We start from the raw sequence: 60,948 nt of genomic DNA on the forward strand, positions 1-60,948 counted from the left end.
GAGAGACTGTTATTGAGAAAATAAGGTAGTTAAAGCGACAGTGTTCAACAGTAATCTGTGTGTGGCCTCACCTGGTGTCCACACCACACTAAGTGGCTGCAGAGTACTTTATGCTGGAAAAACATGCACAGACACACGAGGACAAACAATATAGCGTAGTTATAGAAATAATGAAGTGTCTTACTATTCTCCACGGTTGTCCCTCTTGCCTATTATTTGAAGGTGGAAGGAGCCACAGTTATACACCTGAACCTGCTTACTGCACAACACAATCCATCAATCAGATTGATACATGAGTGTACGTGTGGGTTATAGGGTGTCTAATTGTTCCAAATTGTTTCAATATGGGTGATTTAAAATAGCCTGTTTTGCTTTTGTAGACATCACACCCTTACCTAAATAGCACCCTCACATGAGAAGTAGAAATCAAAGGGAGAGAAACTGAGAATTGAATAACTGCAGTTGACATAGCTCAGTAAATGGAAGAATACTCTTATTGCAATGTGAATAGCTCTTAAAAGAGCCTTTGGTTGTGCATAGTGTAGTCTATGGTGTTGCCAGGGAACAGCACCCTCTTCGAAGAAGTAGGAGGTGAAGATCTCTTGCACACGGATTGCCTCTCTTGCTACGTTGTTGGACCCCATCCTTGAAACATCCTGCAGAGCAGCAGACTTCTACTCTGGCACGCGGCGGCGAGCTGCAGATCCCCTCCTGGTCCTTGTGTCCATCCTCATGAAGTTATGCAGGACACAGGTAGCCTTCACACACACCTGAATTCCTCCAGGAGGCAGTCCCAGATGGCCCTGGTCACCCAACCTTGCAGTGCCCTACACGTAACTGTAGGAAATCGTTTTGAAGGAATCACCAGTTACAAGGTATCTGTAGGAATATGGAAGATAATGTCATTATTTGACTGTTACATCACCAGGTCATTGCGGATTACTAAAGTATAATATCCCTGATAACAAATAATGGTAACATTGGATAGATGCATGTACACACACATGTGCATGTGACAATAGCAAGATCATATCAAGGACAGCATCACAAATGAATCCAGGACTGAGAGCCACTACTCTTCATTGGGACCTCTTCATCTGCTTGACCGGCTTTTACAGCTCTCTGTATCTGAGGACAGAAAACCTCACAAGATACAGACTTCATTATAGTCAAATGAGACTGCACTAAATATTATGTTACTATTATCTCTGTCCTCATTTCTATTATCTCTGTCCTCACTTCCAGGGACAGGAACTAGACAAAAGTACTTGCTCTATCCAGAATAGCCTACTCTCTCACTTTGACAGTTGGGGCTGCTATCCTGTCACTGTCCTCCATAGCTGTTAGCTAGCTACCTACAAATGCATTTAGAGTTGTTTTTACAGTGATAAATACATCAAGATAGCTAGCGAATATGAAGTTAGGTAGGTGGTGATATTTAATTCACTTAGCTAGCTATCTATACAGTATGTAAAGTTGGCTAGATAGCTAGCTAGCCATGTTAGCAGCTCATTTGAGTTCGCCAGCACTGTAGCTAGTTAGCTAATAATACATTTTTTACATTTTTTTTTTTACATTTTCGAAATATATTTACCTTCTTGAATAGGTTCTCCCAGCCATGTGGACGATTGGAAACAGGGCAGTGAAGTTTGTTTGTCACCAGAGCGTTTTAGAGTATATTACTATTTAGCAATTGAATAACTGGTCTTCCCTGTGGCTCAGTTGTTAGAGCATGGTGTTTGCAATGCCAGCATGGTGTGTGCAACGCCAGGGTTGTGGGTTTGATTCCCACAGGGGGCCAGTACAATTTTTTTTAATGAAATGTATGCACTCACTAATGTAAGTCGCTCTGGATAAGAGTGTCTGCTAAATGACTAAAATGTAAATGTAACTAGACCTTACTACAAACTTGCTCTGCTGGATTTTTGACCCACAATCAAACCGTGCTGCCAACAAGCGAGCCTCTCTCTGCGGCCTAACTGGCACATGGTCATGTACCGCTTGTCAGTGAAAACGAGCCATAATAACTGATTACATTTACTTTGCAAGATACCGGTTGAAACTTTGTACAGTTGGCTAAACATATTGTGGTAAGTAAACCTAGTGTCATTTTTTTTTATACAACCAATGTAGGCGTACCTAGCGAAATTAGCTAAAATGATCTCCATTTCAATATTGTTTTTAAGAGTGTTTCATTAGGATTTCTGCTGACAAGACAGGCTACATTAATTGATTGATTGACCACGTAAAATTGGCTAGCTAGCTAATAACAAATCATGTCAATATGTTTTATTTTTTATTTAACCTTGATTTAACTAGGAAAGTCAGTTAAGAACAAATTCTTATTTACAATGACGACCTACCAAAAGGCCTCCTGCGCAGACAGGGCTGGGATTAAAAATAAATTAAATTAAAATATAGGACAAAACTCACATCATGATAAGAGAGACAACACTACTTAAAGAGAGACCTAAGACAACAATATAGCATGGTAGCAGCACATGACAACAATATAGCATGGTAGCAACACATGACAACAACATGGTAGTAACACAACATGGTAGCAGCACATGACAACAACATGGTAGAACACAACATGGTAGCAGCACATGACAACAACATGGTAGAAGAACATGACAACAACATGGTAGAAACACAACATGGTAACAGCACATGACAACAACATGGCAGCAGCACATGGTAGAGGCACAAAACAGGGTACAAACATTATTGGGCACAGACAACAGCACAAAGGTCAAGAAGGTAGAGACAACAATACATCACTCAAAGCAGCTACAACTGTCAGTAAGAGTGTCCATGATTGAGTGTTTGAATGAAGAGATGGAGATAAAACTGTCCAGTTTGAGTGTTTGTTGCAGGTCATTCCAGTCGCCAGCTGCAGTGAACTGAAAAGAGGAGCGACCCAGGGATGTGTGTGCTTTGGGGACCTTTAACAGAATGTAACATTAACAATATGTACCTTTAACAGAATGTGACTGGCAGAACGGGTGTTAACAAGCTAACTTTCTGGGGATAAACTAGATGGCTACATCCAAATATTGTTTGATTTGCTTTCCATCTATAGTGGTGATGACAAGTAGTCCGACAACTTTACCAGGACGAGGACTTGCCGATACTAAGCTTTTTCCAAAAGCCTCATCTCTGATGAAGCAAACTAAATGATGTTGTTTGCTAGCTACATATCAAATGGATAGGTGCCTTCACCTATCTTAAATTACATGATCATTGATGTTTACTGATCACTAAAAGCATGCAGTTACCCGCTGTATGATAGAGCTAAATGTGCGCAATTGTTTTGTATGGTATAATCCGGAAGTGTGCAGTTCTGACTATCCTCAATAGGCGATGATATTAAAACCAAATAGTTAGAACATGTCTTTCACAATCCCTTGAAAATGGCACGTAGTTGTCAATGATTTTACCGGAGCTGGGGGTCCCCTTGCCCCCCAACAGCCAAATCGAACATATTTTTTCCTAGCCACTGTGCTTCTACACCTGCATTGCTTGCTGTTTGGGGTTTTAGGCTGGGTTTCTGTACAGCACTTTGAGATATCAACTGATGTAAGAAGGGCTATATAAATAAATGTGATTTGATTTGATTCGTGACGTTTTATTTTCCCACCGGAGATGTTGTTTCCATCAAACTGACTTTTTGCCTGTTGATATTTGTTGGAAAGGAGCATCAATCTAGTCACCTTGCACTTTCACCACCCTGTGAAGTTCATCATCATTTATTTAATCTGCAGCCTAATAAACTGCATGCTTTCCTGGGTCAAAATGGGAGGACCACACAGCATATTGCGTGACTCCAAGTTTACTTCGATAGAATGGTTATTATATCAATATTTGCGCATAAAAAGGAATTTCCACCGCTATTTCTCATCATAATTAATTTTACCGACACAAAAAGACCCCACCTGTCGAACGAACACAATTTCTGTCGGCATTTATACAATTTTACCGTCATTTTATGTTTGCATCAGCCTGTTCGTGACATTTTTCACGCGTCAGGTAAATCACCCATTGAAGTGGTCCACACACCCACACACACACATTTTCAATGTAACATTTTCTCACGTTTGCGACTTTTGTTATGAAATTTGTAGCTCATAAAAACTGTATTGTTTCATGATAGGACGGGACTGAATGACGTGACCTACCGGTATAGCCTTATTTTAGGCTATACTGTTCTGGATAGAACCATAAAGGCGATATATGCTTGCTTCATATATGGCACCGCTTAAAGTTCTATATAGAACTGAAATTGGTTACAGAACCCTATATGGAATCCCATATAGAACACTATATGGAACCATACAGTATATGAAGCAAGCAATAGAATCCTTTTTGTTTCGTTCCAGAACGTTTTCTAAGAATCTAGAGAAGAAAAAACACTGGGAAGCAGTGGAAGGATATGTAGATATTTTTGGTAAGGTTATTTATCATCCGGTGGGTTGTAATAAAATAGGCCTATGGCACCGCCTAATAACGGCAATATAAATAGTTTGTAATTTAATGAATTAGGCTACAAAAGGCTATCTGGCAATCATTCTATTCAATTTTATTATAAAAATTGTACAAAGGTAAAGCTTGCATGTTGCTCCCGGGATAACATAGAGGTGTAGGGAAAGTAATTGATCCAGGGACAGGAATCCGTAGCCGGAAATTGTCTTTGAAGAAGAACGGCATCCCAACCAGAGTTTGTGCGGATGATGCCTGAGCCATGTTCACCGCCTCTATCTCCGCAGAAAGCAGACGTTTCCACTTGTTCCTCCGATTCTGGAACCACGTTTTCACCTGTATCTCTGTCAACTGGAGACTGGAGGCGAGACTAGCTCGTTCTGTACTGCTGAGGTAACGTTTCATATCAAACGTCGATTCTAGTTGGTAAACCTGACTCCGTGAGAATACGGTCCGAGACTTCTTTCTGGATGAGTTGGAGGTTTTGTCGTCGTCAGTATGACCCTTTTCTTCTGAAATAGCAGGTGATGTTTGGTTGTAGTATCTCTTGTCACCTTCTTTATAATCATGAAAAAGTTGATGTCTATTCACCATCTCTTGCCCCAGAATTAGTCTGTTTTTGTCACCTAAAATAGTGCAAGCACGGTAATCAATCCAAATGTTTATAACAAAAACCTTGGCTATCTTGTTATTGTGTTAAAAACACAGCATCATTTAAAATCAATCAAGTTTTTTTTCTTCTTCCATCAAGCAGTTTAAAATAATATATTTTTTTATCAGTAGCCGAAAAATCTCGAATAGACTTCTTATAAACAAAGAAATAAAACAAATGCTATAGCCTGTCATTCTTTATCATCACATCTTATATCATTCAATAGTAATAATAATAGTTATAGGTTTATAATAATGTGTCATTGTTATCAGAATAACAATCAACTAGGCTACCCCCCCAAAAAAAAACAACACAATTTATAAAGCATTTTCACTTACTTAGACGAGAAAGTGTGAGCTCGTTGAGATCATAGCGTGGTTTCTTTACTCCGGGTGAAAGGTAGAAGTCTGGAGAATCCTCTCCACCGCTGAATCCTTCTGAAGACACTGAGCGCATGCGTTGTCTCTGCAGCAGCCCAGCGCTGGAGCTGGATTGAAAACTGTCCTTGTGCGCGTCCTCGGAACCACTTCCAAGAATTGACTGAATAGTAAAATTGGAAACTGAGGTAAATGATACTTTACTGCCACTGTCTTGAGATTTCTTCATTCTTATAAACATTTAGAACCTTTAATAACTTCAGGCAATAAATGTGAACACGTTGGATATTTTTTTTGTTGAGAAGCGGGTTTGTTCTCCTTCTGCAAAGTTATGTCTGAATTCCCCGAGTACCATCACTCCCCATACAACGTTCAGTGATAGGTAGGATTATCATGGACCAATCACAAGCTGGGAAGAGACCCGGTCATTTTAAACCGTGTTGGAGAGAGACACGCACCAAAAGCGCTCCCCAACCCAACTCAGTCTGCAACAAATTCACGCTCTGAACACCTGACGTTTGACCAAAGATCCACAGTCAATATTTGAATATTACAAATGCAAATGGCCTTCAAGATCAAATGTTGTAGCCATATAAACTCAATTTTTAATTTCCAGTATTTCGTGCTGTATTATAGCCACTAATTGGAGATCAATTACGTTTGTCACAAATTAGTGTTGCTGATTTTGTTGTGCTTATTCCTTACAGAGATGTGAAACCAAGCCTTAATCCTCTCAGACGGATTCGAAAAGGGCAATGTAAGCCTAGTTTCTGTCTGAAAATATTGGCCATTGGCGATTTTACCATTCTGTTCTTGAAAATAGCGGAATAAATTAAATGTAATGTATTTTGTGAAGACATCTCTTAATCTTTAGGCCTATCTATATATAGCCTATGGGCCCAAATTCAAGAAATTATTGAAATATGTGTTTTGATATAAGTAATGTTGACATAATTTATTGTTTTGTCCAGAGTCATATCCCACTGGCTGAATCAACGTTGTTTCCACGCCATTTTCAACGAAATTACGATGAACCAACGTGGACTAGACGTATGTGACCAGTAGTATATCATCTCTGGGATGAGTCATCCACTGACAATAGAGAAATATAATTAGCTAAACATCTATTATATTATATTATTTTATTCATTAAATGCGTGCTATGCTTTTTTGGTGTCTGTAAGTTAGAGCCTTCAAATTGTCTTGATGAATTCCAAATCCCTTAAATGAATAATGACATATAAAATGTTTCCCCAAAGGAGCGCTATGTTTATAACTCTAAAATGAATCTAAATGCAAGGAGGACTGAACATACTGTATTTGATAGGAAACATACATCCAACGTATAAATCCCACGTTTTATTAAAAGGTATAGATGACAACATGTATGTCTCTCCATGTTTTGGCCATTTGGTGAAACTCATCACGGATTTTTTTACATTTTTTAAATTACATTTCTAATTGACAGCAAGTAAAAATCTGCGATAACATTGTGAGACGTATAGCGTATGATTGTCCATACATTATAACATATGATTTGTCCTCACTGTTTGCTCTATATAACGATATAGGTCAAAGTAGTAGTTGTTTTTCCAGCTGTGAGCCATATATCGTGTACGTGAGGCGAACAGTAGAACTATTACACATAAAACGGCTATACATGATGAAATATTAACTTTACTTAGGATTTGTTCTAATCTCATACAAAACATCGATGTAATTCATTGTAAAATGACTTCGGCTACATGGAGACATAGACCTATATGTTTCCACCCTGTTTAAAAGAAAAATCATATAAAACCCATCAGTTAAATCAAAGCGATATCAATACCAAATGGCAAAATGTTCAGATTACATTGGACGCACAACAATTGAATATGAAATCATTTGAATAGAAGGAAATATTTCAGTTTTGGACATGGAAATAATAATAATAATAAATACAACATTTGTCATAATAGACCTGTACAATATACAAAGCCTTTTTACCATTCCAACACCAACTATTTTCATAGATAAAAAAAAAAAATAGGCCTAATATATGTTTGTTATACATAGGTTACAATACAGTGAGAAATATCAACACAATAAATGAGTCTCTCAAACTGGTCTCAGCAGCGGCACGGATGTGACTAGAGGATGTGAATAGTACATTTGATGGGGGAATGTTAATAGAGACTGACTGACTGACACGTTCCCAGCGCTCGCGCTCCCGGTTTCTGAGCCGGTGTTCTCATGGTACAATATGGGTACGCGGACTATCCTCTGGGCTGCGGCGTGGCTCACATTGGACGCTTCGAGTTCCGCTGCCAACTGTCTTTTCCACTTATTTCTCCTGTTCTGGAACCAGATTTTCACCTGGGTCTCTGTGAGGTGTAAAGATGCCGCCAGGCCTGCCCGTTCCGAGCTACTGAGGTACCGTTTCATATCAAACGTTGATTCCAACCGAAATACTTGACTCCTTGAAAAGACTGTGCGCGTTTTCTTTTTCCGACACGTTTTTTTATCCGAGTTTTCGTCTTTAATTTTCCTCCAGTCATCCACCAACTCTTTTTCCTTCCTTGGTTCTTCATCCCCATCACTCTCCTCCAGAACGATATCATTAGTATTTTTGTTTTTGTCGTCCGGGTCGGGTGATTTTCGTAGCAGCTCCGGTGTGTCTCGGTCCCCGCCTGTTGATGGTGTGTCTCTCAAGATGGCCTTCTCAAACCCTACACGAAATAAACGACAAAATGTTTATCATTCATTGAAAACATTAATGCAACCATAAAATAAACATAAAATTACTTTTTTTACCACTATATTTATCATTTCGATTAAACTCATCCAAATAAATGTTTCATAAGGACCCGAATCGCCTGGTGAGTCAAATTGAGGCACTAGGCCTAATTGTTGGGGGACATTTTGTAATATTCGATTGAAGATTTAAGACAATATGAAGGTTATTTTAGACATAGTTCACTTGAACATTTACTCATTAGTCTGAATATTATTCCAACTGAGGAGTATTGCGAATAACAAGTATTATAGCAGCATAATTTATTTGAAAAGATGTTGTAGCCTTATTTAATCCGTTATAACCAAACATTGAGGTATTGTAATGTGTAACATGTATAAAGAGATTGAATGTATGGTATGAATCTACCTCCAGTCCTGTATAGATGCTGTCCCGATGTGCCAAGCGCGTACGGATACCACCACGCCGACGCTCCTTCCAAATAGTGCGCCGATAATCCAAATCTCTGGGCTGGGATGTCAAAACTAGGAAAAGTTAAATCACCTATCCGAGAGAGAGAGAAACCTCCTTCCAATAGCCCTTTGGTGGTGGCAAGAAGCGTCTTCGGTTTGGAAGGTTTACTGTCGAAGTTGAGCAGGTTGTTGATAGAGAAAGGTGAGTCTTTGGCGGACGGACGGGTCTCCTGCGCCGTCTCGGCCATCGCCTGTGAATGTTTATTGTCCATTTGAATGACTCACAGCAAACAAACCGCAAGAGGAATAGTTGGAAGATATTGTTGGTTTATTCCGGTTAGCCAAGCGTGGCGTTTCAGTCAAATATAGGCCTGTGTTTCTGACTGTTAGAATGCTTTCAGAATAAAGAAAAAATGTATGCACTCACTACTGTAAATCACACTGGATAAGAGCGTCTGCTAAATGACTCGAATGTAAAATGTTGCATAAATCTTCATGCAGGTCTGTCCTGGAACGATCGCAGCAATGATCAATGCGTCAGACTTGCACCGCATTCTACTAACGATTACATACAACTGTTAAACTCGCGCAGTCCTGGACGATCGGGCACGTCGGCTACAATGGCAAGTGGGATTTGAGATGAAACTGGGAGCAGTGGAAGGGAGGGGACAGGAGGACAAGAATAGGTAGGGTAGGTCTACGGGGGAGAAGAGAAGTCCAGAGGAAGGGAGGGAGGGGGGGAGGGGACAGGAGCAGGAGAATAGGTAGGGTAAGGCCTGCTATGCGGGATCCTTGGGACGTCCCCTATTGACATTTAAAATGGTTAGGGTAGGGCTTAAGTATAGGGTTTAGGGTAGGAACGTCCCAAGGATCTATCTTTGCACTGACCGACAAGTCCACCCAGACTGTGTGCCCCCCAGCTCCAGGCTAAATGGGATGTGCGTGTTGTTGGTCATGTAGTCCAATTAGAAAGTAGATGGGTTATGTACTCAGACGTGACTAACAATGACTTCCTGTCAAACAGGCATTTAATAAGGAAACACATTTCCAAATTGGTTGTAAATGGACAGGTCTATTCATTAGCAGTGCATGTACACCATCAACAGGGTGAAACTGTAAGTCATTATTGATGGGTGAATGGAGGCTTTTTAATAGATGCTGACAGTTAATTAATCACTAAATGAGGTGCTTTAACCTGCATGATCACCTTTTGGTGCCTGAATGATGACAATGAGGTGCACATTTTTATTTTCCAGCAAAAAAAAAAAGTTTTTATTTATCTTTCAAGTCAAGTGTAAATGATTTATAATCAGAGATGTAAATACATGTATAAACCAGTGATTTGTTGAGTGAGTTTTATCCCTCTTTAATGAAGCCAAACGTCTGGTATGAACAAACAAACAAAAATATTTGTGTACACTATGTCATGATACAACAGAAGTTTCACTCAGAATATTATCTGATTTACAGAGAGGAAGTCCTGTAGACAATCATTAGCCCAAATCAACCTTATTCTAACCATGTGGCAGGGGGAGACAACGCTCTGCCATGTGGCAAGGGGGGGGACACCGCTCTGCCCTGTGGCAGGGGGACGACGACACTCTGCCCTGTGGCGGGGGGCGACACTCTGCCCTGTGGCGGGGGGGGCGACGACACTCTGCCCTGTGGCGGGGGACGACACTCTGCCCTATGGCAGGGGGGCGACGACACTCTGCCCTGTGGCGGGGGGGACGACACTCTGCCCTGTGGCGGGGGGCGACACTCTGCCCTGTGGCAGGGGGACGACGACACTCTGCCCTGTGGCGGGGGGACGACGACACTCTGCCCTGTGGCGGGGGACGACACTCTGCCCTATGGCAGGGGGGCGACACTCTGCCCTATGGCAGGGGGGCGACGACACTCTGCCCTGTGGCGGGGGGGACGGGGGACGACGACACTCTGCCCTGTGGCGGGGGGGGCGACGACGACACTCTGCCCTGTGGCGGGGGGACGACACTCTGCCCTATGGCAGGGGGGGGGCGACGACACTCTGCCCTGTGGCAGTAGGCGGGGACACCGCTCTGCCCTGTGGCGGGGGGCGACACTCTGCCCTGTGGCAGGGGGGACACCGCTCTGCCCTGTGGCGGGGGGGGGACGACGACACTCTGCCCTGTGGCGGGGGGACGACACTCTGCCCTATGGCGGGGGGGCGACGACACTCTGCCCTGTGGCGGGGGGCGACACTCTGCCCTGTGGCAGTAGGCGGGGACACCGCTCTGCCCTGTGGCGGGGGGGGACGACGACACTCTGCCCTGTGGCGGGGGGGGACACTCTGCCCTGTGGCAGGGGGGGGACACCGCTCTGCCCTGTGGCGGGGGGGGACGACGACACTCTGCCCTGTGGCGGGGGGACGACACTCTGCCCTATGGCGGGGGGGCGACGACACTCTGCCCTGTGGCGGGGGGCGACACTCTGCCCTGTGGCAGTAGGCGGGGACACCGCTCTGCCCTGTGGCGGGGGGGACGACACTCTGCCCTATGGCAGGGGGCGACACTCTGCCCTGTGGCAGTATGCGGGGACACCGCTCTGCCCTGTGGCAGGGGGGGGGGACGACACTCTGCCCTGTGGCGGGGGGGACGACACTCTGCCCTATGGCAGGGGGGCGACACTCTGCCCTGTGGCAGGGGGACGACGACACTCTGCCCTGTGGCGGGGGGCGACACTCTGCCCTGTGGCAGTAGGCGGGGACACCGCTCTGCCCTGTGGCAGGGGGGCGACAACACTCTAGCCTGTGGCAGGGGGGGTGGACGACACTCTGCCCTGTGGCGGGGGGACGACACTCTGCCCTATGGCAGGGGGGACGACGACACTCTGCCCTGTGGCGGGGGGGACGACACTCTGCCCTATGGCAGGGGGGCGACAACACTCTAGCCTGTGGCGGGGGGGTGGACGACACTCTGCCCTGTGGCGGGGGACGACACTCTGCCCTATGGCAGGGGGGCGACGACACTCTGCCCTGTGGCGGGGGGGGACGACACTCTGCCCTGTGGCGGGGGACGACGACACTCTGCCCTATGGCACAGGGGGACGACGACACTCTGCCCTGTGGCGGGGGTGGCGACACTCTGCCCTGTGGCAGTAGGCGGGGACACCGCTCTGCCCTGTGGCGGGGGGGGACGACGACACTCTGCCCTGTGGCGGGGGGACGACACTCTGCCCTATGGCAGGGGGGCGACAACACTCTAGCCTGTGGCAGGGGGGGGGACGACGACACTCTGCCCTGTGGCGGGGGGACGACACTCTGCCCTATGGCAGGGGGACGACGACACTCTGCCCTGTGGCGGGGGGGACGACACTCTGCCCTATGGCAGGGGGGCGACGACACTCTGCCCTGTGGCGGGGGGGGCGACGACACTCTGCCCTGTGGCGGGGGGGCGACGACACTCTGCCCTGTGGCGGGGGGGCGACACTCTGCCCTGTGGCAGGGGGACGACGACACTCTGCCCTGTGGCGGGGGGGCGACGACACTCTGCCCTGTGGCGGGGGGACGACACTCTGCCCTATGGCAGGGGGGCGACAACACTCTAGCCTGTGGCAGGGGGGGGGACGACACTCTGCCCTGTGGCGGGGGGACGACACTCTGCCCTATGGCAGGGGGGCGACGACACTCTAGCCTGTGGCAGGGGGGGGACGACGCACACTCTGCCCTGTGGCGGGGGGACGACACTCTGCCCTATGGCAGGGGGGGGCGACACTCTGCCCTGTGGCAGTAGGCGGGGACACCGCTCTGCCCTGTGGCGGGGGGGACGACGACGACGACACTCTGCCCTGTGGCAGGGGGGCGACACTCTGCCCTGTGGCGGGGACGACGACACTCTGCCCTGTGGCGGGGGGGGACGACGACACTCTGCCCTGTGGCGGGGGGGACGACACTCTGCCCTATGGCAGGGGGGGCGACGACACTCTGCCCTGTGGCGGGGGGCGACACTCTGCCCTGTGGCAGTAGGCGGGGACACCGCTCTGCCCTGTGGCGGGGGGGACGACGACGACACTCTGCCCTGTGGCAGGGGGGGCGACACTCTGCCCTGTGGCGGGGGACGACGACACTCTGCCCTGTGGCGGGGGGGACGACACTCTGCCCTGTGGCGGGGGGGACGACACTCTGCCCTATGGCGGGGGGCGACGACACTCTGCCCTGTGGCAGGGGGGGACAACGCTCTGCCCTGTGGCAGGGGGGACGACGACACTCTGCCCTGTGGCGGGGGCGACGACACTCTGCCCTATGGCAGGGGGGCGACGACACTCTGCCCTGTGGCAGGGGGGGCGACACTCTGCCCTGTGGCAGGGGGACGACGACACTCTGCCCTGTGGCGGGGGCGACACTCTGCCCTGTGGCAGTAGGCGGGGACACCGCTCTGCCCTGTGGCAGGGGGGGCGACAACACTCTACCCTGTGGCAGGGGGGGTGGACGACACTCTGCCCTGTGGCGGGGGGGACGACACTCTGCCCTATGGCAGGGGGGACGACGACACTCTGCCCTGTGGCGGGGGGACGACACTCTGCCCTATGGCAGGGGGGCGACGACACTCTGCCCTGTGGCGGGGGGGCGACGACACTCTGCCCTGTGGCGGGGGGGGCGACACTCTGCCCTGTGGCGGGGGGACGACGACACTCTGCCCTGTGGCGGGGGGGACGACGCACGACGACACTCTGCCCTGTGGCGGGGGGTGGCGACACTCTGCCCTGTGGCAGTAGGCGGGGACACCGCTCTGCCCTGTGGCGGGGGGGGACGACGACACTCTGCCCTGTGGCGGGGGACGACACTCTGCCCTATGGCAGGGGGGGCGACAACACTCTAGCCTGTGGCAGGGGGGGACGACGACACTCTGCCCTGTGGCGGGGGGACGACACTCTGCCCTATGGCAGGGGGGACGACGACACTCTGCCCTGTGGCGGGGGGGACGACACTCTGCCCTATGGCAGGGGGGCGACGACACTCTGCCCTGTGGCGGGGGGCGACGACACTCTGCCCTGTGGCGGGGGGCGACGACACTCTGCCCTGTGGCGGGGGGCGACACTCTGCCCTGTGGCAGGGGGACAACGACACTCTGCCCTGTGGCGGGGGGGCGACGACACTCTGCCCTGTGGCGGGGGGACGACACTCTGCCCTATGGCAGGGGGGCGACAACACTCTAGCCTGTGGCAGGGGGGGGACGACGACACTCTGCCCTGTGGCGGGGGGACGACACTCTGCCCTATGGCAGGGGGGCGACGACACTCTAGCCCTGTGGCAGGGGGGCACGACGACACTCTGCCCTGTGGCGGGGGCGACACTCTGCCCTGTGGCAGTAGGCGGGGACACCGCTCTGCCCTGTGGCGGGGGGGGCGACGACGACGACACTCTGCCCTGTGGCGGGGGGGACGACACTCTGCCCTGTGGCAGGGGGGCGACACTCTGCCCTGTGGCGGGGGACGACGACACTCTGCCCTGTGGCGGGGGGCGACACTCTGCCCTGTGGCAGGGGGGACACCGCTCTGCCCTGTGGCGGGGGGGGACGACACTCTGCCCTGTGGCGGGGGACGACACTCTGCCCTATGGCGGGGGGGCGACGACACTCTGCCCTATGGCAGGGGGCGACGACACTCTGCCCTGTGGCGGGGGGGCGACGACACTCTGCCCTGTGGCGGGGGGCGACAACACTCTGCCCTGTGGCGGGGGGGCGACACTCTGCCCTGTGGCAGGGGGACGACGACACTCTGCCCTGTGGCGGGGGGCGACGACACTCTGCCCTGTGGCGGGGGGACGACACTCTGCCCTATGGCAGGGGGGCGACAACACTCTACCCTGTGGCAGGGGGGACGACGACACTCTGCCCTGTGGCGGGGGGACGACACTCTGCCCTATGGCAGGGGGGCGACGACACTCTAGCCCTGTGGCAGGGGGCGCACGACGACGACACTCTGCCCTGTGGCGGGGGGCGACACTCTGCCCTGTGGCAGTAGGCGGGGACACCGCTCTGCCCTGTGGCGGGGGGGACGACGACGACGACACTCTGCCCTGTGGCGGGGGGACGACACTCTGCCCTATGGCAGGGGGGCGACACTCTGCCCTGTGGCGGGGGACGACGACACTCTGCCCTGTGGCGGGGGGCGACACTCTGCCCTGTGGCAGGGGGGGGACACCGCTCTGCCCTGTGGCGGGGGGGGACGACACTCTGCCCTGTGGCGGGGGGACGACACTCTGCCCTATGGCAGGGGGGCGACACTCTGCCCTGTGGCAGGGGGACGACGACACTCTGCCCTGTGGCGGGGGCGACACTCTGCCCTGTGGCAGTAGGCGGGGACACCGCTCTGCCCTGTGGCGGGGGGGGGCGACGACACTCTGCCCTGTGGCGGGGGGACGACACTCTGCCCTATGGCAGGGGGGCGACGACACTCTGCCCTGTGGCGGGGGGGACGACACTCTGCCCTATGGCAGGGGGGCGACGACACTCTGCCCTGTGGCGGGGGGCGACGACACTCTGCCCTGTGGCGGGGGGGCGACACTCTGCCCTGTGGCGGGGGACGACGACGACACTCTGCCCTGTGGCGGGGGGACGACGACGCGACACTCTGCCCTGTGGCGGGGACGACGACACTCTGCCCTATGGCACAGGGGGACGACGACACTCTGCCCTGTGGCGGGGGGGCGACGACACTCTGCCCTGTGGCAGGGGGGGGGACAACGCTCTGCCCTGTGGCAGGGGGACGACGACACTCTGCCCTGTGGCAGGGGGGCGACACTCTGCCCTGTGGCGGGGACGACGACACTCTGCCCTGTGGCGGGGGGGCGACACTCTGCCCTGTGGCAGGGGGGGACACCGCTCTGCCCTGTGGCGGGGGGACGACGACACTCTGCCCCTGTGGCGGGGACGACGACACTCTGCCCTATGGCGGGGGGGACAACGCTCTGCCCTGTGGCGGGGGGACGACGCTCTGCCCTGTGGCAGGGGGGGGACGACACTTTGCCCTGTGGCGGGGGGACGACGACGACGACACTCTGCCATGTGGCAGGGGGGGGACAACACTCTGCCCTGTTGCGGGGGGACGACGACACACACAACACTCTGCCATGTGGCAGGGGGGGGACAACACTCTGCCATGTGAACCATCTCTTTCAAACATTGAAATCTCATTTAATTCATATCCCCATATTACATAATAGTTTATTGGTGTGAGAGAGGACCGACCTGTTAGTCACAATCATATGGAAGCAAGGAGAAATTGGGTTTCGATGAGACACTGGTTTACAAGTGCTGATACAAGCAGGGAGAGGGATAGGGGGTTGCAAGGTGGGGTACAAGAAAGGAAAGGGTTATTAAAGGGGGTAGAGTCAATGGTACTGTTGGAACACAGTGGAGGGTATTTGAGATTAGATTTATTATAGGATTGGTGAATCATAAGCAACTTTGACTGATAGAATAAGCCAGTGTATTACCATCAGGGCCATTCACTGCACGCTACACACACTGCTCCAGTGTTACCATCAGGGCCACTCACTGCACGCTACACACACTGCTCCAGTGTTACCATCAGGGCCACTCACTGCACGCTACACACACTGCTCCAGTGTTACCATCAGGGCCACTCACTGCACGCTACAAACACTGCTCCAGTGTTACCATCAGGGCCACTCACTGCACGCTACACACACTGCTCCAGTGTTACCATCAGGGCCACTCACTGCACGCTACACACACTGCTCCAGTGTTACCATCAGGGCCACTCACTGCACGCTACACACACTGCTCCAGTGTTACCATCAGGGCCAGTCACTGCACGCTACACACACTGCTCCAGTGTTACCATCAGGGCCACTCACTGCTCCAGTGTGTGTTTGAACCAGTGATAACACATCTGGAAGAGACCGTCACGCGCTAATCTGTGATGTCAAAAGGTCAGCCATATATCCCTCCATCTGTGCAGGTGTCCAAACAAATTGTTGTCATTAACTCAACATATACTGGGACCTGCTGATATCTGAAGGTATGTTTAGTAGAGATAACATATATATATATATACACATATATACATATACATATATATATATATATACACACACACACACACACACACACACACATACATACATACATACATGTTAAGTTCCAAAACAAATAGTTTGGTGAGATGTTATTAACGTGACAATGTTAAGAGGATCTGAACGAGTTTAAAAGTCAAAAGGATTTAAGCTTGGTCTTGTCCACGTAGGGGTAAAAAAAAAAAAACATACTCAGACATGCATGTAGACCTAAAAAAAAAAAAATCAACAGAAGTGTATTTGTACAACCTACACAGGATACATAATCTGTCCTTTGACCTTGGGAGGTTGGCTCCCAGTCTCAAGGACGACACTTGTTGTGAACAGCTGATTGTTTTCCCCCAGCGTAATGACAGGTCTCATAGTCCTGTTAGAGACGGAGGAGGGCGGAGAAGAAGAGGATGGGAAGAGCTGTTTGTTCATGGAAAATGCGATCCAGATAATAGGATTTATCAAAAAGGCAGCAATTACATTCATTAGAGGACTGGCAGGCAACAGTAACTAGGAAACTAATGGTTGTGGGAATGAAAATAATAATATGCTAATTTCTTTTTCCCATTCTAAATCCCCTCTATGGTTAAGATGGGATCTCGAGGCAAATATAGACAGACAGAACTAAAATTATACATCCCAAAGTCCTTCCTCACCACCTCTCCATAGTAATGAGGGTTGTGAAGACAGACTGTTACCATAGCTACATTTATCCAGGAAGTGAAATGACCCCCTCTCTCTGAAGAGCCGTTGTACACTACCTTCTGGTGATACATGAGATGCTCCCATCTCAATTGTAGTGTTTAAGCTGTCAAGCATCTTCAAATGAAATTTGTTACACCCTTTGAAAATTTGGTAATAATGATGATTTGTACACACTGCTAAAAATAATACAAAACAGCTTCTACAAATCAAACAGTTTGTAGACTTAAGCTTTTTTTAATTCAGCAACTTTACATCTCAATTAGACTTATAGGATCACGTTTCTGACGTCCGGAGAAAGTCATTAAGAGAATATCCTCAGAGAGACTGTATATATACACAGTAGGTTTTCATTTCCAACCTCTCTGGTATGATACGCTGCATGGGAAGATTTGTGTCGCTCTGAGGTGGAGATTTTTAATGAATTCATTAATACATTATTACACATACATATTTAGGCTTAGTTTATGGCCATTACATTAAATCGAAACAACTATATCATCTCCCTCAACCTTTACCTGATCCCTGGAGACGCCGCCACCAAGTCATGTAGCTAGAGCGGAGACGCCGCCACGTCATGTAGCTAGAGCGGAGACGCCGCCACGTCATGTAGCTAGAGCGGAGACGCCGCCACGTCATGTAGCTAGAGCGGAGACGCCGCCACGTCATGTAGCTAGAGCGGAGACGCCGCCACGTCATGTAGCTAGAGCGGAGACGCCGCCACGTCATGTAGCTAGAGCGGAGACGCCGCCACGTCATGTAGCTAGAGCGGAGACGCCGCCACGTCATGTAGCTAGAGCGGAGACGCCGCCACGTCATGTAGCTAGAGCGGAGACGCCGCCACGTCATGTAGCTAGAGCGGAGACGCCGCCATGTCATGTAGCTAGAGTGGAGACGCCGCCACGTCATGTAGCTAGAGCGGAGACGCTGCCACGTCATGTAGCTAGAGCGGAGACGCCGCCACGTCATGTAGCTAGAGTGGAGACGCCGCCACGTCATGTAGCAAGAGCGGAGACGCCGCCACGTCATGTAGCTACAGTGGAGACGCCGCCACGTCATGGAGCTAGAGTGGAGACACCGCCACGTCATGTAGCTAGACTGGAGACGCCGCCACGTCATGTAGCTAGACAGGATATACCGTCAAGTCATGTAGCTAGACTGGATACACCGTCAAGTCATGTAGCTAGACAGGATACACTGTCAAGTCATGTAGCTAGACTGGATACAGCGTCAAGTCATGTAGCTAGACTGGATACACCGTCAAGTCATGTAGTAGACTGGATACACCGTCAAGTCAAGTAGCTAGACTGGATACACTGTCAAGTCATGTAGCTACACTGGATACACTGTCAAGTCATGTAGCTAGACTGGATACACTGTCAAGTCATGTAGTTAGACTGGATACACTGTCAAGTCATGTAGCTAGACTGGATACACTGTCAAGTCAAGTAGCTAGACTGGATACACTGTCAAGTCATGTAGCTAGACTGGATATACTGTCAAGTCAAGTAGCTAGACAGAATCTTACAGAATCAACTTAGTCAGTGATGAATGTTCTCTGTCGAACCGATATTATTACTGGTTGACAGCTGATATAGGTCCACCATGTTGTGTGTGTGTGTGTGTGTGTGTGTGTGTGTGTGTGTGTGTGTGTGTGTGTGTGTGTGTGTGTGTGTACTAACTATGCTGTCTGGCGAGAGAACAATAGCCCTTGTATTGTAAGGACAAGACCGTGTCGTACGGAAATCGAATCAATCTTATCTGACAAGCTGCTCCTGAGAGAGTTGAATTATTTAATGAGTTCTCTTCAGTCTGAAACCTGAGCGTAATTCAATTGCCATAAAACAACATTAGGTTCTGACAAGGCTATTAAGAAATGGTTGTAATTTACTACTCTTTGGGAAGTTACGGTATGTGGCTTTTACTGTGGCGTACTAACAAACCTCACCTCTCAGACTCAGAAAAACAATGAAATGTCTGCCATCTAGTGGTTGAAGAACAGACCTGCTAGGAGTTGGGCTTTGCATGGGCTTTGGTACTTTCGCTACAGCTAAACGAGATTTAGAAGGACTGCTTTGCAATAATACCTTAGCTGTAATAAAAGGAGACGAGATAATTAAAAACACTTATTTAATATTTATTAGTATTGTCAAAGAAGTTGATGAATATAAAACGTAGACAATCTCTTCTAGTTCTGTGAAATTAATTCCCCAGATATCTTTAAAATAAAGTGCTGAAAGAAGGCTCTGATAGGATGGATCTACTCCACCTAAGTAAACATGGTTTACCATGACAAAAGTAGAGCCAAAACCACCCAACAGACCACACAACCATAGAAGGACTTCATCTAAAATGGAGGTATTATATTAAATCTTATGGCGTTACAAAATACACAACAAACTATGCTGGGATAAAAAGGCACTGATTTAATACGAGACAATTAAAATCAGATGAGTAAATAATCATACCAACAGTGTAGAATAACCCCATTAGTTTGTAAAAAGCACAAGCTACAGGTCTGGAAACAGTTCAAAACACTTCACAATACCAACACCAGAGCTTCTTTACACTATCTATCTACAGGTCTGGAAACAGTTCAAAACACTTACAGTACCAACACACCAGAGCTACTTTACACTATCTATCTACAGGTCTGGAAACAGTAACCATGAATCCATCCATAGTGGAGAGCAACAGATACATTGACTAAGTGTACATGGTTATGGAACGTCCTCTAGTACTGTATAATCAGCAGTGGTTCACACATGACTCAGTTGGTAGAGCATGGTGTTTGCAACGCCAGGGTTGTGGGTTCGATTGCCACGGGGGACCAGTACGGGGGGAAAAAATAAAAATAAAAATAAGTATGAAATGTATGTACTCACTACTGTAAGTCGCTCTGGATAAGAGCGTCTGCTAAATGACTAAAATGTAAATGTATGACTTCTACAGTAATGGTTCCATTCAGTCTGGGTGGCTGAAGCGGTACAGATTGGGTGATTGAAAAAAAATAAAAAAAAAATAAAAAAAGGTCATTTCCAATTGAGCTGATATATGCATCTGCCTCTAACCCTAGGAAGCTCTTTGCTACCTTCTCCTCCCTCCTTAATCCTCCTCCCCCTCCCCCCCCCCTCCTCCCTCTCTGCGGATGACTTCGTCAACCATTTTGAAAAGAAGGTTGACGATATCCGATCCTCGTTTGCTAAGTCAAACGACACCGCTGGTCCTGCTCACACTGCCCTACCCTGTGCTTTGACCTCTTTCTCCCCTCTCTCTCCAGATGAAATCTCGCGTCTTGTGACGGCCGGCCGCCCAACAACCTGCCCACTTGACCCTATCCCCTCCTCTCTTCTCCAGACCATTTCCGGAGACCTTCTCCCCTTCCTCACCTCGCTCATCAACTCATCCTTGACCGCTGGCTACGTCCCTTCCGTCTTCAAGAGAGCGAGAGTTGCACCCCTTCTGAAAAAACCTACACTCGATCCCTCCGATGTCAACAACTACAGACCAGTATCCCTTCTTTCTTTTCTCTCCAAAACTCTTGAACGTGCCGTCCTTGGCCAGCTCTCCTGCTATCTCTCTCAGAATGACCTTCTTGATCCTAATCAGTCAGGTTTCAAGACTGGGCATTCAACTGAGACTGCTCTTCTCTGTGTCACGGAGGCTCTCCGCACTGCTAAAGCTAACTCTCTCTCCTCTGCTCTCATCCTTCTAGACCTATCTGCTGCCTTTGATACTGTGAACCATCAGATCCTCCTCTCCACCCTCTCCGAGCTGGGCATCTCCGGCGCGGCCCACGCTTGGATTGCATCCTACCTGACAGGTCGCTCCTACCAGGTGGCGTGGCGAGAATCTGTCTCCGCACCATGCGCTCTCACCACTGGTGTCCCCCAGGGCTCTGTTCTAGGCCCTCTCCTATTCTCGCTATACACCAAGTCACTTGGCTCTGTCATATCCTCACATGGTCTCTCCTATCATTGCTATGCAGACGACACACAATTAATCTTCTCCTTTCCCCCTTCTGATAACCAGGCGGCGAATCGCATCTCTGCATGTCTGTCAGACATATCAGTGTGGATGACGGATCACCAGCTCAAGCTGAACCTCGGCAAGACGGAGCTGCTCTTCCTCCCGGGGAAGGACTGCCCGTTTCATGATCTCGCCATCACGGTTGACAACTCCCTTGTGTCCTCCTCCCAGAGTGCTAAGAACCTTGGCGTGATCCTGGACAACACCCTGTCGTTCTCCACTAACATCAAGGCGGTGACCCGATCCTGTAGGTTCATGCTCTACAACATTCGCAGAGTACGACCCTGCCTCACACAGGAAGCGGCGCAGGTCCTAATCCAGGCACTTGTCATCTCCCGTCTGGATTACTGCAACTCGCTGTTGGCTGGGCTCCCTGCCTGTGCCATTAAACCCCTACAACTCATCCAGAACGCCGCAGCCCGTCTGGTGTTCAACCTTCCCAAGTTCTCTCACGTCAACCCGCTCCTCCGCTCTCTCCACTGGCTTCCAGTTGAAGCTCGCATCCGCTACAAGACCATGGTGATTGCCTACGGAGCTGTGAAGGGAACGGCACCTCCATACCTTCAGGCTCTGATCAGGCCCTACACCCAAACAAGGGCACTGCGTTCATCCACCACTGGCCTGCTGGCCCCCCTACCTCTGAGGAAGCACAGTTCCCGCTCAGCCCAGTCAAAACTGTTCGCTGCTCTGGCACCCCAATGGTGGAACAAGCTCCCTCACGACGCCAGGACAGCGGAGTCAATCACCACCTTCCGGAGACACCTGAAACCCCACCTCTTTAAGGAATACCTAGGATAGGATAAAGTAATCCTTCTAACCCCCCCCTTAAAAGATTTAGATGCACTATTGTAAAGTGGTTGTTCCACTGGATATCATAAGGTGAATGCACCATTTTGTAAGTCGCTCTGGATAAGAGCGTCTGCTAAATGACTTAAATGTAAATGTAAATGTAATATGCAGCGTTTACCGTGTATGCAGTCTCCACTAACCCGGGAACATTGCCTTTAAAAAAAAAGTTCAAATCATCAGCTGTAACGATGAACTTCCAACGATTCAGATTGAATAGAGCCCTAAAAACCAATTGGTCACAAAGAGGAGTGTATGACGGTCAGTCTACATGCTGAGGATACGGTCAGGAGATCAGGTCAGTCAACATGCTGAGGATACAGTCAGGAGATCAGGTCAGTCTACATGCTGAGGATACAGTCAGGAGATCAGGTCAGTCTACATGCTGAGGATACAGTCAGGAGATCAGGTCAGGTCAGTCTACATGCTGAGGATACAGTCAGGAGATCAGGTCAGTCTACATGCTGAGGATACGGTCAGGAGATCAGGTCAGTCAACATGCTGAGGATACAGTCAGGAGATCAGGTCAGTCTACATGCTGAGGATACGGTCAGGAGATCAGGTCAGTCAACATGCTGAGGATACAGTCAGGAGATCAGGTCAGTCTACATGCTGAGGATACAGTCAGGAGATCAGGTCAGGTCAGTCTACATGCTGAGGATACAGTCAGGAGATCAGGTCAGGTCAGTCTACATGCTGAGGATACAGTCAGGAGATCAGGTCAGGTCAGTCTACATGCTGAGGATACAGTCAGGAGATCAGGTCAGTCTACATGCTGAGGATACAGTCAGGAGATCAGGTCAGTCTACATGCTGAGGATAGAGTCAGGAGATCAGGTCAGTCTACATGCTGAGGATACAGTCAGGAGATCAGGTCAGTCTACATGCTGAGGATTCAGCCAGACCAGGTCAGTCTCCATGATGAGGAAACAGCCAGACCAGACCAGGAGGTCAGTCTACATGATGAGGATTCAGCCAGACCAGACCAGGAGGTCAGTCTACATGATGAGGATTCAGCCAGACCAGGTCAGGAGGTCAGTCTCCATGATGAAGAAACAGCCAGACCAGGTCAGTCTACATGATGAGGATTCAGCCAGACCAGGTCAGTCTCCATGATGAGGATTCAGCCAGACCAGGTCAGGAGGTCAGTCTACATGATGAGGAAACAGCCAGACCAGGTCAGGAGGTCAGTCTACATGATGAGGAAACAGCCAGACCAGGTCAGGTCAGTCTCCATGATGAAGAAACAGCCAGACCAGGTCAGGAGGAGGTCAGTCTACATGATGAGGAAACAGCCAGACCAGGTCAGCTCAGTGGTCATACTCCTTGTCTATAAACTTGGCCATGGTGGACAGCTGGATGTTGGTTGTTCCCTCATAAATGGTACCTGTATAGTTACACACATGGAAAAACAGCTTTAATGACCATGACACCAATACTGGAATAGAAAATTACACGTTATGTCCATAAATTCCACCAATAATTAAAATAGAGTTTTCCTTAAATCAGTACTGGACCAAAGAGTCTCAGAGTTCACTCAGTCTGTCTAACTGAGCCTGGATCTGCCAAATCGCTGCCATCAACAGTCAAAGTGTAACCAACCAATGAAAGCAAGTGTCATTGTGTCGTAAGAGCTTGATGGACCGTACCCTGGGTGAATGAGTGTGTCTGAAATAGCGCTCCATCCTCTATGCAGAACGCCACACCCCCTCTCTCCTAGCACCCCCCCTCTCTCCTAGCACCCACCCCCCGTCTCTCTTAGCACCCACCACCCTCTCTCTCCTAGCACCCCCCCCTCTCTCCTAGCACCCACCCCCCTCTCTCTCCTAGCACCACCCCCCTCTCTCCTAGCACCCACCCCCCTCTCTTTCCTAGCACCAACCCCCCCTCTCTCCTAGCACCCACCACCCCTCTCTCTCCTAGCACCCACCCCCCTCTCTCCTAGCACCCACCCCCTCTCCCTCTCTCCTAGCACCCACCCCCCTCTCTCTCCTAGCACCCACCCCCCTCTCTCTCCTAGCACCCACCCCCCTCTCCCTCTCTCCTAGCACCCACCCCCTCTCCCTCTCTCCTAGCACCCACCCCCTCTCCCTCTCTCCTAGCACCCACCCCCCTCTCTCCTAGCACCCACCCCCCTCTCTCCTAGCACCCACCCCCCTCTCCCTCTCTCCTAGCACCCACCCACCCCCTCTCTCATAGCACCCACCCCCCCCTCTCTCTCCTAGCACCCACCCCCCTCTCTCCTAGCACCCACCCACCCCTCTCTCTCCTAGCACCCACCAACCCCTCTCTCCTAGCACCCACCCACCCCTCTCTCTCCTAGCACCCACCCACCCCTCTCTCTCCTAGCACCCACCCCCCTCTCCCTCTCTCCTAGCACCCACCCCCCTCTCTCTCCTAGCACCCAACCCCCCTCTCTCCTAGCACCCACCCCCTCTCTCCTAGCACCCACCCACCCCTCTCTCTCCTAGCACCCAACCCCCTCTCTCTCCTAGCACCCACCCCCTCTCTCTCCTAGCACCCACCCCCTCTCTCCTGGCACCCACGCCCCTCTCTCTCCTGGCACCCACCCCCTCTCTCTCCTGGCACCCACGCCCCCTCTCTCTCCTGGCACCCACCCCCCCTCTCTCTCCTAGCACCCACCACCCCTCTCTCTCCTAGCACCCACCCCTCTCTCTCTCCTGGCACCCACCCCCTCTCTCTCCTAGCACCCACCCCCCTCTCCCTCTCTCCTAGCACCCACCCACCTCTCCCTCTCTCCTAGCAACCACCCCCCCTCTCTCTCCTAGCACCCACCCACCCCTCTCTCTCCTGGCACCCACCCCCTCTCTCTCCTGGCACCCACCCCCCCTCTCTCTCCTAGCACCCACCCCCCCTCTCTCTCCTGGCACCCACCCCCCCTCTCTCTCCTAGCACCCACCCACCCCCCTCTCTCCTAGCACCCCCCCTCTCTCCTAGCACCCACCCCCCCTCTCTCTCTAGCACCCACCCCCCCTCTCTCTCCTAGCACCCACCCCCCTCTCTCCTAGCACCCACCCCCCCTCTCTCCTACCACCCACCCCCCCTCTCTCCCTAGCACCCACCCCCCTCTCTCTCCCCTAGCACCCACTCCCCCTCTCTCTCTCCTAGCACCCAACCCCCCCTCTCTCTCCTAGCACCCAACCCCCCTCTCTCTCCTAGCACCCAACCCCCCCTCTCTCTCCTAGCACCCAACCCCCCTCTCTCTCCTAGCACCCACCCCCCCCTCTCTCTCCTAGCACCCACCCACCCCCCTCTCTCCTAGCACCCACCCCCCTCTCTCTCCTAGCACCCAACCCCCCCTCTCTCTCCTAGCACCCCCCCCCCTCTCTCCTAGCACCCACCCCCCTCTCCTCTCTCCTAGCACCCACCCCCCTCTCTCTCCTAGCACCCACCCCCCTCTCCCTCTCTCCTAGCACCCACCCCCCTCTCTCTCCTAGCACCCAACCCCCCCCTCTCTCCTAGCACCCACCCCCCTCTCCCTCTCTCCTAGCACCCACACCCCCTCTCTCTCCTAGCACCCACCCCCCTCTCCCTCTCTCCTAGCACCCACACCCCCTCTCTCTCCTAGCACCCAACCCCCCTCTCTCTCCTAGCACCCCTCCCCCTCTCTCTCCTAGCACCCACCCCCCTCTCCCTCTCTCCTAGCACCCACCCACCCCCCCTCTCTCATAGCACCCCCCCTCTCTCCTAGCACCCACCCCTCTCTCTTAGCACCCACCCCCCTCTCTCTCCTAGCACCCACCCCCCCTCTCTCTTAGCACCCACCCCCTCTCTCTCCTACCACCCACCCCCCTCTCTCCCCTAGCACCCACCCCCCTCTCTCTCCCCCTAGCACCCACTCCCCCTCTCTCTCTCCTAGCACCCAACCCCCCCTCTCTCTCCTAGCACCCAACCCCCCTCTCTCTCCTAGCACCCAACCCCCCCTCTCTCTCCTAGCACCCAACCCCCCTCTCTCTCCCTAGCACCCAACCCCCCCCTCTCTCCTAGCACCCACCCACCCCCTCTCTCCTAGCACCCACCCCCCCTCTCTCTCCTAGCACCCAACCCCCTCTCTCCTAGCACCCCTCCCCCTCTCTCTCCTAGCACCCACCCCCTCTCCCTCTCTCCTAGCACCCACCCCCCCTCTCTCTCCTAGCACCCACCCCCCTCTCCCTCTCTCCTAGCACCCACCCCCTCTCTCTCCTAGCACCCAACCCCCCTCTCTCCTAGCACCCACCCCCTCTCCCTCTCTCCTAGCACCCACACCCCCTCTCTCCCTAGCACCCAACCCCCCTCTCTCTCCTAGCACCCCCTCCCCCTCTCTCTCCTAGCACCCACCCCCTCTCCCTCTCCCTAGCACCCATCCCCCTCTCTCTCCTAGCACCCACCCCCCCTCTCCCTCTCTCCTAGCACCCACCCCCTCTCTCTCCTAGCACCCAACCCCCCCTCTCTCCTAGCACCCCCCCTCTCTCCTAGCACCCACCCCCCCCTCTCTCCTAGCACCCACCCCCCCTCTCCCTCTCTCCTAGCATCCACCCCCCTCTCCCTCTCTCCTAGCACCCACCCACCCCTCTCTCTCCTAGCACCCACCCACCCCTCTCTCTCCTAGCACCCCCCTCTCTCTCCTAGCACCCACCCACCCCTCTCTCTCCTAGCACCCCCCTCTCTCTCCTAGCACCCACCCACCCCTCTCTCTCCTAGCACCCACCCACCCACCCCTCTCTCTCCTAGCACCCACCCCTCTCTCTCCTGGCACCCACCCCCTCTCTCTCCTGGCACCCACCCCCTCTCTCTCCTGGCACCCACCCCCTCCCTCTCTCCTAGCACCCACCCACCCCCTCTCTCCTAGCACCCCCCCTCTCTCCTAGCACCAACCCCCTCTCTCTCCTAGCACCCACCCCCCTCTCTCCTAGCACCCACACCCCCCTCTCTCTCCTAGCACCCACCCCCCTCTCTCTCCTAGCACCCCCTCCCCCTCTCTCTCCTAGCACCCACCCCCTCTCCCTCTCTCCTAGCACCCATCCCCCCTCTCTCTCCTAGCACCCACCCCCTCTCCCTCTCTCCTAGCACCCACCCCCTCTCTCTCCTAGCACCCACCCCCCTCTCTCTCCTAGCACCCCCCCCCTCTCTCTCCTAGCACCCACCCCCCCTCTCTCTCCTAGCACCCACCCACCCCTCTCTCTCCTAGCACCCACCCCCCTCTCTCTCTCCTAGCACCCACCCCCTCTCCCTCTCTCCTAGCACCCACCCACCCCTCTCTCTCCTAGCACCCACCCACCCCTCTCTCTCCTAGCACCCAACCCCCCTCTCTCTCCTAGCACCCCCCCCCTCTCTCTCCTAGCACCCACCCCCCCTCTCCCTCTCTCCTAGCACCCATCCCCCTCTCTCTCCTAGCACCCACCCCCTCTCTCTCTCCTAGCACCCACCCCCCCTCTCTCTCCTAGCACCCAACCCCCCTCTCTCTCCTAGCACCCCCTCTCTCTCCTAGCACCCACCCACCCCTCTCTCTCCTAGCACCCACCCCCCCTCTCTCTCCTAGCACCCACCCCCCCTCTCCCTCTCTCCTAGCATCCACCCCCCTCTCCCTCTCTCCTAACACCCACCCCCCTCTCTCTCCTAGCACCCACCCACCCCTCTCTCTCCTAGCACCCCCCCCTCTCTCTCCTAGCACCCACCCACCCCTCTCTCTCCTAGCACCCCCCCTCTCTCTCCTAGCACCCACCCCCCTCTCCCTCTCTCCTAGCACCCACCCCCCCTCTCCCTCTCTCCTAGCACCCACCCCCCCCTCTCTCCTAGCACCCACCCACCCCTCTCTCTCCTAGCACCCCCCCCTCTCTCTCCTAGCACCCACCCACCCCTCTCTCTCCTAGCACCCACCCCCCTCCCTCTCTCCTAGCACCCACCCCCCTTCTCTCTCCTAGCACCCACCCACCCCTCTCTCTCCTAGCACCCACCCCTCTCTCTCCTAGCACCCACCCACCCCTCTCTCCTAGCACCCACCCCCCCCTCTCTCTCCTAGCACCCACCTACCCCCCTCTCTCTCCTAGCACCCACCCCTCTCTCTCCTAGCACCCACCCCCCTCTCTCTCCTAGCACCCACCCCCTCTCTCTCCTGGCACCCACCCCCCTCTCTCTCCTAGCACCCACCACCCCTCTCTCTCCTAGCACCCACCCCCCCTCTCTCTCCTGGCACCCACCCCCCTCTCTCTCCTGGCACCCACCCCCTCTCCCTCTCTCCTAGCACCCACCCACCCCCTCTCTCCTAGCACCCCCCTCTCTCCTAGCACCCACCCCCCTCTCTCCTAGCACCCACCCCCCTCTCTCCTAGCACCCACCCCCCTCTCTCTCCTAGCACCCAACCCCCCCCTCTCTCTCCTAGCACCCCCCCCCCCTCTCTCTCCTAGCACCCACCCCCTCTCCCTCTCTCCTAGCACCCACCCCCCCTCTCTCTCCTAGCACCCACCCCCTCTCCCTCTCTCCTAGCACCCACCCCCCTCTCTCTCCTAGCACCCAACCCCCCCTCTCTCTCCTAGCACCCCCCCCTCTCTCCTAGCACCCACCCACCCCTCTCTCTCCTAGCACCCACCCACCCCTCTCTCTCCTAGCACCCACCCCCTCTCCCTCTCTCCTAGCATCCACCCCCCTCCCTCTCTCCTAGCACCCACCCACCCCTCTCTCTCCTAGCACCCACCCACCCCTCTCTCTCCTAGCACCCAACCCCCTCTCTCTCCTAGCACCCCCCCCCTCTCTCTCCTAGCACCCACCCCCCTCTCCCTCTCTCCTAGCACCCACCCCCTCTCTCTCCTAGCACCCACCCCCTCCCTCTCTCCTAGCACCCACCCCCCCTCTCTCCTAGCACCCACCCACCCCTCTCTCTCCTAGCACCCACCCACCCCCTCTCTCTCCTAGCACCCACCCCCCCTCTCCCTCTCTCCTAGCACCCACCCCCCTCTCCCTCTCTCCTAGCACCCACCCACCCCTCTCTCTCCTAGCACCCACCCCCCCTCTCTCTCCTAGCACCCACCCCCCCTCTCTCTCCTGGCACCCACCCCCCCTCTCTCTCCTGGCACCCACCCCCCCTCTCTCTCCTAGCACCCACCCCCCCTCTCTCTCCTGGCACCCACCCCCCCTCTCTCTCCTAGCACCACCCACCCCCCCTCTCTCCTAGCACCAACCCCCCCCCTCTCCTAGCACCCACCCCCCTCTCTCTCCTAGCACCCACCCACCCCCTCTCTCCTAGCACCCACCCCCCTCTCTCTCCTAGCACCCAACCCCCCTCTCCCTCTCTCCTAGCACCCACCCCCCTCTCTCTCCTAGCACCCAACCCCCTCTCCCTCTCTCCTAGCACCCACCCCCCTCTCTCTCCTAGCACCCAACCCCCCTCTCTCCTAGCACCCACCCCTCTCCCTCTCTCCTAGCACCCACACCCCCTCTCTCTCCTAGCACCCAACCCCCTCTCTCTCCTAGCACCCCTCCCCCCTCTCTCTCCTAGCACCCACCCCCTCTCCCTCTCTCCTAGCACCCACCCCCCTCTCTCTCCTAGCACCCACCCCCCCTCTCCCTCTCTCCTAGCACCCACCCCCCTCTCTCTCCTGGCACCCACCCCCCCTCTCTCTCCTGGCACCCACCCCCCTCTCTCTCCTAGCACCCACCCCCTCTCTCTCCTGGCACCCACCCCCCCTCTCTCTCCTGGCACCCACCCCCCTCTCTCTCCTAGCAGCCACCCACCCCCCTCTCTCCTAGCACCAACCCCCCTCTCCTAGCACCCACCCCCCTCTCTCTCCTAGCACCCACCCACCCCCCTCTCTCCTAGCACCCACCCCCCCTCTCTCTCCTAGCACCCACCCCCTCTCCCTCTCTCCTAGCACCCACCCCCTCTCTCTCCTAGCACCCACCCCCCCTCTCTCCTAGCACCCACCCACCCCCTCTCTCCTAGCACCCACCCCCCTCTCTCTCCTAGCACCCACCCCCCTCTCCCTCTCTCCTAGCACCCACCCCCCTCTCTCTCCTAGCACCCACCCCCTCTCCCTCTCTCCTAGCACCCACCCCCCTCTCTCCTAGCACCCAACCCCCCTTCTCTCCTAGCACCCACCCCCTCCCTCTCTCCTAGCACCCACACCCCCTCTCTCTCCTAGCACCCAACCCCCTCTCTCTCCTAGCACCCCCCCCTCTCTCTCCTAGCACCCACCCCCCTCTCCCTCTCTCCTAGCACCCATCCCCCTCTCTCTCCTAGCACCCATCCCCCCTCTCTCTCCTAGCACCCACCCCCTCTCCCTCTCTCCTAGCACCCACCCCCCTCTCTCTCCTAGCACCCACCCCCCCCTCTCTCTCCTAGCACCCCCCCTCTCTCTCCTAGCACCCACCCACCCCTCTCTCTCCTAGCACCCACCCCCCCTCTCCCTCTCTCCTAGCACCCACCCCCTCTCCCTCTCTCCTAGCACCCACCCCCCTCTCTCTCCTAGCACCCACCCACCCCTCTCTCTCCTAGCACCCACCCCCCCTCTCCCTCTCTCCTAGCATCCACCCCCCTCTCCCTCTCTCCTAGCACCCACCCACCCCTCTCTCTCCTAGCACCCACCCACCCCCCTCTCTCTTAGCACCCACCCCCCTCTCTCTCCTAGCACCCACCCCCTCTCTCTCCTAGCACCCACCCCCTCTCTCTCCTACCACCCACCCCCCTCTCTCCCCTAGCACCCAACCCCCTCTCTCTCCTGGCACCCACCCCCCTCTCTATCCTGGCACCCACCCCCCTCTCTATCCTGGCACCCACCCCCCTCTCTCCTGGCACCCACCCCCTCTCTCTCCTGGCACCCACCCCCCTCTCCCTCTCTCCTAGCACCCACCCACCCCCCTCTCTCCTAGCACCCCCCCCCTCTCTCCTAGCACCCACCCCCCCTCTCTCCTAGCACCCACCCCCTCTCTCTCCTAGCACCCACCCCCCTCTCTCTCCTAGCACCCACCACCCCTCTCTCTCCTAGCACCCACCCCCTCTCTCTCCTGGCACCCACCCCCTCTCCCTCTCTCCTAGCACCCACCCACCCCCCCTCTCTCCTAGCACCCCCCTCTCTCCTAGCACCAACCCCCCCTCTCTCCTAGCACCCACCCCCCTCTCTCCTAGCACCCACCCCCTCTCTCTCCTAGCACCCAACCCCCCTCTCTCTCCTAGCACCCACCCCCTCTCTCTCCTAGCACCCACCCCCCTCTCCCTCTCTCCTAGCACCCACCCCCCCTCTCTCTCCTAGCACCCACCCCCCTCTCCCTCTCTCCTAGCACCCACCCCCCCCTCTCTCTCCTAGCACCCAACCCCCCCTCTCTCTCCTAGCACCCCCCCCTCTCTCCTAGCACCCACCCACCCCTCTCTCTCCTAGCACCCACCCACCCCTCTCTCTCCTAGCACCCACCCCCTCTCCCTCTCTCCTAGCACCCACCCCCTCTCCCTCTCTCCTAGCACCCACCCACCCCCTCTCTCCTAGCACCCACCCACCCCTCTCTCTCCTAGCACCCAACCCCCTCTCTCTCCTAGCACCCCCCCCCCTCTCTCCTAGCACCCACCCCCCTCTCCCTCTCTCCTAGCACCCATCCCCCCTCTCTCTCCTAGCACCCACCCCCCTCTCCCTCTCTCCTAGCACCCACCCCCTCTCTCTCCTAGCACCCAACCCCCCCTCTCTCTCCTAGCACCCCCCCTCTCTCTCCTAGCACCCACCCACCCCTCTCTCCCTAGCACCCACCCCCCTCTCCCTCTCTCCTAGCATCCCACCCCCCTCTCCCTCTCTCCTAGCACCCACCCACCCCTCTCTCTCCTAGCACCCACCCACCCCTCTCTCTCCTAGCACCCACCACCCCTCTCTCTCCTAGCACCCACCCCCCCTCTCTCTCCTGGCACCCACCCCCCCTCTCTCTCCTAGCACCCACCCACCCCTCTCTCTCCTAGCACCCACCACCCCTCTCTCTCCTAGCACCCACCCCCCCTCTCTCTCCTGGCACCCACCCCCCCTCTCTCCTGGCACCCACCCCCTCTCCCTCTCTCCTAGCACCCACCCACCCCCCTCTCTCCTAGCACCCACCCCCTCTCTCCTAGCACCAACCCCCCTCTCTCCTAGCACCCACCCCCCTCTCTCCTAGCACCCACCCCCCCTCTCTCTCCTAGCACCCAACCCCCCTCTCTCTCCTAGCACCCCTCCCCCTCTCTCTCCTAGCACCCACCCCCCTCTCCTCTCTCCTAGCACCCATCCCCCTCTCTCTCCTAGCACCCACCCCCTCTCCCTCTCTCCTAGCACCCACCCCCCCTCTCTCCTAGCACCCAACCCCCCTCTCTCTCCTAGCACCCACCCCCCTCTCTCTCCTAGCACCCACCCACCCCTCTCTCTCCTAGCACCCACCCCCCCCTCTCTCCTAGCACCCACCCCCCCCCTCTCTCTCCTAGCATCCCCCCCCCTCTCTCTCCTAGCACCCACCCACCCCTCTCTCTCCTAGCACCCCTCCCCCCTCTCTCTCCTAGCACCCACCCCCCTCTCCCTCTCTCCTAGCACCCACCCCCCCTCTCTCTCCTAGCACCCACCCCCTCTCCCTCTCTCCTAGCACCCACCCCCCTCTCTCTCCTAGCACCCACCCACCCCTCTCTCTCCTAGCACCCACCCACCCCTCTCTCTCCTAGCACCCACCCCCCTCTCCCTCTCTCCTAGCACCCACCCCCCTCTCCCTCTCTCCTAGCACCCACCCCCCCTCTCTCTCCTAGCACCCACCCCCCTCTCTCTCCTGGCACCCACCCCCCTCTCTCTCCTGGCACCCACCCCCCCTCTCTCCTGGCACCCACCCCCTCTCTCTCCTGGCACCCACCCCCCTCTCTCTCCTGGCACCCACCCCCCTCTCTCTCCTAGCACCCACCCCCCCCTCTCTCCTAGCACCAACCCCCCTTCTCCTAGCACCCACCCCCCTCTCTCTCCTAGCACCCACCCACCCCCTCTCTCCTAGCACCCACCCCCTCTCTCTCCTAGCACCCACCCCCCTCTCCCTCTCTCCTAGCACCCACCCCCCTCTCTCTCCTAGCACCCAACCCCTCTCCCTCTCTCCTAGCACCCACCCCCCTCTCTCTCCTAGCACCCACCCCCCCCTCTCTCCTAGCACCCACCCCCTCTCCCTCTCTCCTAGCACCCACCCCCCCTCTCTCTCCTAGCACCCAACCCCCTCTCTCTCCTAGCACCCCTCCCCCTCTCTCCTAGCACCCACCCCCCTCTCCCTCTCTCCTAGCACCCATCCCCCCTCTCTCTCCTAGCACCCACCCCCCTCTCCCTCTCTCCTAGCACCCACCCCCCTCTCTCTCCTAGCACCCACCCCCCTCTCCTAGCACCCCCCTCTCTCCTAGCACCAACCCCCCCTCTCTCCTAGCACCCACCCCCCCTCTCTCCTAGCACCCACCACCCTCGCTCTCCTAGCACCCACCCCCCTCTCTCTCCTAGCACCCACCCCCCTCTCTCTCCTAGCACCCACCCCCCTCTCTCTCTCCTAGCACCCACCCACCCCCCTCTCTCCTAGCACCCACCCCCTCTCCCTCTCTCCTAGCACCCACCCCCCTCTCTCTCCTAGCACCCACCCCCCTCTCTCTCCTAGCACCCAACCCCCTCTCTCTCCTAGCACCCAACCCCCCCTCTCTCTCCTAGCACCCAACCCCCCTCTCTCCTAGCACCCACCCACCCCCTCTCTCTCCTAGCACCCCCCTCTCCCTCTCTCCTAGCACCCACCCCCCCCTCTCTCCTAGCCCCAACCCCCCCCTCTCTCTCCTAGCACCCAACCCCCCTCTCTCTCCTAGCACCCACCCCCCACTCTCTCCTAGCACCCACCCCCCTCTCTCTCCTAGCACCCCCCTCTCTCTCCTAGCACCCACCCCCCCTCCTCTCTCCTAGCACCCACCCCCCCTCTCTCTCCTAGCACCCACCCCCCTCTCCCTCTCTCCTAGCACCCAACCCCCTCTCTCTCCTAGCACCCACCCACCCCCTCTCTCTCCTAGCACCCACCCCCCCTCCCTCTCTCCTAGCACCCACCCCCCCACCTCTCTCCTAGCACCCACCCCCCTCTCCCTCTCTCCTAGCACCCACCCCCCTCTCTCTCCTAGCACCCACCCCCTCTCTCTCCTAGCACCCACCCCCCTCTCCCTCTCTCCTAGCACCCACCCCCCTCTCCCTCTCTCCTAGCACCCACCCCCCTCTCTCTCCTAGCACCCACCCCCCCTCTCTCTCCTAGCACCCACCCCCCTCTCTCTCCTGGCACCCACCCCCCTCTCTCTCCTGGCACCCACCCCCCTCTCTCTCCTGGCACCCACCCCCCTCTCTCTCCTAGCACCCACCCCCTCTCCTAGCACCCACCCCCCACTCTCTCCTAGCACCCACCCCCCTCTCCCTCTCTCCTAGCACCCACCCCCTCTCTCTCCTAGCACCCACCCCCTCTCTCTCCTGGCACCCACCCCCCTCTCTCTCCTGGCACCCACCCCCTCTCTCTCCTGGCACCCACCCCCTCTCTCTCCTGGCACCCACCCCCCTCTCTCCTAGCACCAACCCCCCCTCTCCTAGCACCCAACCCCCTCTCTCTCCTAGCACCCAACCCCCTCTCTCTCCTAGCACCCCCCCCCCCCTCTCTCCTAGCACCCACCCCCCCTCTCCCTCTCTCCTAGCACCCACCCCCACCTCTCTCCTAGCACCCCCCCCTCTCTCCTAGCACCCACCCCCCTCTCTCCTAGCACCCACCCCCCTCTCTCTCCTAGCACCCACCCCCTCTCTCTCCTAGCACCCACCCCCTCTCTCTCCTGGCACCCACCCCCCTCTCTCTCCTGGCACCCACCCCCTCTCTCCTGGCACCCACCCCCCTCTCTCTCCTGGCACCCACCCCCCTCTCTCCTGGCACCCACCCCCCTCTCTCCTAGCACCCACCCCCCTCTCTCCTAGCACCCAACCCCCCTCTCTCTCCTAGCACCCCCCCCCTCTCTCTCCTAGCACCCACCCCCTCTCCCTCTCTCCTAGCACCCACCCCCCTCTCTCCTAGCACCCCCCCTCTCTCCTAGCACCCACCCCCCTCTCTCTTAGCACCCACCCCCTCTCTCTCCTAGCACCCACCCCCCCTCTCTCCTAGCACCCACCCCCCTCTCTCTCCTAGCACCCACCCCCCTCTCTCTCTCTCCTGGCACCCACCCCCCCTCTCTCTCCTAGCACCCACCCCCCCTCTCTCTCCTAGCACCCACCCACCCCCCTCTCTCCTAGCACCCCCTCTCTCTCCTAGCACCCACCACACCTCGCTCTCCTAGCACCCACCCCCCTCTCTCTCCTAGCACCCACCCCCTCTCTCTCTCCTGGCACCCACCCCCCTCTCTCTCCTAGCACCCACCCACCCCCCCTCTCTCCTAGCACCCCCTCTCTCTCCTAGCACCCACCCCTCTCTCCTAGCACCCACCCCCCTCTCTCCTTAGCACCCACCCCCCCCTCTCTCCTAGCACCCACCCCCCTCTCTCTCTAGCACCCACCCCCCTCTCTCTCCTACCACCCACCCCCCTCTCTCTCCCTAGCACCCACCCCCCTCTCTCTCTCCTAGCACCCAACCCCCCCTCTCTCCTAGCACCCACCCCCCTCTCTCTCCTAGCACCCACCCACCCCCCCTCTCTCCTAGCACCCACCCACCCACCCCCCTCTCTCCTAGCACCCACCCCCCTCTCTCTCCTAGCATCCACCCCCCCTCTCCCTCTCTCCTAGCACCCACCCACCCCCCTCTCTCCTAGCACCCACCCACCCCTCTCTCTCCTAGCACCCCCCTCTCTCTCCTAGCACCCACCCACCCCTCTCTCCTAGCACCCCCCCCCTCTCTCTCCTAGCACCCACCCACCCCTCTCTCTCCTAGCACCCACCCACCCCTCTCTCCTAGCACCCCCCCTCTCTCTTAGCACCCACCCCCTCCTCTCTCCTAGCACCCACCCCCCCCCTCTCTCTTAGCACCCACCCCCTCTCTCTCCTACCACCCACCCCCTCTCTCTCCTACCACCCACCCCCCTCTCTCCCCTAGCACCCACCCCCCTCTCTCTCCTAGCACCCACCCACCCCCCTCTCTCCTAGCACCAACCCCCCCCCCTCTCCTAGCACCAACCCCCCCTCTCCTAGCACCCACCCCCTCTCTCCTAGCACCCAACCCCCCCTCTCTCTCCTAGCACCCACCCCCTCTCTCTCCTAGCACCCACCCCCTCTCTCTCCTGGCACCCACCCCCTCTCTCTCCTGGCACCCACCCCCCTCTCTCTCCTGGCACCCACCCACCCCCCTCTCTCCTAGCACCAACCCCCCCTCTCCTAGCACCCACCCCCTCTCTCCTAGCACCCACCCACCCACCCCCCTCTCTCCTAGCACCCCCCCTCTCCTAGCACCAACCCCCCTCTCTCCTAGCACCCACCCCCTCGCTCCTAGCACCCACCCCCCCCTCTCTCCTAGCACCCACCCCCTCTCTCTCCTAGCACCCACCCCCCTCTCTCTCCTAGCACCCACCCCCCTCTCTCTCCTAGCACCCACCCACCCCTCTCTCCTAGCACCCACCCACCCCCTCTCTCCTAGCACCCACCCACCCCTCTCTCTCCTAGAACACCAAGGTCAGACCAGACAGAGGAATTCCTCGAGGATCAGATTACCTTCTGTGTCGCCCAGCACCACCCCCTCCACCTTGCTGTGGCCCAATAACTAGCTAGCTAACTGTAGTTATGACGTTCCCGAGTTACACCCCCCCGGGTTGCATAGCAACAGTACAGGATAGCTTTGGAACTAGCCATAGAAACGTACCTATTTTACAATCTCTGTAGTATTTCTCAATAGGGTAGTCTTTGGTGAAGCCTACTCCTCCCATCCACTCGATGCATTTTGAAGTGGTCAACGTTGCGACCTAATTTACGGAGAGAGGAACAATCAAGATATTGTTAAACAACACAAATACTGTGAGGCCGTTGTATGAAATAGTTTGGATTTGCACTGTTCATTCCCTCTATTAGAAGAGCAGGGCGAACGGACCCTCTCGGAGCGTGGCGAACGAACCCTCTCGGAGCAGGGTTCTGATACAGGACCAGTCCAGTGATTGCTGATCTACGATCATATACTCTCACTCTGAGTTGCTTTAAGAATATGGGCCTCGGTCTCTACATTGAGCTCACCTCTGAGGTGAAGTACTTGGCCATGCAGGCCTCCTTGATGAAAGGTCTTCCTGCCTCCTTCAGCCGGGCAGCGTTGTAGGTAAGCAACCTGGCAGCCTCTATCTGGGTGGCTACATGGGCAATCTGGTGCTGCATGGCCTGTAACACATTACAGAAGCATCCTTTAGATGTGGTGCTGCATGGCCTGTAACACATTACAGAAGCATCCTTTAGATGTGGTGCTGGATGGCCTGTAACACATTACAGAAGCATCCTTTAGATGTGGTGCTACATGGCCTGTAACACATTACAGAAGCATCCTTTAGATGTGGTGCTGGATGGCCTGTAACACATTACAGAAGCATCCTTTAGATGTGGTGCTGCATGGCCTGTAACACATTACAGAAGCATCCTTTAGATGTGGTGCTGCATGGCCTGTAACACATTACAGAAGCATCCTTTAGATGTGGTGCTGGATGGCCTGTAACACATTACAGAAGCATCCTTTAGATGTGGTGCTACATGGCCTGTAACACATTACAGAAGCATCCTTTAGATGTGGTGCTGCATGGCCTGTAACACATTACAGAAGCATCCTTTAGATGTGGTGCTGGATGGCCTGTAACACATTACAGAAGCATCCTTTAGATGTGGTGCTACATGGCCTGTAACACATTACAGAAGCATCTTTTAGATGTGGTGCTGTAACACATTACAGAAGCATCCTTTAGATGTGGTGCTGCATGGCCTGTAACACATTATAGAAGCATACTTTAGATGTGGTGCTGCATGGCCTGTAACACATTACAGAAGCATCCTTTAGATGTGGTGCTGTAACACATTACAGAAGCATCCTTTAGATGTGGTGCTGTAACACATTATAGAAGCATCCTTTAGATGTGGTGCTGCATGGCCTGTAACACATTACAGAAGCATCCTTTAGATGTGGTGCTGTAACACATTATAGAAGCATACTTTAGATGTGGTGCTGCATGGCCTGTAACACATTACAGAAGCATCCTTTAGATGTGGTGCTGTAACACATTACAGAAGCATCCTTTAGATGTGGTGCTGGATGACCTGTAACACATTACAGAAGTATCACGATCACTAGTGTGCTGGAGTTTCCGTTCAATACAACACTGGTTGTGTGTGGCTCAGGTGGTAGAGCATGGCGCTTGCAATGCCAGGGCTGTGGGTTCGATTCCCGCTGGGGCCAGCCAGGCTAAAACGTATGCAGGCATGACTAAGTCGCTTTGGATTTTTTTTTTAAAGTGTTTGCTAAATGGCCTTGATTATTATTATTATTATTATTATATTAAAAACGGAGAACAATGGAGGCTTTTAAAATAAATCACAAAGATTAGTTTGATAGAAGCCAGTAAGCCACACACTGATCATAGCAGCAACACCTACAAGTGGAGAAACATTACATTTAATATCCAGGAAATGTATAAAAATGTTTTAAATGAATACGTTTTACCTGGAAGTCGAAGATGCGTTTGCCAAACTGAACCCTCTGTCTGGTGTAGGGAACGGCGTGGTCGAAGCAACCCTGAGCCAATCCCAACATCTGAGCAGCGATACCAATCCTGCCTTCATTCAGCATGCCGATGGCGTACTTGTACCCGTGGCCGACCTGACCCAAGATGTTCTTCTCAGGAACCTTCAACAAAATCAGAATCGAATTTTATTCAATCGTAAAGTACATTTCCACGTACCCAGAATTTGACTTGGTGAAGTGTTGGTGGCAGCAACACACAAAATATTAGGCTCTGTTCCCCCGACTAAAACAACTGTTGGTCGACCAAGAGTCCTCTGTTCTTTCGAAATTAAAAAAAAAAAAGTTGTATTTTTTTTTCAGATCGATAGATATAGACACACCCTACGTGTTTAATAAAAATCAACTACATTCACTGAGCTTGTCTGATGCTTTAAGCGCACTGTTTGATTAAATAATTAAAGACACAAAATGATTCAATAGGGTGTTAGACGGCACTTGCAACGCTGTGTAACAATAAAACAATTTTAAAAAGCAGCGAATGCCTGTGTTGCTGGGGAACGTTGTCCCGCTCTCCTCCCTGCTGCAGCTAGCAGGCATCACAATACAGCAATAGTGTTTATTGTGCTGTCCGTGCTGCAACATAATTACAGACATTTCTACTTGTTGTTTCTCTGACTGAAAAGTTCTGTTAGCGTAAATTTGTCCGTCTAAATACATCTAGTCCTCGCTCTCTTTATGTGACCAATAGTACCTGACCTATAGCCTATCATAATCCCTATTAATTGGTTATAAACTCCGAATACGTTGACAGCAAAATGGATACGGAGGATGTGAATAAGAAACTTGAAAACGGGGGAATGTTTACTGGTTGCTCAGGAGGGAACGGGAAAGTCAGATACGTGGAAGACATTTGATTTAGTTGTGGAAACTACTAGAGATATGAGAAAAAAACACACCAAACAGCTGTTAGATTACAAAGAGAACATCTCACCATTTGGAACAGCGTAAACATTTTTAAGTGTACCAGAGAGTCTGTTCATAACGGATTGTAAAATAACGCAATTGCTGACACATTGCGGTTTATTTATTGTTTAGGCTAATTATTCAAGGCTACTTTTATTTCCTTTTAAAACTAAAATGTTTTGATTACATTTCTAAGCATGAATGACTCGTATGCTGTGTGATGACACGAACGAACGATTGATTGATTGGGTATAGGAGGTGTGGTATTTGGCCAATATAACACGGCTAAGGGCTGTTCTTAGGCACGACGCAACACGGAGGTAACCAATACGCTGGTTACCTTTGCCATTACGCACATAGCAACGGTAACCAATACGCTGGTTACCTTTGCCATTACGCACATAGCAACGGTAACCAATACGCTGGTTACCTTTGCTATTACGCACATAGCAACGTGGTCTAAGGAAAGAGGGCAAAGTCAACGGCGCACTGAAGATCATGGTTCAGAACGACGGACAGCGACAGCTATCCAACGAGGGAGAAAACACATTCGTTATAAAATAATATTTTTTTTTTATTAGTGTTGCACTGTTGTTCTTACATAATATAACCAATATATAATCATTTCAGTAGCACATGTCTTAACAGTGATGGACTATGCCATCCCCACGGCCTCAGCAACGGATTGGTCCACTCGGACAGACGCAAATCACATGGGTGTCTTGTACGCCAATGAAAAACAATGTAATAATTTCAGACTGCTCGACTAAAGAAATCTCTGTCGACTAACAGCCTATCGAGCAAAAAATGGACCAGTCAATTAAACGGGGTCAGCCCTACAAAATATATAGACAGAATCTAAAATATGGATACAATAAAAAACAAAAACGGCCACTTCTAGAGAGTACAGACACATTTCCTATAATCAGCTAGAAGGTAGAGTCATTATTATACACGTACATTACCGTTCAATCAACATGCTTCTGATCTGATGAAACAGGTTGATGCCTATCAGATTCACCTTTTCATTGCTGCTTGTTGTTACTGTTTATATTTAAAATGTGTGTGGTCTCTACCTTGATGTTATCCAGGTTGAAGAGCCTACCTACCTTGATGTTGTCCAGGTTGAAGAGCCCACCTACCTTGATGTTATCCAGGTTGAAGAGCCTACCTACCTTGATGTTATCCAGGTTGAAGAGCCTACCTACCTTGATGTTGTCCAGGTTGAGAGGACAGGTTGAAGAGCCTACCTACCTTGATGTTATCCAGGTTGAAGAGCCTACCTACCTTGATGTTGTCCAGGTTGAAGAGCCTACCTACCTTGATGTTATCCAGGTTGAAGAGCCTACCATGATGTTATCCAGGTTGAGAGGACAGGTTGAAGAGCCTACCTACCTTGATGTTATCCAGGTTGAAGAGCGTACCTACCTTGATGTTATCCAGGTTGAGAGGACAGGTTGAAGAGCCTACCTACCTTGATATTGTCCAGGTTGAAGAGCCTACGTACCTTGATGTTGTCCAGGTTGAAGAGCCTACCTACCTTGATATTATCCAGGTTGAGAGGACAGGTTGAACAGCCTACCTACCTTGATGTTATCCAGGTTGAGAGGACAGGTTGAAGAAGCTCTCAGACCCAGTTTGTTCTCCTTCTTGCCGATCTGAAGCCCCTCGGTGTCTCTGTCCACGATGAAGCAGGTGATACCTCTGTGACCCTGTCAACAAAAGAGGAAGATACTGTCATTTACTGCTTGATACAAAAATCACTAAACTTTATTGGTCACATACACAGGTTCCAACACCGTATAAAACCAGGAAGGAGCCGTTTCCTAGGAGCTACCTCTCAACAGGACATATCAAACACTAAGGAGAAACTCCTCTACAGCCTGAAGACAAACACTACCATAACTACTACAGGTTAGAAGGATTGGAATAACTAAGTTACCGGACCATGAGGCCTGGAAATCAAGGATATGTTCCTTAGACATGAAACGGGGGGAAAAAAACTGTTCAAAACAGAGGGAAACGGAGGTACTATCTGAACTTGTCCAATGATAAATTACGTTTTCATTTTCCGTTGCACAGCGTTTTTAAAATGGTATGCGTCGGTGTGCCCCTAATGAACTAGACCCTGTTGTTTGGTAACTGCGTGGGTTTGTTCGGTGACTGCATGTGTTTGAACTCACAGCAGACGGGTCCACGTTGGCCATCACCAGAAACACACCAGCTTGCTCTGCGTTACTGATCCACATCTTGGAACCGTTGATGACGTAATAGTCCCAGTGTTTGTCAGCACGCGTCTTCAGAGAGAAGGCATCGCTCCCCGACTCTGCTTCTGACAGGCAGAAACTACCAACCTACAAGACAGGACAACAAGGTATCAGTATCATTACATGGACAGGTCTGGAACTACCAACCTACAGGACAACAAGGTATCATTACATGGACAGGTCTGGAACTACCAACCTACAGAACAACAAGGTATCAGTATCATTACATGGACAGGTCTGGAACTACCAACCTACAGGACAACAAGGTATCAGTATCATTACATGGACAGGTCTGGAACTACCAACCTACAGGACAACAAGGTATCATTACATGGACAGGTCTGGAACTACCAACCTACAGAACAACAAGGTATCAGTATCATTACATGGACAGGTCTGGAACTACCAACCTACAGGACAACAAGGTATCAGTATCATTACATGGACAGGTCTGGAACTACCAACCTACAGAACAACAAGGTATCAGTATCATTACATGGACAGGTCTGGAACTACCAACCTACAGGACAACAAGGTATCATTACATGGACAGGTCTGGAACTACCAACCTACAGAACAACAAGGTATCAGTATCATTACATGGACAGGTCTGGAACTACCAACCTACAGGACAACAAGGTATCAGTATCATTACATGGACAGGTCTGGAACTACCAACCTACAGAACAACAAGGTATCAGTATCATTACATGGACAGGTCTGGAACTACCAACCTACAGGACAACAAGGTATCAGTATCATTACATGGACAGGTCTGGAACTACCAACCTACAGGACAACAAGGTATCATTACATGGACAGGTCTGGAACTACCAACCTACAGGACAACAAGGTATCATTACATGGACAGGTCTGGAACTACCAACCTACAGGACAACAAGGTATCATTACATGGACAGGTCTGGAACTACCAACCTTCAGGACAACAAGGTATCAGTATCATTACATGGGCGGGACACAGTGCCTTCAGAAAGTATTCATACCCCTTCACCAATGTTCCCTCATTTTTTGAGGCACTGAGCAAATTGTAGGACTTGTGAGTGGAAACATGAACATTGAGAATTTTGTGCAACTTTTTCGGCGAGCGTTTACAGTGAACACAGAGGCTGTACCCTTACAGTTTTAGACAGTAGCCAATAGGCTGAACCCTGACAGTTTTAGACAGTAGCCAATAGGCTGGACCCTGACAGTTTTAGACAGTAGCCAATAGGCTGAACCCTTACAGTTATAGACAGTAGCCAATAGGCTGAACCCTTACAGTTTTAGACAGTAGCCAATAGGTTATTGTGGATATTGGACTATAATGTAGGTCTACCTATATATATAGTGCAAACTAAATGGGGCGAACTCAGTTAAATTCAATCTCTTGCGTTTCCTCCGCGCGGCATGGCGTTTCCCCCCGCCCGGCTGTCCTGGAGGAAGTGCGCGACCAGTTAACGGAACATTGCCCTTGATTCATTTCCACATTTAGTTGTGTTACACCCTGAACTCAAAACCGGATTTGTTGCGGATAATAATCAGTGCGTGATGATTTAGTGCACACACAATTTACTTTTTCGCTTATGCTTTCATGTACAGAATAAAAATCTGAAGTTCAATATGTTTCCATCGCATTTTCAACTCTACCAATAGTTTTGTCCAAAAACTGGTCCCGTGTGGCTCAGTTGGTAGAGCATGGTGTTTGCAATGCCAGGGTTGTGGGTTCGATTTCCATGGGGGACCAGTACGGGGAAAAAATTTATGAAATGTATGCATTCACTACTGTAAGTCGCTCTGGATAAGAGCGTCTGCTAAATGACTAAAATGTAAATGTAAATGACTCCCCCCCCAACCATCTAAAAAATGCGTAAACTCAGATTTTTTTCTTCATATTCGCATATGTTGTAGTTTAGACCCTACTTGTTCCCACCATCGGTTGAGACACAACATGCTCTTAAACACAGAGTGGGTCATTTCAAATCATAGAAATATAAATTATAGAATGTACCTATCACTTCAGACCACTGCAATTTAGCTGGTACACCATTGGCATTTAAATGTAATTGAAATATTAACTTCTAATTACTACCCCAAATATGGCTGCCATTGAATGACAACTTAAATGGTAATGTCTATTCTATTATATCTATGATTTCAATAGGTTTCCTATGGAGGATTGACAGTATACTTTAAAACTACAGATATTACTACCATTTATCAGCCAAAACATTATACCCATCCTGTATTCAAGATCCTGCCGTGTCTCAACCAATGGTGGGCACAATATTTAAAAAAAACCTCAGCTGTAAAATATGGTCCAAGATACAACACGAAGAATAAGAAGAAAAAAACAGAGTGAAGAATGAAGCAGGTTTTCCTCTAGGATTTTACCTGTGCTTAGCTCTATTCCGTTAATTTTTTTTATCCTGAAAAACTCCCCAGTACTTAACGATTACAAGCATACCCATAACATGATGCAGCCACTATACATAACACTTTGTATCCAGGACAAAGTTAATTACTTTGCCACATTTTGTTCAGTATTACATTTACATTTAAGTCATTTAGCAGACGCTCTTATCCAGAGCGACTTACTTTAGTGCCTTGTTGCTACCCGTAAATCAAAACACATAGGCCACATTTTTTTCTCTCGGCTAGAAACCTGTTTAATAAAAATCAACACGACGTGCAACCTGTTAGTCACTCACCATGTCTGTTGACAGTCGGCTGAGATACCGTTCTTTCTGGGCCGCGGTCCCCAGCTTGGTAAACAGTGTGTTGATGAGGGTGTTCTGGATGTCACACAGCACTGCCACGGAGGCGTCCACTTTGGCCAGCTCCTCAATGACCAGGATGGAGGAGAAGAACGTGGATCCGGTGCCGCCGTACTCTGGGTCGATCTCTATGCCCATCAGCTGGGAAGTGACAATGAATCATCTGACAAATTAATGGGGAATACTCAGGTACATACAACAGGTGGTGTTCTATTTGTTTTGACAACAGGGGCGGTGTTCTTTTTGTTTTGACAACGGGGGGGGGGGGTGTTCTTTTTGTTTTGACAACAGGGGGGGGTGTTCTTTTTGTTTTGACAACAGGGGGGGGTGTTCTTTTTGTTTTGACAACAGGGCGGTGTTCTTTTTGTTTTGACAACAGGGGCGGTGTTCTTTTTGTTTTGACAACATGGCGGTGTTCTTTTTGTTTTGACAACAGGGTGGTGTTCAGGACACATGTCCAGGTAGTCTCTCCATGTATTAGTCCATTTTCTTATGTTTGGTGTCTAATGAACATGATGGCGGTAAGTTAGGTTTCTTCCACGGTAACAGAATTATGCTGGGACTTCCAAATGTTACTAAACAAAAAAAATACATTTATTTAAAAGTTTAACAAACCAACTCCATGCACAAGGACTCATTTGAACAATTTCCATTGAATATTTTACAAAAACACATTCACTGGAAGAACTGCGCCGATACAAAGTTTGGTAACAGAATTTCGGTAAAATCTCCCTCTGTTTTTTTATGTGAGAACGCTTTACAAAAACTCAAAATATACACTGGGTGTACAAAACATTAGGAACACATTCCTAATACTGAGTTGCACCCCCTTTTTCCTTCAGAACAGACTCAGTTCATCAGGTCATGGACTCTACAAGGTGTCGAAAGCATCCACAGTGATGCTGGCCCACATTGACTCCAATGCTTCCCACAGTTGTGTCCAGTTGGCTGGATGTGTTTTGGGTGGTGGACCATTCTGGATGCACACAGGAAACTGTTGAGCGTGAAAAACCCAGCAGCGTTGCAGTTCTTGACACAAACCGGTGCGCCTGGCACCTACTACAATACCCCGTTCAAAAGGTACTTCAAATCTTTTGTCTTGCCCATTCACCCTCCGAATGGCACACATACACAATCCATGTCTCAATTGTCTCAAGGCTTAAAAATCCTTCTTTAACCTGTCTCATCCCCTTCATCTACACTGATTGAGGTGGATTTAACAAGTGACATCAACAAGGGATCATAGCTTTCACCTGGATTCACCTGGTCAGTCTGTCATGAAACGTTTTGTACACTCAGTTGAGAATTAAGATTCCAAGATGTCTGCAGAAAGAATGGGACATCAGTAGACATGACACCTTGACTTTAAAAAATATATATATATTTTGGTTATTGAACTACACTAAGTTGATTTACATTACAACTACTGTATTTATTTATCTCCTTTGCACCCCATTATTTCTATTTCGCACTTTCAGACCCCACTGCATCTTTTAAGATATTTTCAATTCTCTCTTCTTCATGAGGCAGGATAATGAATGTTTACAGAAATAACAAGTAAAGGTAACTTTACGTACCTATTGTTCACCGAATACATTTTTTTTGCACTGTTGGTTAGAGCCTGTAAGTAAGCATTTCACTGTAAGGTCTACACCTGTTGTATTCGGCGCACGTGACAAACTTTGATTTGACTAAAAGGTAGATCTACCAATTAGTTCGTGTTTTTACTAATATACACTACCGTTCAAAAGTTTGGGGTCACTTGGAAATGTCCTTGTTTTTGAAAATGTATTAATAAACCAATTAGGCACATTTGGGCAGTCTTGATACATTTTGAACAGACATGCAATGGTTCATTGGATCAGTCTAAAACGTTGCATATACACTGCTGCCATCTAGTGGCCAAAATCTAAATTGCGACTGGGCTGGAATATTCCATTATGGCCTTTCTCTTGCATTTCAAAGATGGTAAAAAAAAAAAAAAAAATAAAAAGATACAAAATATGTATAAAAAATTAAATAAATTAATATATATATATATATGTGCATGTTTTTTTTTTTCTTTGTATTATCTTTTACCAGATCTAATCTGTTATATTATCCTACATTAATTTCACAAACTTCAAAGTGTTTCCTTACAAATGGTATCAAGAATATGCATATCCTTGCTTCAGGTCCTGTGCTTCAGGCAGTTAGATTTGGGAATGTCATTTTGAAAATTGAAAAAAAAAAAACGATACCTTTTTGAGAGAGAAAAAAACGAAGGGTCAAAATGACCTCACCTTGCGAGGGTAACTGCACTTAGCTTTAGCTTTCATTTCCTCCACTGGCATGCTCCGATGAGCTTCACATTGGTTCTAAATGGGTCCTTTTACATGGAAATGCCCTTAGCCTAATGACCATAGGATGTAAAGAAGAGAAACACATACCCCCTGTTCAAAGAGTGACTTTATCACTTCCGGGTCCATATGAGAGTTTTCATCCATCTTCGACACAAACGGGGCAAGACGCTCCTGTGCAAACTTGTTCACTGTTCAAATATGGGACAGTAAAATTAAATGTAATGTGACTTGATTAACTGAACTTACATAAAACCAAATTCATGACAAATCAGAGCAATCCATAGCATGATCCAGTCTGTTTATTAAATCTTATTGGTTGGTTTTAGTGCTATATACACACACACCACACACAATACCAGTCAAAACTTTGGACACACCTACTCATTCCAGGGTTTTTCTTTATTTGAACTATTTTCTACATTGTAGAATAATAGTGAAGACATCAAAACTATGATATAAAACAAAATATATTTTAGATTCTTCAAAGTAGCCACCCTTTGCCTTGATGACAGCTTTGCACACTCTTAGCATTCTCTCAACCAGCTTGATGAGGTAGTCACCTGGAATGCATATCAATTAACAGGTGTGCCTTGTTAAAAGTTAATTTGTGGAATTTCTTTCCTTCTTAATGCGTTTGGGCCAATCAGTTGTATTGTGACAAGGTAGGGGTGGTATAAAGAAGATATCCCTATTTGGTAAAAGACCAAGTCCATATTATGGCAAGAACAGTTCAAATAAGCAAAGATAAATGACAGTCCATCATTACTTTAAGACATGAAGGCCAGTCAATCTGGAAAATTTCATCAGAACTTTGAAAGTTTCTTCAAGTGCAGTCACAAAAACCATCAAGCGCTATGATGAAACTGTCTCTCATGAGGACCACCACAGGAAAGGAAGACCCAGAGTTACCTCTGCTGCAGAGGATAAGTTCATTAGAGTTAACTGCACCTCAGATTCCAGCCCAAATAAATGCTTCAGAATTCAAGTAACAGACACATCTCAACATCAACTGTTCAGAGGAGACTTTGTGAATCAGGCCTTCATGGCCGAATTGCTGCAAAGAAACCACTAAAGGACACCAATAAGAAGAGATTTGCTTGGGCCAAGAAACACGAGTAATGGACACTGTTGGAAATCTATCCTTTGGTCTGATGAGTCCAAATTTGAGATTTTTAGTTCCAACCGCCGTGTCTTTGTGAGACGCAGAGTAGGTGAACGGATGATCTCAGCATGTGTAGTTCCCACCGTGAAGTATGGAGGAGGAGGTGTGATGGTGTGGGGGTGCTTTGCTGGTGACACTGTGATTTATTTAGAATTCAGGGCATTCTGCAGTGATACGCTATCCCATCTGGTTTGCGCTTAGTGGGACAATAATTTGTTTTTCAACAGGACTATGACCCAACACACCTCCAGGCTGGGTAAGAGCTATTTGACCATCAGATGACCTGGCCTCCACAATCACCCAACCTAAACTCAATTGAGATGGTTTGGGATGAGTTGGACCGCAGAGTGAAGGACAAGTAGCCAACAAGTAGTCAGCATTGGTGGGAACTCCTTCAAGACTGTTGGAAAAGCATTCCTCGTGAAGCTGGTTGAGAGAATTCCATGAGCGTGTAAAGCTGTCAAGGCAAAGGGTGGATACTTTGTAAAATATAACATAATTTGATTTGTTTAACACTTTTTTGCTTACTACATGATTCCATATGTGTTATTTCATAGATTTGATGTCTTCACTATTATTCTGCAATATAGAAAATAGTTCAAATGAAGAAAAGCCCTTGAATGAGTAGGTGTCCAAACTTTTGACTGGTACTGTGTGTGTGTGTGTGTGTGAGATATATATATATATATATATATATATATACACTTTGTTGCTCTGCCTAGTGTATATCCTGCATGCTCCAACTCACCAGCATCCCTCATCATCCCCTCCTCCTCAGAATATGTCTGTAGTGGAGGGTAGGAAACCCCCAGAGCAGCAGCCTGCTCTGCAGACACGTCTGGTTGGGTGGATCTGTTCCGCAGCCCATGTTGGCACACACTCCATGGTCGGGACACCTGCCTACCAACCTGAAATAACACAGTTACATTTTCGCTGATGGATGACATGATACAACTTGAGTGGCTAGGCAAAAAGTTGCTACTCTACTCAATCGCAAAATAGATTTGCCTGGCTACCCAAATTCCTTGTTCAGGCAGCCATCCATTTGAATTCAATCACTTTTGAATTCTAACCTTTTTTTGACAGCACCCCTTTTGATTTGAACGAAACCTTCCATACATATTTGCCCATCGTAGAAGTGCTCAGAAAGTGACTTTTTGGACATGAATACCAAAACATTAAAGAGAAATGTGACCTATTATGCATACCCCACCATAGCATGAGACATCCATGTCTTCACTACTGGAAAAAATAAACAGTTGAGTTTGATTTCATAAAAGCTTACAAACAGGGTTGTCAAAACTATTTTATAATTTATTGAAAAAAAATAAGCTTTTTAATTTAAAAATGACATTTATTAACCTTAAATATAAATAATATACAAAAGCTTTATTAACTCCTTTATTTCCTTAATTATTTGAAAGTAGAAATTCCAATTTGATTCCCATTTTAGTACATTTATCCAGCAAAACATTATACCCACCCTGTATTCAAGATCATGTTGTCTCAACCAATGGTGGGCACAAGTAGGGCTACAACACATGCCAATATTGTTGGAGGTCCAGACATCAGAGAACGTTGACTTGAAATGGGAATATCTGTTGTTTTAAATGAAACTGTCAATCCTCTATAGGAAACCTATTGAAATCATAGAAATACTAGAATAGACATCACCATTCAAGTTGCCATTCAACGGTGGGTGTACCGGCAGCCATATTTGTGGCAGTAATTAGAAGAAAATATTTCAATTGCAGTGGTCTGAAGGGATAGGAATATTCTATCATTTATATGATTGAAATGACACCCACCCTGTATTCAAGAGCATGTTGTCTCTCAACCAATGGTGGGCACATGTAGGGCGACAACATATGCGAATATGGAGAGTACAAAAATCGGAGTTTACGCGTTTTTAGATAATTGACGTTATAGGTTAAAAACTGTGATATTTTTTTAAAACTTTTTTAAAATGAAATTATAAAATAGTTTGACAAGCCTGTTTGTAAGCTTTTATGATAGAAAAATAAAACGGTCGAGTTTTCCAGTGATGAAGATGATGGATGTCTCATGATATGCCGAATAGGTGAACTTTGAGTACTTTAACTCTTGAATGTTTTGTTATTCAGGTTTTTATATTTAAAAAAAAAAGTCACTTTCTGAGCACTTCTACAATGGGCAAATAGTCTACGTACCTAGCGAAAATATAGCAGTGGAACAATTCAGTTTGAGTCGTCAGGCAACAAAAATATATCCATACTCCTGCATAAGTGAATATGAGAGAGTGGTGGCTATAACGTTATACGACAAGATAAAAGCAGTGACACAAGGCAGGACATTTCCTCATGAGTAACTTGTGGTGTAACTGACGCAGGCGGTAGCTAACTAGCTATGTAATGTTTATTAGCATGCAGCTAACTAGCTATGTAACGTTTATTAGCATGCAGCTAACTAGCTATGTAATGTTTATTAGCATGCAGCTAACTAGCTATGTAATGTTTATTAGCATGCAGCTAACTAGCTATGTAATGTTTATTAGCATGCAGCTAACTAGCCAACGCGTTATGTGATAGCAGGTTATGCAATGGGGTAATATAAAGTTACAAAAAAAAACACTGGCTAAGTTAGTATTTCTAATTAAGTATGACAACATATCATAAAACAACAATGTGAACGAAGAAACTGTTTTTTTGCATTACTATTCATCTCACCTTTGAGAAGCACCTGAGCAAAGGCGACGCCATGTTTTCTCTTGTTTACATGTGAGTGTGTTCCCTTCTGTATGGACCGGGTGAAACAGCGACCACTGGAAACGTTTCGCATCTTCCACTTGGTAGACCGTATCACCTCTTAACGCATATGTCTTCAATATTTTATATACGCAGGGCATTTTTACTCAAATAAACATCTTCCTCTTCATCTTTCTGCTGTTGTATTTCCAACTAGGAGTTTTCTCTGACAGCTATGTGTTTCTGAAATTGGAGTCATTTTACTGTCGCATAGCTACTATAACACATATCTCCCCGCTCCTTCTCTGTTGTTTTTTGCACAACCGGCTAACAATAACTTGTCATCACACATTTTTATTGTCGTAGATAGTGTTTGAAATGTCCATCTTAACATAAGAACGGATGGGTAACGCGTAAATTATCGCAAATATATATATATAGATTGTTTTTAACGGTGCTGTGATTGACGACCAGCTGGTAAGTAAAAATGGCTAGCGTACATTACTACCGTTATACATTACTAACGTTATTAACGAGCAACGCCGGTAGTAAGTGAAAGTGAGAGATGGGCTGTGTATCAAATAAATAATGCTACATTGTCATGTTGCCACTGTTATGAGATTTTTTTTGGTGACAACATAGTTATTTATCATCGTGACTGACTGCCCACATAATCTATTATGGTTATATCTTTGATCATGACTCTCAGTTCCATTACATTTAAAGAGGCTTTGGATGAAGGTGTTTTCTGTAAGGGGAGTTTTATTAATATGAAACGCGACGGTCGGTCTGAACGTTAAGGGCATAGCTTGCTGGACGGGTTTTGGAAGCATAATAACCGTATCTTTCATATCGGACAAAAATATATATAAATACGTTGTTAAACATGATACGCTTTTATAGGGTTTAGATTCCCCACACGGCCATATTTACACGTCACTGCATCTAACCTGTGTGTAAACGGAGTAAAAATAAAATAAAAATACTGTCATCTGCAACATTTAAAACAAGTGTTCTCTACATGAAATCATGAAATGTTTATTTTGCATTTGTGAAATTATTTTTGTTGTGCTATCAAAGTAGAGCGATTTATGTTTCAAAAACCGTACCGCAATCGCTTCACGTTTACATGGGAGTATTTGGCTGTTTTGGCTTCCAGAACCAATTCGCCCTTAAACAGAACATGTACATTCTTTGGACTAAAGAGTAACGTTAGGCTCATTTAGTCCAATATCGGGCTATAGGTTATGCCATACATACAGTAGTATTGTAACAATGTGATTATCATGTGGTTCATTATGTTTAATCGTCAAGCGGGTAGCCTAGTGGTTAGAGACAGGTAACCTAGTGGTTAGAGGCAGGTAACCTAGTGGTTAGAGACAGGTAACCTAGTGGTTAGAGACAGGTAGCCTAGTGGTTAGAGGCAGGTAGCCTAGTGGTTAGAGGCAGGAGGCCTAGTGGTTAGAGACAGGTAGCCTAGTGGTTAGAGGCAGGTAGCCTAGTGGTTAGAGGGGGAGGCAGGTAGCCTAGTGGTTTGAGGCAGGGTAGCCTAGTGGTTAGAGGGGTGGCAGGTAGCCTAGTGGTTAGAGGCAGGTAGCCTAGTGGTTAGAGGGGGAGGCAGGTAGTCTAGTGGTTAGAGACAGGGTAGCCCAGTGGTTAGAGGGGTGGCAGGTAGACTAGTGGTTAGAGACAGGTAGCCTAGTGGTTAGAGGGGGAGGCAGGTAGCCTAGTGGTTAGAGGCAGGGTAGCCTAGTGGTTAGAGGGTTGGCAGGTAGCCTAGTGGTTAGAGACAGGTAGCCTAGTGGTTAGAGGGGGAGGCAGGTAGCCTAGTGGTTAGAGGCAGGGTAGCCTAGTGGTTAGAGGCAGGGTAGTCTAGTGGTTAGAGGCAGGGTAGCCTAGTGGTTAGAGGCAGGTAGCCTAGTGGTTAGAGGCAGGTAGCCTAGTGGTTAGAGGGGGAGGCAGGTAGTCTAGTGGTTAGAGGCAGGGTAGCCTAGTGGTTAGAGGGGTGGCAGGTAGACTAGTGGTTAGAGACAGGTAGCCTAGTGGTTAGAGGGGGAGGCAGGTAGCCTAGTGGTTAGAGGCAGGGTAGCCTAGTGGTTAGAGGGGTGGCAGGTAGCCTAGTGGTTAGAGACAGGTAGCCTAGTGGTTAGAGGGGGAGGCATGTAGCCTAGTGGTTAGAGGCAGGGTAGCCTAGTGGTTAGAGGCAGGGTAGTCTAGTGGTTAGAGGAAGGGTAGTCTAGTGGTTAGAGGCAGGTAGTTTATTGGTTAGAGGGGGAGGCAGGTAGTCTAGTGGTTAGAGGGGTGGCAGGTAGCCTAGTGGGTTGAGGGGGAGGCAGGTAGCCTAGTGGTTAGAGGCAGGGTAGCCTAGTGGTTAGAGGGGTGGCAGGTAGCCTAGTGGTTAGAGACAGGCAGCCTAGTGGTTAGAGGGGGAGGCAGGTAGCCTAGTGGTTAGAGGCAGGTAGTTTAGTGGTTAGAGGGGCGGCAGGTAGCCTAGTGGTTAGAGACAGGTAGCCTAGTGGTTAGAGGGGGAGGCAGGGTAGTCTAGTGGTTAGAGGCAGGTAGTTTAGTGGTTAGAGGGGGAGGCAGGTAGTCTAGTGGTTAGAGGGGTGGCAGGTAGCCTAGTGGTTAGAGACAGGTAGCCTAGTGGTTAAAGGGGGAGGCAGGTAGCCTAGTGGTTAGAGGCAGATAGTTTAGTGGTTAGAGGGGTGGCAGGTAGCCTAGTGGTTAGAGACAGGTAGCCTAGTGGTTAGAGGGGGAGGCAGGGAGCCTAGTGGTTAGAGGCAGGGTAGCCTAGTGGTTAGAGGCAGGTAGTCTAGTGGTTAGAGGGGGAGGCAGGTAGTCTAGTGGTTAGAGGCAGGGTAGCCTAGTGGTTAGTCAGGGTAGCCTGGTGGTTAGAGGCAGGTAGCCTAGTGGTTATAGGCAGCGTAGCCTAGTGGTTAGAGGCAGGTAGTCTAGTGGTTAGAGGCAGGGTAGTATAGTGGTTAGAGGCAGGTAGTTTAGTGGTTAGAGGGGGAGGCAGGTAGTCTAGTGCTTAGTGGCAGGGTAGGATAGTGGTTAGAGGCAGGGTAGCCTAGTGGTTAGCGGCAGGTAGTCTATTGGTTAGAGGCAGGTAGTCTATTGGTTAGAGGCAGGTAGTCTATTGGTTAGAGGCAGGGTAGCCTAGTGGTTAGAGGCAGGTAGCCTAGTGGTTAGAGCGTTGGGCCAGTAACCGAAAGGTTGCTAGATTGAATCCCAGAGTTGACGATGTAAAAATCTGTCGTTCTGCCCCTGAACAAAGATGTTAACCCACTGTTCCCCGGTAGGCCGTCATTGTTAATAAGAATTTGTTCTTAATTGACTTACCTAGTTTTAAATGAAGGTTTTGAAAAAAGTATTATTGCCTTATCTTACAGGTTGAGGGGGTGATCAGAAGTCATCACAATACACCCCATCTTGCCAAATGGACGATGATCTAAAACCTCTGGATTTCATAAAGGACTTTCAAGAGTACCTGACACAGCAAACACACCATGTCAACATGATCTCAGGCTCTGTCGGCGGGGAGATAGACCCTGACCACCTCCAAGCTGGTGAGACTGTTATGAACACTATCAGAGTAGTTCACTTTAAATTAGGATGTATCTTTTTCAACAAGGCCAAAATAGGCCATATCCCTCATTTTTCTGTGGGAAGTTAAACCCAGTGGAACAGGGCCCAGCACTACAGGGAATAACCTAATAAGTCTGTTTGAACAATTTTGTAATGTTTTTATTTTATTTTGTGACGATGGGCCGTCATCCAAAAGGGGTCCTCTGGAGGAGCAATGAGTGTTTTTTTTATGTTTAGATACCATATTGTGGACATATTTACTTCACAAAGATGACCCTAATGCATCTCAAGTGATCCTCTCATATCTTTCAAGCACCAGACAACAACAGGACTGCGCCACGAATGGTTTCTGACTAGATTGTCTGCCAGAATACATTTTTTTCCACCGGAAATAGATCAATGTAAAATGTGATTTTACAAATCCTGCTTCCGGATAAGTTCTAGATGTGATTGGAGCTCCAGACCTCGGCTTTTGTGTGTCTGTGAAGTTGGGGTATTGTTTAGAGATATCAATTTCCGGTGAAAAAATTTACTGTAAAGTATCTATTTAATTGTATGTCTTGTCGTCTCCTCTCCCAGTAGCAGCAGCTGCTATCCCAGAGAGTGATCATCAAAATGGATCAGTGGAAGTTTCTCTGGACGACAACAACTCTGGGCTGCTGGTGGACGGCTTCCAGAGGACCTTCGACGGCAAGCTCAAGTGTAGCTACTGCAGCTACGCCAGTAAAGGCACCGCTCGCCTGATAGAGCACATCAGAATTCACACAGGTAAAATGGACCATCCCATCTGGCATTTGCCCAACATGCCAGATGGTCATATAGTGCACTGTCCATATAGTTAAGATCTTTTTTTTTTTTACTTGTATTTATATTGTGTGACGTTACATTTTTAAATGGATGTTGGATATGTGCCAAGACGTTCAAATAAACCTAAACATCGCCCTCTTTGTTGATTAACAGGAGAGAAGCCTCATCGATGCCAGCTGTGCCCGTTCGCCTCTGCCTACGAGCGTCACCTTGAGGCCCACATGCGCTCCCACACGGGAGAGAAACCCTACAAGTGTGACCTCTGCTCCTTCCGTTGCAGCGACCGCAGCAACCTGTCCCACCACCGCCGGCGCCGCCACAAGCTTTTACCCATGAAGGGGTCGGTGCTGCCCTCTTTCCTCTCCAACAAGAAGATGCTGAACGTCCTACAGAAGAAGAGCGGCAGCTCCCTGGGCCTGGGAGGTTACAGCAGACACCTCCTCATCAACTTCAGCCCTCCCTCCATGGTGGTGGGGAAACCAGACTACCTGAACCATGAGGCGTACGAGAACAATGTGAAGGACCATGGGACTGGAGGAGGAGGAGGTGCCAGCAGGGATGTCAACAGTGACATGGCGGTGGACAACAATCCACTGAACCAGCTGTCTACGCTGGCAGGCCAGTTGTCCAACCTCCCCCCAGTGGACCAGACCCCTGTATCTCCTGACAGACTGTCCTGTAACGACGTCAAGCCGTTCCTCATCCAGCAGGCGTCCGGTGCACCGATTGCAGTGTCAGTATCTTTATCCACCAGTCAAAGTGGTGCCCACCACCACCACTACCACCACCACCACCACCACCAAACCTCCTCTCCAACGAGCCCCGAGGACCTCCAAACCCCTGCAGGCCATAGCAGGAACTACATCCCCAGCCCTGTGGACCCAGAACCTAGCAGTGAGCACAGTGCACACACACGCACCAGCTCAGCTAGCATTAGTAACAGCCAGCCCAGTACCCCTGCCTTACCCGGTAGCACACAGGACCCAGATCCACAGATGTTGCACAGCTGTCAGCACTGCGACACCTACTTCTCTGACAACATCCTGTATACCATTCACATGGGTTGCCACGGCTACGAGAACCCCTTCCAGTGTAATATCTGCGGCTGTAAGTGCAGGAACAAGTACGACTTTGCCTGCCATTTTGCTCGCGGGCAGCACACGCAGTGACTGACTTCCACAGTAAACCAAGATGAATTTGAACGATGTTTGGCGTCTCACAGAGCACATTACCCTATTCCGTGTTTATGATAATCAGGGATCAGAGCGATTCTGATCTATATTTTATTGTATCGGTTTTTTTGTGTTTTTTTTATGATATAACTTAGAGAGTGAGTGTTACTTTGAAATGAGGAATTGATGCTTCTATAAATGGGAAAGTAATCTGGAGGTTGGAGACGTTTAATCATGTGTCCTCCTCGGTGCCATCTGAGAATTTAAAGGAAGTCACTTCTTATCATTTTTAAAATATTTTTATTTTATTTAACTTGGCAAATCAGTTAAGAAGAAATTCATATTTACAATGACGGCCTACCCCGGGCCAAACCCGGACGACGCTGGGCCAATTGTGTGCCGCCCTATGGGACTCCCAATCACGGGCCGGATGTGATGCAGCCTGGATTCGAACCAGGGACTGTTGTGACGCCTCTTGCACTGAGATGCAGTGCCTTAGACCGCTGCACCACACGAGAGCCCGACTCTGAATTAGTTACATAAATATTGATGATATTACATGCGAGTGACAAAACGTATAGTTTAAATAGCAATTACAATGTATCTGGTTGCTGTGGCTAGAGTTTAAACAGTTCTGACCTTGCCTTATTTTAAATATATATAATTATTTCACCTTTATTTAACCAGGTAGGCCAGTTGAGAACAAGTTCTCATTTACAACTGCGACCTGGCCAAGATAAAGCAAAGCAGTGCGACACAAACAACAACAACAGAGTTACACATGGAATAAACAAACGTACAGTCAATAACACAATAGAAAAATAAGTCTATATACAGTGTGTGCAAATGGCATGAGGAGGCAAGGCATGAAGCAAGAACATAGGTGCTCAACATTGACAAACAGACATGCTTTACTATACATTGTGTATAGTAGTGTCTCACTTTATTGTGAGTGTAAAACTTAACATTATATTAACGGCTTGACGTGAATGACATCTGTGTATATTAATGCTTCAGCTTAGACATTATTTCACTCCGTATTTTACTCTGCTCTGTTCCACATTCAGATTGATTCCATGTGTTCTCTGTTCCACATTCAGATTGATTCCATGTGTTCTCTGTTCCACATTCAGATTGATTCCACGTGTTCTCTGTTCCACATTCAGATTGATTCCATGTGTTCTCTGTTTCACGTTCAGATTGATTCCACGTGTTCTCTGTTCCACATTCAGATTGATTCCACGTGTTCTCTGTTTCACGTTCAGATTGATTCCACGTGTTCTCTGTTCCACGTTCAGATTGATTCCATGTGTTCTCTGTTCCACATTCAGATTGATTCCATGTGTTCTCTGTTCCACATTCAGATTGATTCCATGTGTTCTCTGTTCCACATTCAGATTGATTCCATGTGTTCTCTGTTCCACATTCAGATTGATTCCATGTGTTCTCTGTTCCACATTCAGATTGATTCCATGTGTTCTCTGCTACACATTCAGATTGATTCCATGTGTTTTCTGTTCCACATTCAGATTGATTCCATGTGTTCTCTGTTCCACGTTCAGATTGATTCCATGTGTTCTCTGTTCCACATTCAGATTGATTCCATGTGTTCTCTGTTCCACGTTCAGATTGATTCCATGTGTTCTCTGTTCCACATTCAGATTGATTCCATGTGTTCTCTGTTCCACATTCAGATTGATTCCATCTGTTCTCTGTTGCTGCCAATCACGTCCTTTTTTTTTAACCTTCAGCTAGCCTTACTGATTTATAATAACTGGTGCTCTTTAGCTAATACCTCCTAAATTAACAATGATCTGTAGCTTAAATGCAATTTGCGTTCGAGACAAATCATTCAGACTTGGATAAATCGTACTTGATCAAAAGGCCAAAGTATTCTTCTCAACCTTTTTTAAAAAAAGTATTTCAAAGGATCACATAACAGTTGTAGCAGTGTTGGAAATGACTGTGGTCCTTACAGTCAGTAATGTAACACTACCCTTCCTGAGTATTGAAACGATTTGCACAGATCAAGTGACAGCCTGGAGTTCATTTTTTCATATTGTATGTTAAAAGGATTTCCTGTATGTTTTCTGGACACATAGAAACACAGATTGATGTAGCAGTGTATAATTGTCCCTGTATTGGAGTTATGTTTTCTATGCAGTGATCTATGATGTGTAGGATTGGCTCCCAATCAATTATCTATATTGGACTGTGGAGAAAGTAATGTTATGATATGAAATACCACAGGGTAGAAATATGTAGATTCTGATTTACACTGAACCAAAAATATAAATGCAAATATGCAACAATTTCAAAGATTCAAAGAGTTACAGTTCATATAAGGAAATCAGTCAATTGAAATAAATTCATTAGGCCCTTATCTATGGATTTCACAAGACTGGGAATACAGATACCTTCACAACAAAAAAAAACAGGGGAGTGGATCAGAAAACCAGTCAGTATCTGGTGTGACCATTTGTCTCATGCAGCGCGACACATCTCCTTCACAAAGAGTTGATTGTGGCCTGTGGAATGTTGTCCCACTCCTCTTCAATGGCTGTGTGAAGTTTCTGGATTTTGGCGGGAACCGGAACCACGCTGTCGTACATGACGATCCAGAGCATCCCAAACATGCTCATTGAGTGACATGTCTGGTGAGTATGCAGGCTATGGAAGAACTGGGACATTTTCAGATTCCAGGAATTGTGTACAGATCCTTGCGACATGGGGCCATACATTATCATGCTGAAACATGAGGTGATGTCGGCGGATGAATGGCTCGACAATGGGCCTCAGGATCTCGTCACGGTATCTCTGTGTATTCAAATTGACATCGATAAAATTAAATTGTGTTCATTGTCCGTAGTTCATGCCTGCCCATACCATAAGCCCACCGCCACCATGGGGCACTCTGTTCACGACGTTGACATCAGCAAACCGCTCGCCCACGGTCAAACACGCTGTCTGCCATCTGCCCGGTACAGTTGAAACCAGGATTCAGCCGTGAAGAGCACACTTCTCCAGTGTGCCAGTGGCCATCGAAGGTGAGCATTTGCCCATTGGAGTCGATTACGACGCAGAACTGCAGTCAGGTCAAGACCCTGGTGAGGACTACGAGCACCCAGATGAGCTTCCCTGAGATGGTTTCTGACAGTTTGTGCAAAAATTCTTCAGTTCTGCAAACCCACAGTTTCATCAGCTGTCTGGGTGGCTGGTCTCAGACGATCCCGCAGGTGAAGAAGCCGGATGTGGAGGTCCTGGGTTGGCGTGGTTACATGTGGCCTGGGGTTGTGAGGCCGGTTGGACGTACTGCCAAATTCTCTAATGCCACATCTGCCAGGTGGATGGATTATCATGGCAAAGGGGAAAAGCTCACTAACAGGGATGTAAAGAAATTTGTGCACAACATTTGAGAGAAATACGTTTTTTGTGTGTATGGAACATTTCTGGGATTTTTGTTTTTTAATGATTTCTTTGTGGTCCTTTATTTCAGCTCATGAAACATGGGACAAACACTTCACATATTCCGTTTATATTTTTGTTCAGTGTATAATTTTTGTCAAATGTTAACACCCTGAAAAGGCCTTTATGTTATTGTAATGTGTTACAGTAACTGTAATATATTAAATTATTACCATTACTAAGACTGAGTTTATTATTTATATCATGGTATAGTTGTTCTGATTTCAGAGGGGTATAGAGGTCAGGTATAGAGGTCACGTAGAGAGGGGTATAGAGGTCACGTAGAGAGTTCACGTAGAGAGGGGTATAGAGGTCACGTAGAGAGGGGTATAGAGGTCACGTATAGAGGTGACAGAGAGAGGGGTATAGAGGTCAGGTATAGAGGTCACGTAGAGAGGGGTATAGAGGTCACGTAGAGAGGGGAATATAGAGGTCAAGTAGAGAGGGGTATAGAGGTCACGTAGAGAGGAGTATAGAGGTCACGTAGAGAGGGGTATAGAGATCACGTAGAGAGGTCACGTATAGAGGTGACATAGAGAGGGGTATAGAGGTCACGTAGAGAGGGGTATAGAGGTCACGTAGAGAGGGGTATAGAGGTCAGGTATAGAGGTCACGTAGAGAGGGGTATAGAGGTCACGTAGAGAGGGGAATATAGAGGTCAAGTAGAGAGGGGTACAGAGGTCACGTAGAGAGGGGTATAGAGGTCACATAG

At 50.4% G+C, this 60,948-nt stretch overlaps 4 protein-coding genes across 4 annotated transcripts; 1 reads left to right on the forward strand and 3 right to left on the reverse strand.

Annotated features, from left to right (window-relative positions):
* Nucleotides 1–4,279: 4,279 nt before the first annotated feature.
* On the reverse strand, nt 4,280–5,821 carry LOC106577434 (homeobox protein HMX2-like). The gene is made up of 2 exons (XM_014155405.1): nt 5,473–5,821; nt 4,280–5,108 (listed from the first exon to the last, which is right to left on the reverse strand). Exons 1-2 carry the CDS (start codon nt 5,750–5,752, stop codon nt 4,573–4,575), a joined length of 816 nt encoding a protein of 271 aa, XP_014010880.1. The 5' UTR covers nt 5,753–5,821; the 3' UTR covers nt 4,280–4,572.
* A 1,005-nt stretch (nt 5,822–6,826) lies between these two features.
* LOC106577435 (homeobox protein HMX3-like) lies at nt 6,827–9,344 on the reverse strand. Its single transcript, XM_014155406.2, has 2 exons — nt 8,657–9,344; nt 6,827–8,222 (listed from the first exon to the last, which is right to left on the reverse strand). The coding sequence occupies exons 1-2, from the start codon at nt 8,970–8,972 to the stop codon at nt 7,612–7,614; spliced, it is 927 nt and encodes a 308-aa protein (XP_014010881.1). The 5' UTR covers nt 8,973–9,344; the 3' UTR covers nt 6,827–7,611.
* A 12,981-nt stretch (nt 9,345–22,325) lies between these two features.
* acadsb (acyl-CoA dehydrogenase short/branched chain) lies at nt 22,326–51,268 on the reverse strand. Its single transcript, XM_014155401.2, has 10 exons — nt 51,187–51,268; nt 49,230–49,389; nt 47,407–47,507; nt 44,912–45,118; nt 42,120–42,290; nt 41,523–41,648; nt 38,953–39,135; nt 37,491–37,628; nt 37,126–37,225; nt 22,326–23,713 (listed from the first exon to the last, which is right to left on the reverse strand). Exons 1-10 carry the CDS (start codon nt 51,217–51,219, stop codon nt 23,637–23,639), a joined length of 1,296 nt encoding a protein of 431 aa, XP_014010876.1. The 5' UTR covers nt 51,220–51,268; the 3' UTR covers nt 22,326–23,636.
* Nucleotides 51,269–51,394: 126 nt separating this feature from the next.
* Nucleotides 51,395–59,507, forward strand: LOC106594951 (zinc finger protein Pegasus). Its single transcript, XM_014186338.2, has 4 exons — nt 51,395–51,681; nt 54,597–54,773; nt 55,372–55,560; nt 55,753–59,507. The coding sequence occupies exons 2-4, from the start codon at nt 54,644–54,646 to the stop codon at nt 56,766–56,768; spliced, it is 1,335 nt and encodes a 444-aa protein (XP_014041813.1). The 5' UTR covers nt 51,395–51,681; nt 54,597–54,643; the 3' UTR covers nt 56,769–59,507.
* The last annotated feature ends 1,441 nt before the right edge of the window (nt 59,508–60,948 follow it).

Source organism: Salmo salar, chromosome ssa18 (genome assembly GCF_905237065.1).
Source record: "Salmo salar chromosome ssa18, Ssal_v3.1, whole genome shotgun sequence".
In the NCBI taxonomy this organism is placed as follows: Eukaryota; Metazoa; Chordata; class Actinopteri; order Salmoniformes; family Salmonidae; genus Salmo; species Salmo salar.

Excerpts from the sequence above, each read along its gene's own strand:
- LOC106577434 (XM_014155405.1), bottom strand. The coding sequence starts at position 5,752 with ATGTTTATAAGAATGAAGAAATCTCAAGACAGTGGCAGTAAAGTATCA. Across the intron at positions 5,109-5,472 it reads GCTCACACTTTCTCGTCTAA|GTGACAAAAACAGACTAATT; the intron begins GTAAGTGAAAAT and ends GCACTATTTTAG.
- LOC106577435 (XM_014155406.2), bottom strand. The coding sequence starts at position 8,972 with ATGGACAATAAACATTCACAGGCGATGGCCGAGACGGCGCAGGAGACC. Across the intron at positions 8,223-8,656 it reads GCATCTATACAGGACTGGAG|GGTTTGAGAAGGCCATCTTG; the intron begins GTAGATTCATAC and ends TATTTCGTGTAG.
- acadsb (XM_014155401.2), bottom strand. The coding sequence starts at position 51,219 with ATGGCGTCGCCTTTGCTCAGGTGCTTCTCAAAG. Across the intron at positions 49,390-51,186 it reads TGCTCAGGTGCTTCTCAAAG|GTTGGTAGGCAGGTGTCCCG; the intron begins GTGAGATGAATA and ends GTGTTATTTCAG. Across the intron at positions 37,629-38,952 it reads AACGCATCTTCGACTTCCAG|GCCATGCAGCACCAGATTGC; the intron begins GTAAAACGTATT and ends AATGTGTTACAG.
- LOC106594951 (XM_014186338.2), top strand. The coding sequence starts at position 54,644 with ATGGACGATGATCTAAAACCTCTGGATTTCATAAAGGACTTTCAAGAG. Across the intron at positions 54,774-55,371 it reads CCCTGACCACCTCCAAGCTG|TAGCAGCAGCTGCTATCCCA; the intron begins GTGAGACTGTTA and ends CTCCTCTCCCAG. Across the intron at positions 55,561-55,752 it reads GCACATCAGAATTCACACAG|GAGAGAAGCCTCATCGATGC; the intron begins GTAAAATGGACC and ends GTTGATTAACAG.